General features: G+C 41.8%; 1 protein-coding gene across 1 annotated transcript; it reads left to right on the top strand.

Moving 5' to 3' along the window:
- Positions 1-24,343: 24,343 nt before the first annotated feature.
- Positions 24,344-67,455, top strand: LOC124796105 (putative gustatory receptor 28a). Its single transcript, XM_047260192.1, has 3 exons — positions 24,344-25,078; positions 58,775-58,951; positions 67,102-67,455. The coding sequence occupies exons 1-3, from the start codon at positions 24,344-24,346 to the stop codon at positions 67,453-67,455; spliced, it is 1,266 nt and encodes a 421-aa protein (XP_047116148.1).
- Positions 67,456-72,089: the final 4,634 nt, after the last annotated feature.

Raw genomic sequence — 72,089 nt, 5'->3', positions numbered from 1 at the left:
TCGACAATTTTCTCTGGTTTGTTCCTAACGGCCCCCTTTGCACAAAACTCAGAAAGCAATGAGAGATGGATCGAAATATCGTCACATTGATAATACAGCGTAAGACAACATAAATACATTGTATATCGATGAAAAAGGTATGAAGAATATTCTAAAGCGATAAGTTGTGTAGACTATAATACCTGATTAATTACCAGTAACGAAGGAACATGAGTAGGTGATGTTCGTACAAATTATTTTCTTCAGAACAGGAAAATACTTTAAGGCAGATTTGTGATTTTTTTGTGATACTTGGAGACGATAGACGATCCGAAACACAAACCCTGTCTTTATTTCAATATTAGCATTGTTGTTACTTGTACGTTTACTTGAATCTCCTGGCGAGATATGGCTGTCGATCACATATCTACGAAGATCTGTCGTAAAGAGCATTCAATGATAGGCAAGATGTAATAACTCCTTAGTTCAAAATTTTAATTATCTCAGCTGCAAGACTATTATACTTCAAGGAAATATTTCTTTTTAATCCATAACGCTGCTAGCCCGCTTTACTGCCTTCATTGCTTTGATATCTACGTAAGAACGGTTTCGTAAGACAGTATATATACCATAAAGTAGTGAATAACAATTGACTCATTTCTTTCCTTCTTTTTACCAGCGAAGCCATATACCGTATGACCTCTGGTGTTAGGAAATTGCGATAACCAAACTATGGGATCCGGGGTATTTAAACGTGGAAAATATTATGCCTACGTTAGTCTCAATGAGATTATACAGTTCACTGGAGACCACTGGAGAATTTCATGTTCCATGTTGCTCCTTTTTCTTCTCAAACTTCTGTTACATTCGACACTAAACAGAAGTAGTTTGAATTAACCAGAGCACGCAGATCGTAATTAGAGGTCTTTTGTTCACAGAACTGAAGAAGCGCACCCGTTGATAATGAGTATAGAAATGAACATCGACAGAATTCGCTAGAGAGGCTGTTTGAAATAATTGCTCGGAGGCGGTCCGGCAGATTTTCATTACGCCCAGCCGTCTCTTTAACTCTCAAATTAGTTTCCTGTCTCCCAAGTTTTGTCCATTACTCAAGACTCTTACGTCCATTCCTGCCCTGGAGTAGTCCTTTAGGGAAAAATCTTTTGTTGTGCCGTTTTATTAAGGAACTCTCAGCACTGATGTCAATACAAAAGTCGTACGACTCATTTTGTTACGTTCTTGTATCCCTCTTTGTACTAATGCTTCATATTTTCGTTAACAGGGATATTTTCTACCAACTCACATCGATTACTTCATTAGGAAAGAACACAAGTAATTTATCTACTATCGTTATTTGGAGGAAGAACCTCATGAAACCACGTAATATGTTTATAGTTTACGGAATCGGATCCATGTTTCAAAGCCCAGACTCAAGTAGTGATCACTTCAGTAGTCTAATTGCTTCTAATTAATGGAATATTAGTGTAAGAATTGCTTTGAATGACACGTATCATAAATTGTGTGTTAATGGTACTACGTTCCAGACATTACACGAGTATAGTCTGTCACATTGTTTAGCCGCTTTGGGCGAAAGGGATAGAGAAGTATTTCTGAGAGATGCTACTCATCTTATTACTCGAAAAGTACAATCAGCTGAGATCTTAACGGAACGAAGTAGGATTAACTTCTTAATTCAGTGAACCCAAACAAAGTATATGGTGATAAGAATGATGATAATAGCATTACCAGTCAGTAATGCTACAGATATTTTTGGGAATGGTAAGAGCTATGGTGAAAGACAAATATTAGAAACTCTAAGAGGAACTAACAGATCTGGAAAATCGTCAAATTTCTGAAATATTCTGTGCCAATTGCTACATAAGCGTGTGCTGCAGAAGACAGCGTGGGATGTGCGGGAGTCATCTTCGTTTAATAGCAACTGTAGGCATTGTAGTGCTATTAGAAAACACCATAGCTCTCTGTTAGGTTCATTTACCATATCACAAATTTCAGAAGACGTTGAAGAGTGAATAACATTCCCATAAAATGACCGAAATTTGCTGGAGCTATGACTTAAAAATGTCTGTTCGTCATATATTATGCCAGAAAGCATATTCTGGAATACGACGAGGACATTCTGGTAGAGTCAAAGAAGAACTTTTGGAGAACATAACAACGTGATGGGCTGTACTGCAGAGCAGAGAGTTTCTACGAAAATTCCAACGAGGTGCACAGTAGCTACATTTGAATGTTTTATTTCCAGTTGAAAGGTGGCTACACTGAGTCACAGCGCCAGAGATTGCGCCAAAGATTATTATTCCGCCGCCTCCACGGGGCAGTAGTTCTTCAGAGGATGTCGAGGGTAGTTGCTGTTCTGTTGGGCGAGAGAATATACACTGTTCGGTTGGTGTAATGTATAGATGGAAGAAGTTGCAATTGTCAGAATAGATTTGAGAAAGGAGATGGGCTTTTGATTAATGATGCTGGTGTAATGGAATATTTTCGTCAATACATAATGAGGTAAAAAGGTATTACAGTTTTCCTTAATGACAATCCCTCTTGCTCACAGGTACAGTCAACAAAGCATCTGGCTCGTGTTCATTTCTTAGACTTGTAAATCTGGTTTCTATTTCGTATATCTGGTTTTTCAATTAGTTCATTGTAAATGGTGTTTAAAATATTTTGTCGTATTGAGAAAGAACCGAGCCAAATACATGTACGTTGAGTCACACTACCACACACAGAACAGTTACACTTGTGCTTTGTTGTTCCGTAGCTTTTATAGTTGCAGGGGACTTAATTAATCAATTGTGTTAATGGAAATTCCTTGCCATTCTTTATTTTTATTTTATGCAGTCAGATTGCGTGCTAATACTAGCCACGGCCAACCGGTTACGAGACTTCGTAACATGTCACACAGTTATTAAAATTGTTGCATTTATTCATTGATATTAGTCCTTTTTCCTTTTAATTAAGGCCTTTTTTGGTAATTCCAAACATACTTATCTCCAATGCTCACAATTAACGCGACAAGTTTTGAATGGGTCTTGCATTTAATGTTGAAGACGCTCTGTCACATGTAAAAGAAAGGTAATAGACAATGGCTATAAACTTTCCTTTTCCAGTCACCAACGATTTAAAAATCCTATTTGGACTAATAAAATTACTCAAGGCCATTTTTAATCCACTGCTCATTCGGTTTCCACATGTTGTTGAACATATCCCTGTAATCAGATTCTTGTATCAGCTCACAGTCAATTTGCAGTTTGTTGTGGGGAATGACTACGTGCTAGGTGAGGCTCGACAGGCGTTAATGCTTCGTCAGGTAACAAGCAATAATGTAAGATTCCAAATCACTTTACTTGCTAACGGATCTCGTGTAGTAATTAGTTTATCTGTCCGCACCCGGTAGTTAAGTGATCAGCGAGATAGCATGTCAATCCTAAAGGCTCGTGTTCGATTCCTCGCTGGGTCGGAGATTTTCTCCGCTCAGGGGCTGGATTTAGTGTTATTCTAACCATCATCATTTCATCCCCATCGACACGCAAGTCGTCGAAGTGGCGTCACACCGAAAGAATTGCACCTGGCGAACGGTCTGCCCGTCGGGAGGCTCTCGTCACACAACATTTAAATTTATTTATTGGTTTATCTTATTTCTTCTTTTTCTCTTTTTTTACTATAAATTCCGTGCTTCAGCTGATCTATTTAACAACCATGTGTATTCCATTCCTAATCTCCCACCCGAGTGTCAGTTTCAGTGTGTAGTGAGTACCTGAACCATCCAGTTCGACATAACGATTTTCTATCCTATAGAGCAGTTCGACAACACTACCACCGCACTTGTCTCAGAATCGAAGTCTGAGGCTTAGTTTCGGTACTAAATTCGAGACCATACGATCGAAAAGGGGACGCAATGAACTCTGTCTGCGTGTAGCTAGCAGCGGAGGGCAACATCTACTAAAGGCATTCAACGACCAACGCAACAAGTCGTTTTTTCTCGCTCAGTTTCGGTTGATAAAAAATGACGAATTTGTTGTGGGACATAGCGGAATATTTCAGCTTCATCCCCTTTAGTTTGATAAAGTTCCCTGTAGTGGCGGCGCTATAGCCGCGAAGGCGAAGCCTTCAGAGTGGCACCCGCAACGCAGATGTGTTCTAGAGTTTAGGGGAAGCCGAGGGTGTTTCGAGAAGTTTTAGAGTGGAACCGGCACCCACAGAATTGTGAGGCACGGCAAAGCAGTCAGCTCTGACACAAAGGCGGCCGAGAACTTCATCAGTAACTTCCACATGCCAGTAGATTCTGGCGGTTATCTGTCACAACAGCTTTTTAATTGTGGCGAGATGGGTCTATTCTCGAAAAAGATGCTGAAGTGACCTCTATAACAGCAGAGGAGAATGCATGGCCCGGTCAAAAGAGATTGGAAGACCGTCTCACATGCTATTCTGTGCCAGTGCAAGCGGAGATTTGAAAATTAAACCTCTGCTTGTTTACCATTCAGAAACTACACGAACTTTCAAGAAGTGTAAAGCCCAGATGAGCAGGTTAAACGTGATGTGGAGGTCTAACAACAAGGCTTGGGTGACACTTGATCTGTTTTGTGACTGAATGAATGAAGTGATTGGTCCTTCGGTGAAAAAGCATTTGCTTGAGATGAATCTGCCATTTCATGTCTGGCTTATTATGGATAACGCTCTTCGCTATTCTCCAGTCCTACAAGACCACCTCCTTTTAGAATTTCAGTTCATGAATTCCCAACAATACTCCGTTACCCCAGCCTATGGACCAGCAGATTATTTATAACTTTAGAAGCTCTACACCAAAGCACTCTTAAAATATTGCTCTGAATTAAATGAGGATACTACTCTAACTAGTGTCAGGAAGTCATTTCTGAAAGTATTTGTATGGAGTGTAGCCATGTATGGAAGTGAAACATGGACGATAAATAGTTTGGACAAGAAAAGAATAGAAGCTTTTGAAATGTGGTGCTACAGAAGAATGCTGAAGATTAGATGGATAGATCACATAACTAATGAAGACGTATTGAATAGGATTGGGGAGAAGGGAAGTTTGTGGCACAACTTGACTAGAAGAAGGGATCGGTTGGTAGGACATGTTCTGAGGCATCAAGGGATCATCAATTTAGTATTGGAGGGCAGCGTGAAGGGTAAAAATCGTAGAGGGAGACCAAGAGATGAATACACTAAGCAGATTGAGAAGGATGTAGGTTGCGGTAGTTACTGGGAGATGAAGAAGCTTGCACAGGATAGAGTAGCATGGAGAGCTGTATCAAACCAGTCTCAGGACTGAAGACCACAACAACAACAACAACAACAACTCTAACTCTCAGAGAGTTTTAGAAATATCACTTCAGCATCGTTGCCTGCGTCAAGATGATCGTAAAGGTGTGGGAAGGGGCTGTCAAGAGAACCCTCACTTTTGCTTGGAAGAAACATTGGCCAGAGTTCGCTGTCGAATCTGACTCTGAGGCATTTGAGTCATTATCTTTGGAGCTTGTAGTCAACGAGATTGTGTCTTCGGCCAAGAGCATGGGGCTACAAGTGAATAAGAACGATATCGAGGAGTTTGTGGAAGATCACAGCTAGCACATGACCACTAAGGTATTATTGAGTTGCGGTATGATTCACAGAAGAAAGTTATGGAGAGGAGCTCTTCAGAGGAGGAGGAGGAGGAGTAGGCGGTAACAGCAAAGTACCGATGTTCTGGTGCGCTAAAAGAAATGCTAAAAAGCGTGGGAACCGGATGCATCGTACACAGAAAATCACCATCTCAATAAAGCAGCGGCTACGAGACTACAAATTTATTTGATGGTGATGTTGTGTCGCATTTTCACCTACTGTTGAAGCGTCGGCAGAAACAAATGATTATAGTAGCTTCCTGCTAAAAGAAAACTTTGTAATGTATCGTGAATAATGAAGTACATAATACTGTACGTGTAATTTTCTTTGAATAAATGGCATGAATGAGATAACATTTTCAGTACTTTTGATGCATAGAACACATTGTCATATTTTACATTAATTTATATGTGATAAATTGTTTCTCTTATCGAGTATTTCGAGTAAGATTCTGGAAATAGTTATGCTCACTGTGCAAGGTTTCACGCCTGTCAACAGCTGAAGGTACTAATATAATTCTAATTTCGTTCTAGACACCTGCAGATCATCAATGGTGTCTGTTCTTTCGGACATGTCCGGAAAAACAGACACCATATCCTTTGTATATTGTTCTGGCAATACCGGCCATCCTGCGGATGCGCACATATTCCCCGAACTCTTAAGGGACTTCGTAAGAATGTCTTCCACTAGTAATAAGTGTGCTTGGGTGGGACACTACGACTGTAGTGTGTGGACATACAAGGTAGAATGTGGGTCTCGCGGGAGGCGTGCGCGAGATAGTCCCTGCAGTCGCACTATCCTCTGTGCCCTCGGTGGATCATATGGATAGAGCGTCTGTCATGTAAGCAGGAGATCCAGAGTTCGAGTCCCGGTCAGGGCACACATTTTCACCTGTCCTCATTGATAGATATCAACGCCCGTCAACAGGTGAAGGTATTAATATAATTCTAATTTCGTTCTAGACAGCTGCAGGTCATCGAAAGAACGGATGCGATATCCACGTAAGTATATGCAGATTTATTAGGTTGTAAGAGACGGATGTATGAAAGGCCGCGCTCACTGTGGATCTTATAAAGCGCAGGCTTCCGAAGCACCAAATCTTATTTAAAGGAACCCAGGAGTGCTGCAGTCATTGGTGGACTGCGACAAATGAATTTCACTTTGTGTTACTGTGGACCCGTCCTATTTTTGACGAAAAGCTTCCCACGTATGGCATGAAAGCCATGGATTTAAAACCGTCCGTGTCTCCTTCCGCTTTCATTGTGCCCACTGTTGATTTCATTTGTAGTGCCTTACGTATCTGCTGTGGACGGAACCCGTTGACTTCAAAAATTCTTCTCAGGTGTAGTAGCTCGTCCTCCAGACTGCCCTCGTCAGCAATGAACTGTGCTCAGTGTACAGGAGTTCTCAGTGCACTCGTCGTTTGCGAAGGATTGTGGCAGCTATCTGCACGTAAATATAAACCCGTTAAGAGTCGGTTTTCGATACACTGCATTTCCAAAAGTGCCATCATCCTTACGCCATACCAGCACGTCCCAAAATGGGAAGCATCCATCTTTTTCGATTACCATTGTGAACTGAATTTTTCTGTGGATAGAATTCAGATGATTTCAAAATTCTATTAATTTGTCTTCACCTTGGGGCCACACTACTAACGTGTCATCAACATACCTCCAAAACACTGTAAGTTACAAGCTATCAGATTCCAGCGCTTTCTCCTCCAAGTCCTCAGTAAAGAAGTAGGCCACCAAGGGTGACAAAGGACTGCCCTTGGCGACAACGTCAGTCTGTTCATAAATTTCGCTATTGAATAAAAATTATGTCGAGGTCAAAACATGTTTAAATAAAGCTGAAATCTTTCTAAAGAGATACAATGATTCCAAAACAGGAACCTTTGTCAACAACGACACTACATCGAAACTGACGATCAGAATTGTACAGTTTGGGTGATTTCAGTTTGTCAATGAAGTCCACAGAGTTACATATGTGGTGAGAGCATTGAGAAGGTGGTACTGGGTATTAGAGGTACAGTAGAGTCTCGACAGTTCGAGGTGAACGGGACCGGAACCTCCTCGAACTATCGAAAACTTGGACTATCGAAATTTAAATGAGAAAAAGAAATATTATGATGTTGTAAGTAATACAGGTCAAAATATGAACTTTATTAAAATAAATGCATTTACACATGCATTTGCATTGACAGAATGACAATAATTATTTATTTAGACATGTAATAGTAAAGTGTCTTTTGTTTGGCGAAGCTGCAACGTTTCCTCGCGGCAATGTCACGCCGCCTTCTGCGGAGCAGTACGTCAGGTGGTGTCACCTCAGGCTGTTGATCCATGTAGCACATGGCGTCCTCGAGAGCAGCGTAGCCATGGGTGTGTCTCATCATAGGTGCAGCCTCTGCCTCGTCATCCTCGTCACTCTCACACTGCGGTGGAATGTTAACCGTGTCAATTATAGAAGAGTCTGCCACTTCCAACTGTTCGTCCGAATGTAACCACTCGCCTACTTCCACCTCTTCTGCCTCTTCACACCCTGGCAAACTTCTGATTAAATTACACAATGGTTGATCGTCCTCATCTGCTAAATCTTCAGTTTCTGTGTCTGGCATACTTTCTTGTAGAATTTTCCTCCATGAATTAGAAGTTGTGTCTGACTTAATTTCGCTAATCCAGTACACGACGTCCTTCAAAGTCACTTTCTTCAAAGTTCCTACAATGCTTTCGTTGTCTTCGGAATAAGGACTGACTGTAGCAATCGCCGTCGATACTTTTTTTGACATTCCAGAACGCCCTGATCCATGGGCTGAATGTGACAGGTAACGTCTGGCGGGATAAACAAGGCGCGGATACCGTCGCACTGCATTTCTCCCGCACTTGGATGTGAGAACGCATTATCCGTGAGCAAAACTGCTTTGCATGGCAGTCCGCTTTCTTTTAAAAAATTCTTGCTGTCGGGTACAAATGAGTTAAAAAACCAGTCCTTGATGATTTCCTGATTCGTCCAGGCATTATTCTGATGTGTATAGACAACCGGAAGAGCTGACATGGATACATTCTTGAATGCTCTTGGCTTGACAGACTTCCCAATCACAATTAGTTTTAGTTTGTGGTTTCCAGTTGCTTTTGAAGTTGCCATAACTGTGAGCCGCTCTTTGCTTTTTTTGTACCCAGGAGCACTTTTTTCTTCACAAGAAGCAAGTGTTCTCGCTGGTAACATTTTAAAATTTAGCCCAGTTTCGTCATAGTTATATATTTGTTCATTATACAAATTTTCGTCAGTTATGATTTTTTTAAACTCGACGATAAATTCTGAAACAGCCTGAGCGTCACCAGGAAGTTTTTCTCCACATACGTCTAGTTGACGCACTCCATACCTCTTTTCCACTTTTCGAGCCACCCCTCACTAGCGGCGAAATTGTCATCTCCTTTCTGCAGTTGGTTTCTGAAAAACAAAGCTTTTTCTTGCAAGATTCGGCCAGAAATCGGAGCACCCTTCTGTCTCTGTTGGGTAAACCACGTGAACAATGCCTCAATTGTTTTTTCGAAGTCTCACTTCTTTATACTTCTTCGACTTAGAGATTCGTGTGAGCATTTCTGTGAAGAAAACTGTTCCAATTTCAGTCGGTTTCTTCATCAGTCACCAACAGCAACTTTACCGACACCACATTCGAGAGCAAGTTTTTTTATTGTTTCTCCTTTGTCAAGTCGTCTTAGTGCTTCTAATTTTAGATGAAAAGGAACAAATTTCCTCTTTTTTGTTACAGCACTCATCTTTGTAAGGCGTACAACGGAACACACAGTCAACAACCAAAACGACACACAACACTGTACAGTACAGGTACTGGGAACTACAGCAGCGTATGAAGTCCCCAGTTTTGATCGGTAGCAGCCGGCAGCCGGCAGCATTAGGGGTATTTCGTGCCATACTGACAACAGATGTTCGTGGAACAGGGCCGCGAGCTAATCGTCGGTGTTGATTGCATTGTTGTCTGCTTTGTCACTAAGCTGTACTCTCCCTATGTATCTTTTGCAATGATGTTTCCACTATTTACCATGTCAATAAAAAAAAGTAGATCGTTGCATTTTTTTTAAGAGGCTCGGGTTATTGGAAACTCGAACTATCGAGACTCTACTGTACCGGTATGTACAACAGTCTTCACTACCAACTACCACCTCTGAAGGCCTCGCTGTATGGATGGCGGTACAGCATGCAATGTGTGATTTTCATGAGCGATAAAAAGGGTGGAAGTAATGTTTATGTTGATCTAAAATCCAGTTTTTTTACAAGTTTCAGAGCTCTCGGAATCAGGGTCATGCAAAACATTTTGATGTGTGTATTTTGTTTGAGAGGGATAAACAAGCCATTAAGTAGGTAGTCATATCATTTTGGCTCATAAGTGTATTTCTCTGTACGATTGTTTCATACTATCACAGATGTTTTCACGAATGAATGCAAATAAATTTTTTCGATGTTACACAACAAACACAGTCAATTTTTGTATTCGTTTCAAATAGAAAATTGTTAAATGGTACGGAGGCAATTATATGTTTGTCAGCTAGTAGATTTTAAGTGACAACCCTTCTCTCACATAACGTAAGCAGTCTTCAGATCAGATGCTCTTAGCGTATCCCTTCATTTCCAATGGTAACTTGATCATACTTCTCCGAACTTTGAAAGGTGGCTACACTGAGCCACTGCGCCAGAGATTGCGCCAAAGAGTATTATTAAGCCACCTCCACAGTGCCTGTTAAGAGCTCGTAGAAGTCAGTGTTTATAGAGAACTCGTAGTAGTCAGTGCTTGTCGAGGACTCGTAGTAGTCAGTTCGTGTTGAGATGTGCTAGTGGGCAAGGCTTGTCGAGATGTTGTAGTAAGGAGTGCTTGTTCCATGTTTTATGCAGTTGTTTGATGGGATAGACAGCAGATGGTTCGAATGGAAATACTGTAACGATCAGAGTGCTTTTCGTCAATATATATGAAGGTAAAATATTGTGTGTTTTTTCATTATTTCCATGTTTTAAATAATGCGTCATTACAGGTTCAGTCAACAAAGCATCTGGCTTGTGTTCTTGTATTAGAGTGTAATTCTGGTTTTCTTGAGTAATTATGGTATTTTTATTTCCTTTAGTTACTTCAGTATAAATGGTATTTAAAATTTCTTGTCTTGTTGAAGAAGAACCGTGCCAGATGTGTACGTTGAGTCACACTCCCACACACAGAACAGTTACTCTTGTGCTTATTGGTTTCGTAGGTTTTATAGTTGCTGGGGACTTAATTAATTAATTGTGTTAACGAAAATTTTCATTTCATTCTTTGTTGTTGTTCTAAGCAGTCAGATTGCGTAATAATAATAGTCAGGGCCAACCGTTTACGAGACTTGCGTAATCGGACATACAGCTACGAAAAATAAAAAATATTTTCAATCATATTTAATTAAGCCCCCCAGCACGTGGCGACCGCTGCTTCGGATCGTCCCTTGGATTCTTCTGATTGTAAAAATAGTAGACGGTAGTATTGTTGTAGTAATTTGTAGTTAGTAATTGTAGTCTATTTTGCATGAGTAGATTTGGTAATTGGCATTCTTCTAATGGTATTTTTCAAAATTTAATTTTTATTGTCTTGTCTATGGGTTTGACAATTTAGTGCAATTATTTCAATTGTCGATTAATCGTGTTTGAGGGAAACATTTCATGTAAATGGTATTGTTGGAGATAAAGAGTCATTGAGTGTAATTTTCGTACAGTGACGAATTTTTTATGTTTTGTAAATGATTACGCGGTCGATGAAAAAGGCGAAAATGATGAATAGTGAGAATGACGAAATTGTTGACATGGCGAACTCGCCAACACAGGACAACAGTATGATGAATAATGGAGTTGAAAACAATTTAATAAGTCGGGAAGACAGTCCGGAACCATTTCAAAATTTTTCTCAATTAGAAAACTCACAGAATACGAGATTAACGATCGAAGATTCTGAAATAGTATCGAACACAGATAGCTTTAGAGCTATGACGAAGGAAACTGGTTTTGCGGGAAATGTTCGGGGCGAAAAGAATTTTGAACCATTTAATATGGAGCAGTTGATGGATGATATATTACATTTGGAATCACAGATGGGAACTTTTCGATCTGAATTTAAAACAGAGATAGGAACAATTAAAACTGATATGGGAACAATGGAAACACGGTTAGGATCTGAATTAAAAACAGTGGCAACACGTTTCGAAACAGAGATGGAAACAATGGAAACACGGTTAGACTCACGAATAGGGACATGTTTCAAAAATATGAAAGATGAGTTAAAGAAAGAAATCAGAGAAGAAGTACAACCGATTTTGAATGCTCACAATAATAGATTAATTGCAGTAGAGATTAGACAAAGGGAACAGGATACAGAACAGGAAGAAAGAGATCGTGTGATAGTACAAAAATTTTCAGAGTTAAATTTACAACGTGCACACGATAAGAAAGAAATATTTGAGAGAATCGAGGAATCCGTACCAAATGACAGAATAAATAACCTAACACAACAATATGAACAGTTAACTACCAAATGTGTCAATACTGAAACCCGAGTTGCGACACTTTCGGAAGACGTAAATAAACAGATAGAAAAAATAGGTGATTTAGCGGAAAGAGTTGAGGAAATTTCAGATAAATTGACAAATCTTAGTTTACATGGGGACAGAGATTCGGATCATACAGCTCCATTGCCATTTGCAGAAACCGAAGAATACCAGAACACAAATAAACATGTTGAAAATCAGGGAAATTTTAATGAACGCGTGAAAAGGGAATTCGAGGCTTTAAAAAAGCAAGTCAAACAGATTGAGGGCGAAATCGTAGGAAAAGACAGCAAAAGAAATTTTGAATCACAGATAGCAGAGGGGTATGAAGAAAGCAATTTATTTCATTTACGGGATGCGACAAGGGAGCGCCAGGCGCGCGAACTTGACAATAATCGTCATTGGGACTGGGACAGACGCGGTAGGTCTTTGTCGCCACGAGGCGAAAATTTTGACTATAAACACTTTTTAACTGTTCGGAAATTTAAGATCTTCCGCTACTCTAAGAATGACATACATCCATGTGCACGGTTAGATCAATTTATGTACGCACTTCCACCAAATTGGCCACTAAGACACAAACCAGAATTTATGTGCGGCTATTAAAGTCCTCAGGGGATTCACTACTCTAAGTGAATATGTGCCGTAGCGAGCATAGGGCCCCGAGCTGTAGTGGTGCTATTTCTCTTTTAGTTTTCTGTACCGCTGCCTACTCTTTTACTATTCTTTGCATCTGTCAAACCAACTCTTCGACTATCAATCTATCTAGAGAGTAAGTAAACAATAACCGGATTTGACTAATTTACCCAAATGTGATTTCGGAAATTACTGTTTGGACTTACTGTGCCTTCAGCAGCATTCATTCGCAGCTTAAACGAAATTTTACCTGTTTATCTTCGTGATAATATTACTTCATATGTTGACGATATTCTTATTGCCAAACGTTCTTGGAGTGAGCACAACAAAATTTTGGATTCATTATTACGTATCTTTGTGAGAGTTGGCATTACAGTAAACTTGGAAAAATCTGAATTTGGTCGTTCTCAGGTGAAATTTTTCGGTCACATTATTTCTACAGAAGGTATTCTTCCTGATCCAGAGAAACTAGATGCTATTCAGTTCGCAATGAGATTTTTTTTAAACGAAAATCGGTCGACAGCTCTGTTTGGTTAGTTTGTATTCCTGATGAGTGGGTTAATAAGCTGATTTGGTATACGGATTTCAGTTATGCACACTATGGTCCCAGAAAATGCTTTCACAAATTACGAGAAAATTGTTATTTCAGTAATATGGAAAAACGTATTCGATCTGTTCTGGCCAAATGCAAATTATGTCAAAAGGCTAAGCCGCCAACAGTTTCTCACAGAGCACCGTTGTTTCCTATCATTCCAGCGAAATTAAAGGAGATGGCTGCAGTCGATTTGTTCGGTCCAGTGGTTCGATCTACTAATGGTTTTGCGTACATTATCGTAGCAGTGGAGTTGACGTCGAAATATGTGTGTTTTACACCTTTACGCAAAGCAACAGCTCGTTCAGTATCTAACGCTTTTATCAAACATTTTCTTAAAGAAGTGAGTCATGTTGATAAGGTTATATCAGATAATGGATCACAGTTTCGTTCTAAAATTTGGCTTCGTACTCTACAGCGTCGTAAAATAAACCAATCTTCATTTCACTTTTTCACCCTCAATCTAACGCTTCAGAGAGATGGATGAAGGAAATCAATAAATTGTGTCGTCTTTATTGTCATCAGAATCACAGAACGTGGGATCAGTATCTTTATATTTTTCAAAACATTCTGAATGAACTTCCTAATGACTCAACTTCTTTACCGCCTATATTGATATTAAAAAACAAAGCACCGACAAATCGCATATCTGAAATCGTTCCTTTTCCACCTTCACGGAAACTGCGGCATTCTGAAGTTGTCAACCTGGCTCTACGAAATATTGCATCTGTGGCTGCCAGAAGAGAGAAATCAGCTAAGCGTCCTGGTCGTTAAAAACCTTTTCAGTTGGCCAGAAGGTATTAATTAAGTCTCATCGTTTGTCGCACAAAGGAAACGGCTTGTGTCGCAAATTTTTTCTGCTTTATAACGGTCCATATAGAATTCGCAAAATTATACATGATAACACTGTTGAAGTAGAAACTCTTAAATCACGACGCTCTAAGGGAATACATCACATATCTAACGTTAAAATTTTTGTGGAATGATATACTTTTCAAAAATTTTTGTGGAATGATATACTTGTGAGAAACCAACAGCTAGATGTAAACATGCGGAGAGTACAAGGATACCGCGCTGTGTTTTGGCGGCGGCACATACTCAAAGCAACAGTCAAGTTTGCGCGCCGCACAAGGCAGTCGTTGACCGCGAACAATTGCTTCCTACGTCACGCGCCTACAGCTGATCGAGCGCTCAGTGCGAATGCACTGACAGCTGTAAACAAATACACAGTTTAATTTCTCCGATTAAATTCAGTATAAAGCTATAGTGAGTTGATGAATTATGTTATTAACATTCAGTATTTTTCAGGATACGGTTCTATAAAATATTTAAGAACTTCAGGTAAATTCTGTATGTCTCCGACGTTAAGAGGACGTGCTAGCGAGAAAATTTCAGAAAGAATGTAATTTCCAAGAAGAAACTAATAAACTAAAAAGGTAACTATTAATTGAGTTTATTTTTTCAGGTAACATATTTCCACTTAGGTACGTACTTTAGACGTAATTTGCTGCTCGCGATTACGTGATTCATACTTTGTGCTAATTTCATGTGTTATGAAATTACTTGTGAAGCGACGTGCTTGCGTACGTTAACTGATTTTGACAATGATTATTAATGAACTGGGTTGTAACTTGTGTATATTATGCATCGCTTGGCTGCACTGCTTTTTCACTGATGTCATATTCTTTTATTAAGTGCCTGCTTTTGATTAATTGTGCTGATGTGGTTAGGTATGTAAGCTATACTTTGTGATTTATCTGCTTGCGCCTTCATGTTTACTTATTAGGATGACATATGAACATTTATTTGCTTATACTGATATGATGCTAATGACCTGTTTGCTGCTATGCGTATGGATTGCATATTTATACATTTCTGTTTGTTGTCATAACTACTCTTTAATTTGGTGTATAGAAATGCTGATATACTGTGTACAAACAGAGAGTTTAGGTCACACTATTGGATTAATTATAGATTGTTGCTTGGCAGAGCCTCGTCGTAGAATTTGCGCCGCATCCACTTTTTGACATTCTGTTCTCTACTGGTATATTTACTCGCTATTGCTTGTTTTGCTTACGCTCAGTGCCTTATAATTTTAAGATAAAAAATGAACTGCTATAATCCGACGAACGACATTAGTACAAGACACTTCATAGAAGTCACATGAGCTGGAGGTTTTATGAAAGCTGTATAAATTTATGCTAATAGGAAGGAAGCTAACGACATGACATACCGAAACTAGGTTTAGACCATTGACAGTTATTACACTGCATTTTTCGTGAGCAATTGAAATAGTAAGTGACACTTGACACAAAAAATACTCCACACGTTTGCTTCTGCCATAATTCTTGAAGTGGTGTACACACTGTGAAATATTATGATTATTCACACTCCGTAATCGTACTTAATTACTGAGAGTTATTCGAACTAAGTCTGTTAGAGGTCATGTATGCATTTCTTTGTTTATAATTCATAATGAGCAGAAGATTTGGGTCAGATGGATTACACAGAGGTTGTGTGTTGGCAATGTGTCTTCGGATTGTATGGGATGATGAGGTTTGCATTAGGATTTTATCTGTACTTGTTCGAGGAGACTGACTAGAGGAAAGAGTTGTTATGGAAGTGAAATGATATTGGTAATAAGGTTCATATTTATCGACGTATTAAAGAGGTATTATTGAGGTATAGAGATTATATGAAGTTGATGATTATTGGAGTTTTTGTAGACAAGAGGTAAGGTAAATGATATTGATGATAAGATTTATATGTATCGACGTAAGAAGTATTAGTGAAGTATTGAGATTATGTGATGCTGATGATTATTGGAGTTTTGGTGGATAAGGGGTAAAGTAAGTGAGATGCATATTTTTGTTGTTGGTCTTAATGGAACAAGGAGGATGAAGATAGCAGACTAGAACACTAAAGTAGAAGGAAGATAGTCTATACACACACTTTGTTAAATCACTAAGCAGTATATTTTTTTTGAAGAGAGGAAGTATTTGCATATCTTGGCTCACTGACAGTTGTTCAACAACAGTACATTTGATCTGGCTTGGCAAACACTGGTCTTGACATGATGACTATGACGTTGACTTAACTATTATTGACTGTTATACATTGCTGCCACTACTACTTGATACACATGATGAACATCAGATTTTGACAGAATTACATTTACACAGTTAACACTATTCAATTACACAGTAGTACTTAATGTGGATGAAAGATGAGTGAGTGTGTTTTGTGTGTTTTCATTTCCTAATCGTCCCCACCTATCTCCTGAATATTATTTTATTTGTTTGTAGTGGCTTGCACTGACACCCATAAATATTATAGGTTTACTGATATTTGAGTATTTGTAATAGTTAATATAACAATTATCTGACATCTTTTGTGTGTTTATTAGAATTTGTGTGTTTAGTGTAAGAGCATTGTTAAAGCATTTGTGTGTGTTTTCAAACTATTGTTCATGCCTGAACTGTCAGTTTAGTGAAGGTGAATATTATGGACTGTTACCTGCATTTTTCAACGTAATGTGTGAAACTAGGACATGTTTAGTTTCTGCTGATGAACAATGTGATTAGTGATAGTGAATATCCTGGACTGCTCTCTGGACCTGCTCATCATTGCTAGGTGCAACTGATGGACTTCTTGTATGGAAATGAAGTCACTTCTTGCTGTCTGCACCTACTCAACATTGCTGGGTGCCTCTGATAGATTGCCTCTACTGAACTAATGCGACTTGTTGCTGTGTGTACCTCTTCAACATTGCTAGGTGCCACAGATGGAACTGCTTCTACTGAAATGAAGTCACTTGTCGGTGTCTGCACCTGCTCAACATTGGTGGGTGCAATTGATGGACTGCTTCTACTGAAATGATGTCACTTGTTGGTGTCTGCACCTGCTCAACATTGCTGGGTGCAACTGATGGACTGCTTCTACTGAAATGATGTCACTTGTTGGTGTCTGTACCTGCTAAACTTTACTGGATGCCACTGATGGACTGCTTTTACTGAAAAGATGTTACCTGTTGGTGTCCTTTTTTTTGTATAAACTAATCATTGAAAGCATTTTATGTGAACATTTGTATAAACTGATTTTTTTATGTACTGTGTAAACTATTATGTAAAGCTACATGTATGAAAAGAATTTGTATTGCCTACTGTATTTCATATATTAGGTTATTGAAAGGTCAGTGCAAAGCCAAAATTTTAACTAAATATGTGATATTTAGGTATTAATATTATCTTTGATTTTTGTCTGTATTTTTGTGGACGAATTTGGTGGTATGTTCACCACCAATGCTGGCAAAAATACCATCAAATTCTGGCCTGTGGAGAAGGGGCATATGAAAGGTGGCTACACTGAGCCACTGCGCCAGAGATTGCGCCAAAGAGTATTATTAAGCCGCCTCCACAGTGCCTGTCAAGAGCTCTTAGAAGTCAGTGATTATAGAGAACTCGTAGTAGTCAGTGCTTGTCGAGGACTCGTAGTAGTCAGTTCGTGTTGAGATGTGCTAGTGGGCAAGGCTTGTCGAGATGTTGTAGTAAGGAGTGCTTGTTCCATGTTTTATGCAGTTGTTTGATGGGATAGACAGCAGATGGTTCGAATGGAAATACTGTAACGATCAGAGTGCTTTTCGTCAATATATATGAAGGTAAAATATTGTGTGTTTTTTCATTATTTCCATGTTTTAAATAATGCGTCATTACAGGTTCAGTCAACAAAGCATCTGGCTTGTGTTCTTGTATTAGAGTGTAATTCCGGTTTTCTTGAGTAATTATGGTATTTTTATTTCCTTTAGTTACTTCAGTATAAATGGTATTTAAAATTTCTTGTCTTGTTGAAGAAGAACCGTGCCAGATGTGTACGTTGAGTCACACTCCCACACACACAGAACAGTTACTCTTGTGCTTATTGGTTTCGTAGGTTTTATAGTTGCTGGGGACTTAATTGATTAATTGTGTTAACGAAAATTTTCATTTCACTCTTTGTTGTTGTTCTAAGCAGTCAGATTGCGTAATAATAATAGTCAGGGCCAACCGTTTACGAGACTTGCGTAATCGGACATACAGCTACGAAAAATAAAAAATATTTTCAATCATATTTAATTAAGCCCCCATGCAACTTCTCGCAGCATAGAAGCATGCGCAGTTGCAGGGAAACGCACTAACAATTGTTCCCTGCTCAACGACGGATATGAATATGTCTTGTCGTTCTGTTTGCCCTGCAGAAAGAATCCTGGCGATTTACGTCAGCAGAAGGCCATAAAATTGAGCTTTCACAACCGGTTCATTTACCAGGAAGGATTCACGTAAATACTGTGTCACGTTTCTTCCGAATCTACAATCGCACTATCATGTGGCAACCAAAACCTTGGCCGCGTAGGAGGTGGAATATTTTCTTCAGACTAACTGATTGTGAGAAATGTACGGTTCTTTCCTCTGTTATTTGGATTGTCACCTGTAGGTATCCAAGATGATGGGCGTTATGTGTAATGAAAATACACTCGTACGTGCACGCAGTTTCAATAGATGTGATATGCAGCTTCTAGGACGGCTTCTTCATTACCTGGACTATGACTACTCCGTGGCCGAGATCTTGTGAATGATCATCATGCAGGGTGAGAACTTGTCACCCGAAATCGAGGCACCAGACAACGACACATGTTATTGTATTGATTACGTCGGCAAGTATACTTAGCAGGGCACTCTCGAACAGCAGCGGCCCTGTTAATAGATGGGCGAAAGACCAAATGCATATCTACGTATTCGAGGTCTTAGTGCGCCATACTACTGGCCGCACTGTTTTATACAAGATGGAAGTACGATATGTGCATGACTGTACACTGAGCTACGTTCTCTTGCTTCGATCGCGCCGATTCCTTAGCTGTGGTAAAGCGCAACGAAACCCTTCTGTCTTAAAGGTTGATTTGGTGACGTTTTGACAATAAGATTTTATGAAACTCAACTCTGAGTTTTTTAAATTAAATTCTAAGTAGCAGTGCATTCCTTGACAAAGAGAGCGGAGTGATTTTCAGAATTCTTTCCGAGTGCTTTTGGAGAAACATTGATTATGAGTAATCAGTCGTTTGAAAAACGGTCGCGTAACATATCACGTTGTCAACCATGCTGTCAACAACTAATCGGCTACATGTATGTTTAAAGACCTGCAGAAAGAAAACATATGTTCTACAATATTCAGTCTAACACTGTTGGTAATGAAAGATGTTAGATTTCAGTCGCACCGTTTACCTAGCATTAACAGGTTTCCCTCGATGTAGCCGGTAATAACAGTATAAATAATAATAACAATAACAACAATAGTAATAATAATAATAATACACTGAAAATATTATGATAATAAAATTGGTAACGGAGTTTGATAATTACCTGTAAAGCTGGTCGCTAACCATGCTGCTGACGTCCTAAAAAGGTATATGGACTTGAAAGTAGTAAGTATGATAGTCAGTGCTAAGCGACACAAAGAATGACAGGAGAGCAAACCGAAGCAAAGTAGAATGTATTTGACTCAATAGTGTGAAAGAATGGACTTAGACGATGACGTTGTCTGACTTGTGTGGTTGCAGGCAAACTACCTACGATAAAAGAAGTTCGCATAGCTGAAGAAGGAGCAAGATGTAATTGAAGCAAGGGGCAGCAACGTCTACACTGGACCGGAATGCATAGAAGAGTGAAGCGTGTGGAAGAGAAAAGGTAACATAACAACTTAAAAGTGGTAGTGAACAATGATTTCTAATCTCATTTTTGTGTTATCATTAAATACTTGCTGCTGTTTTCTGATAGACCTGTTGTAATTGCTGTATTACGATTAACCAGCAATATATCATATCACCCAGTCTAAAATTAGGAGGGAGATGTCGCTAGACGCAGAACTAAACTAGAATATTCTAAATCATAACTCCACCCACTGCCCTAATTGGCAGTACATCATCTCAGTACCGAAAGAAGTTACTTGTCATACATATGATTGCAATGTTACTACATTTCCTTTATTTGACGCACATTTTCTTCTGAAAATATGTACTGGATGAAGTTTCGCTACAGACAAGTTTCTGCTATTAGTATGCAACGAATACCTTCGTGTCGCACATGAGCAGTGCCTGTATTTTGAAAAATTACGATGGCATGTTCTTCTGTCATAATGCAAGGTTTGTTCCCTTCTGACAATGCTAGAGCTCATTTATACTAGAAACTGAAGCGTCGTAAGCATCATTTCTCATCATGAAGGCTGGTTGTGGAGGTGATCATTTTAGATAGGTTGTATCTTTAAATTTCTTGAATATAAAAACAAAAATCTTTACCCAAGGGGTGATACACAGAGTGAGTGACAAGTGCATTTGGTGGACTTGAAAGATGGCAAGTTCTTTGGGCTCACGTTTCTTTTACCTAATCACAATTATGGACTGAATGCACCAGGGCGGTCATGTCGCCTCAAGGAGCAAATTTTCCAATTCGGTGACTAGTATATAGAATTGACATGGATTCGACATGTTGTTGATTGTAATGTAATTTAGCATGCTGTCTTCCGAGGTGAAGGAATTGTGCTTATGTTGGAAGGGTGTCGTTCACATGGCTAAGCTTTCTGTCGGGTGGGGTGATGGTTAACAGTGCAGAGAGCAGAACGGCCACTTTATTTCTGGCGGTTTAGAGAATGCGAAGGACCGAGATGAGGTATACGGGATGATGGGTGGAGTGTTTGAGACAGCTTCCTCGCTGTAGGAGAACCGGGAGGAATGGGTCTTAAGCAGCAAGGCGTTCGCCAGTTCCCTGTACAGGCCCGTGTTTAACAAGACACACGACATTACCAAGCACAGGCAGCCGCCTCAGATCTTACTAATTCCATACCGAGTCGCAACAGAATAACTTGCTAGTAATTGATTCATGCAGGGGAGAGAGCTTCCTTGCTGCAGTGGTAGCACCGGTTCCCGTTAGAACACAGTTATGCGCTGTCCTGCTTTTCTTATTGGTATAGATATCAATGTGCGAACAGTTATAGTTAATCAAGCCTGGAAAACTAAAACAGAATGAAGACACCATCCAAGATAGTAAACATAAATAACATGAAATTAAGCTACCACTTCGTAGTTAGGCTTCCCAGCGACTGCGCCCACTGATGAAGATAGTTCAATAGATGATCGTTTGCAGTTCGTTCTGACCTCATCTACCACTGCCTGGAACATTTCAGCACTTGGATGGGTGTCCATCTGACCATTAATTTGACATGTTGTTGATTGTAATGTAATTTAGCGTGTAGTCTTCCGAGGTGAAGGAATTGTCGCCTCATTGTGAGGCAAACTGAGGACCTACTTGGCTGAAAAATAACGCCTCCGGTATCTTAAACTGACATACATCCGGGAGAGCGGTGTGCTATCCACGTGCCCTACCATATCTGCATTCAGTAACGCCTGTGAAGCTGAGGATGACACGGCGGTCTGTCAGCTCCGTTGGTCTGTTCAGGTGAAGGTTAGCTTAGTTTTGGAGGAGACAGCATGCCTCGGCTTTCACAAGTAGCCCTGACAATTTTCTTCCGTGGGCCTTCCTGACAACACGATATGAGCCAGTGTAAAAACATTTTGCTTTTGTTTCCATAATGCATCAGTGCGGCTAGATGTCCATCACACAGTTGTTTCGGAAACTTCTCATTTTTCTGAGGGTCAGGTTGGCTTCCATGCCAGTGTACCAGCATAAATGGTGAATTTACGTCTTGATTGGCGAGCTTACTGTGACATCAGAGAGAATACTGGACGGTGCTTGTTCGATGCCACAGTAGAGGGAGGATTGGTGGAAAAGCGTCTGTCTGTCTGTCGTAGGGAGACAGTACCGAGAAAGATGCAATTGGTGAAAAGCGCCGCTCATGCTATGCCATTGACGGATTGTGGTTTTTGAAGCAACTCCACGTTAAGTGTTCGTTTCCTGAAAATAATGAAAAGGAGCATGGGTAGTGGGTCGAGGGAGGACAGAGACAGACGACAGTTATGATTAGACTGCTAAAGTGTGAATCATAATCGGATGGGGGTGTGTTGTGTGGTAGCCGCAAGGCGACTCTGGTAGATTTTGCCACAAGGCAAACCTGAGTGACTTTTCTGACGAAGAGCCTTGGTTCGTGTGGTATTGCGATTCCATGTCTGGTTCGGAGACACATTATTTGATCCTGCGTCGAGCAGTCAGGTCACGGCATTGCAGACTCCCCATAGTGTGTGGTAAGCATTGTGCTGCTCCAGCTTGGTAGATATGTTGGGGGGGGGGGGGGGATTTCTTACATTACTGTTTTCGCCTCTTCTAACAGTAGCAGTCTTAGCTCGAGATACGTATGACATAATCACGCGTTTGCCATTCAAAATTCCTGTCAATCCAGTGAATTATTATTAGCAGTGCCACATTATAATAGGGAACCGTGGTATAGAGACATCACCCATTCCTGACTTTAACTGCACTGCAGTACTTTAATCATTCATCCTAATTAAGAGTTATTTATCTTTTCCCATCGACTTTCACCATTGTGCTTTTCAACAATTAACCTGTGTAATCACACTGAGCATCTGTTATTGCAGTAGAAATCCGTCCCCGTAACCATTGTAGATTAGTTTATGTGGGAGATACTTAAAACAGTTAAATATCTATTGTCCTGTGTCCACCTCAGGTTCACTGTCAGGGCCAAATTATTGATGAATGTCAGACCTTGAATGTGTATAATTTTATTGTGGTGTAGCTGAATGGTGGTTCCGTCACGTAGAGTGTTACATGGTGCTCCGACGTAAAGAAATCATGACCAATATAAACTCACCCATATGACTTTTTGTAGACTGAAGTAAAGCAAGTGAAGTGTTTTGGTTTTCGTATTCCCGTATATCCTGCAATTCGTAATATAATAATACAACACAAATTCTCTATCACACTTCTGCGAATAGTCCGTAAGTTCAATGAGTACAATGCTCGCACTTCATTCAGTTCTGAGTAAGTACAGAAAAAAATAAAAAGAGAATAGGGCTGCCAGTTGAAGTTAATGAAGAGAAAATTCAAAAAAATGAAACATCTAGTGCTGTGTGGTACTACATATGCTTTCTTAAGCAGTGCAACGTGCACGACAGAAGTGTTCAACAGGGAAAAATAAGTGTTGTCCTTCCGCCGATGATCTAGTTATCAGAGATGGAGCACACGTTCGCATTGCGAAGGAATAAAGCACGCTACTAGCCGTGTTGCTTTACGTAATTCAGGAAAAGTATTGCACGCCTAAGCTTCGATGATTAGCAAAGTTCTCAAGCAGTTCGCGAGTGAAAAACGTGCTATACAGCTCTTTCATACCTAAACTCGTTGACTACGATATTTATGATGAGAATGAGCTCCACAGTACAAATTCGTCTTGTGTAACGCCCTTAAGCGAATTTTTTTTCATGTAATGAAACAATATTACTCATGAGTGAATGCTTCTGACCAGTCTGCAAAGTATAAGAAAGGCACCGTTATTGAACTTACTTCCTTGTAACGCCACAAAAGATATCTCCAGCCGCATAAGTATTTTCTTTGTTGTGAGAATAAACAAAAGGGAAACGTAAATGGAAATAATGATGGTACGTTTATCGTTGCATCAAATTCTAGAAGCAAACTGATTAACGACATGTACTTCCAATGCATTATCAGAATTGGATACCTCAATTAACGGGATTGTAATTTTCTGTAGCAGGCCCTTCACTCCGACAGTTTCAGTAGTGAATGACGGTTCCTTGTCAGTAGTGACTGACGGTTCCTAACGCTGTTTACTCAGCTTTTGAGCCTCGCAAGAGATAATGTAGCTACAGCATATAGATACAGGAGCTATAGTCATCAGGAACTAAACTATTTGGGCACTGCAGAGTACATCTGTGCCCGTAAAAATAAGAGTTTGACCTTAGCTAAAATCCCTGATGATGGTAGACAACTTATTCGGCGCCGTGAAACCACTATACTACTTGAGCAGGATATTTGGTCTAGCTCCCTTTTCTTTCAATCCTAAAACCAGTAAGTTCACCTGTGCTCTGTATGACAGAATTTATCCTCTTGTACTGGTAACAGCTGCATTTGTACTGGGCGTTCTAGCCACAACAGAACGAGACGAGGCTACGCATTTCATACCAACTGTCGACTTGAACGATATGATTGAGATAGTAATGGTTACGTCATCTGGCACACTGATTCTGCTCAAATGGTTTCTTTCCAACTACAAGATTGTTAAGGATATTCTAAATAAGATAATCGAAATCGACGAAGTTCTCCTGACTGATTCCGTAGCGGAGTTCAGGAAAATATTCAGGATTCTTATGGTAGAAATAGCAGTGCTGGTTCCTGCGCTTCTGTTCCTCTTCGTGTGTGATTCCTGGACGTGGAAGGAGTCCATGAAGATCTTCGACCTATACTACTTTGCTGCGCCGTATCCCTATTACACTGTGGTCGTAATGTCAGAAACGCAGTTCTTCAACCTGGTGCTGCTGCTGAAGAGTCGCTATGCACGAGTGAACCAAAGGCTGAGATCGGTGTGGCAGAGAGCAGAGTCAGCTTCATTCCTAAACCGGTCAACACCTTGGACGGACATGGTAGCAACCACCGACGACGGCCGCCCTAGCAGGAGACTCTTTATTGATACAGTGATGCGGCAAGCCAAGGTGAGTCTGGTATATTTCCAGCCATGCTGTAATAAAGTCCTGAGTTCAAGCCTGTCTGCCGGGTGTCCCAGAAATGCTGCAACAGAATTAAGGGGGTTGTAGATGGTGTCTTGAGGAACAAATCAAGGATACAACTCGTGTCTGGAAACGTCATCCAATGATACTATAGGGTGCCCATATTACAGGCGCCACTGCCTGCCATTAGGCCACCCCTCTTGCAGAAAATGTGAGTCTTTACACTAACTGGCAACAGGGGAAACTTTCTGCAATGTTGGTCGTTATTCTGTGATCATGACTGATTGCCACGATGGCCAATGAAGAAGATGGAGATGTCTACTGCCTAGAAAGGCCTTGTCTCTTATGAATCTGATCTTCGTTGCCTCAGTGGATGACAGTTTTGGGCAAGAGTTTCCATTTTACAGTTTATTTTTCTCCTGGAACCCGCTACAATAATGAATGTTTTTCGGTATTCAGGAGAAAAATAGATTGCAGATGGGAAATTGTCTCCATCTTCTCCACTGGCGATCAGTCGCGTTCACTGAATAACAAACAATATTGCAAGACCTTCCGCATACGGTCCGCCGTCATGCAGTCACATTTGCCGCAAATTCGTGGCCTCGTGGCAAGGGGCACATATAACTTCGCCGCACTGCAGCGACATTGCATGACCTTTCCGGAGAAAAGTTTTTGTCCTCCGTTTATTCCTCAAGACACCCTCTTCTAACCCTTGGAGTTCGTGGCAAGATTTCTTGGATAGCCTGCATACACCAAATTTTAAGCTCGTTGTTTACAGAAACTTCGTTGTAAGACTAGCTTGAAGCTGGTCTTCTCGCTAGTTTATCCAGCGCTAGTGTGCGAGTATTTGTCTCTGCATATCCAACTACATGAAACTGTTAATTGTAGCCAATTCATTACCATTTGACCTCTCTTTGACTATTCCTTAACGCCTTAGCATGTGCCCTGGGAAGCTATCCCTTCTTTTATCTAGTTCGTGCCATAATTTTTCTCTCTCCTCAGTGAGGTTCTGTACCCCTTCCCTTCATAGCCAGTCTACACAAATGATCTTCGCCTGTGTACATTACTCCATCGTTCCTAAAGCTTCTGTTCTCTTGCTGCCTACACTATATACTATCAATTTCTTTTCAAGGCAAAGCATTTCCTAAAACTTAACATATTTGCGTATTTCGTTAAAGCTTTTCCTGCTATTTCCAGTCTGCATTTTATATTGTGTTTACTCCTACCATCGTTAGGCCCTCTGTTGCCTCGATAGAAAACTGGCGCTGCAATCTTTTGTCCCTTTTCCTAACTGCTTCCTCCTGCAACACTTACCTCAATTAGGACGCTTAACGGCAAGGAATCGCACTGTTTCAAGTTCTGACATGAAACTATTAAAATTTAGTGTTTTCGGATTGTCGATAGCTGTTTCATGTGATCGAGTACTTTAACTTGGGAAAGCAAAATAGCAATAGACATACTGTAGAAAAGTGTTTTCTACTAATAGTGATCTCTAATCACTTCTTACTGACAAATGTGTCACTTTGGTGCGGAATGTCGACATAAAAGTTTTCTGGGTGTGGTACCGCGTCATAATGTGTAAAACTACTGCTGCTGGAGAAAAACCAACGTTTCGGCCACGGTGGTAGCGGCCTTCTTCTGGGTCTACAGGTGCGTTCTAGCTATGCAGTGTCCTTTATACTTTGTTGTTTCTGTCTGTTCAACGCACATGCCATTACGTCATAATTTTAAAAAGATAGTTCCATTGGTCACCTAAGAAAGAAAGAGAATGAACTTCATTTTAGTAGGTTGTTGCGGTGGAGGGAGAACGTAACCTCTGTTGTCTACCGGCTCTTGTGTTATGTGCCATGCTTGGTGGTCACTGTCGAATGAGAAGTTGGATCCTCTGTACCAACTGCTGGACGTCGGCCGCGCGCCGGCGGATACTCGCCGGTAGTGCTCGTGCCTCATGTTCACAGTGCGGTCTGTTGGGCTCTGATTGGTGGCAGCCAAGATGGAGCAAGCCTATTTGTGTTATTAGATTGTTTAAATATTTCGATGGCGTCTCTGATTTTGCGTTTCGTCATAACCGGTTGCTTTACCAACACACAGGCTTCGCTGAATTTTATTTCTTTTCCGCAGTCTTACTGATGTTCTGTCACCGCAGATTTGTTGTGTTGCCATAGCCGAATATAGCGCTCGTTTTCCCGAATGCGCGTTGCTATTGGCCTTCCAGTCTCGCCGATATATGCCTCGCCACATTCGAATTCCACCTTGTCCACGCCTGCAGTGTCTAATGCATCTACCTTGTCCTTAGTGGAGCCTAGCACGCTATGGATCCTGCGACCACTATAGAAGACTGGCTGCACCCCAACCATGGGAAAGGTCTTTGCTTATTCGATCAATAATATTTTTCACATAAGGTAAGCGCACTGTTGGCTGCAGTTTGTCTATTTATTGCTTACCTTTCTTGCTTGTGTTCGTCGACAAGGCTGTGTGAATCGATTTATGGCTGTAGCTACTGGCTAGAAACATTGTGTGTAGCCTTTTAAGCTGAGGTGCTATGCTTTCAGCATCACTTAGGCGCTCTGCACGAATTGCCAAAGAACGAATGACCGAGTTCTTCTGCGCTGGGTGGTGGTAGGATTTGGCGCGCAGATACCTGTCTGTATGTAATGGCATGCGCAGTGAACAGTAACAACCAATTTTAAGGGACACTGCCGGCCGGAGTGGCCGAGCGTTTCTAGGCGCTTCAGTCACGTTGGTGTTCCTCCAGCAGCAGTAGTTTTATACATTATGACGCGATACCACACCCAGAAAACTTTATGTCGATTGACTGTGGCCGCGGATGCCTACGCAATTATTTTGTGCGGTCTGTTTACTGTCACAAACAGGTGGAATGGACTGCGAGAGCCGCCCGGGATTAGCCGAGCTGTCTTAGGCGCTGCAGTCATGGACTGTGCGGCCGGTCCCTCGGACATACATGGGTGTTTGTCCTTAGGATAATTTATGTTAAGTAGTGTTTAAGCTTAGGGACTGATGACCTTAGTAGTTAAGTCCCAAAGATTTCTCACGTTTTTGAAGTGCGAGAATGAAACGAAATTGATAATACAATGATTTCCACAGCAACACTGAAAGGCTTCCTCAGAGAATAGTTCTTTTCTTACGATCATGTTTTCCTCGTAGTTGCTTATGTACTTAAACTTTAACATGTTATTTATTATACACTCTCCAATCGAACGTTTCTAGACACTCATTAGTGGACGTTAATAAGAGGTAGGCCACGCTTCGCCTTTATGATGGCTTGAACTCTCCTGAACATGCATTTAGTGATGTGTTCAAATGTTTTTAAGGAATAGCAGTGTATTATTCCTCAAGAGCTGGAAGCGTAGATTGGTAGAGATGATGGACGCTAGGTGGTAATTGTGATAAGTTCCTATGGGACCAAACTGCTGAGGTCATCGGTCCCTAGACTTCCACGCTGCTTAATCTAACTTAAGTAAGCCGGCCGGTGTGGCCGTGCGGTTCTAAGCGCGTCAGTTTGGAACCGCGTGACCGCTACGGTCGCAGGTTCGAATCCTGCCTCGGGCATGGATGTGTGTGATGTCCTTAGGTTAGGTAGGTTTAAGTAGTTCTAAGTTCTAGGGGACTGATGACCTCAGTAGTTAAGTCCCATAGTGCTCAGAGCCATTTGAACCATTTAACTTAAGTAACTCACGCTAAGCACAACACACACACACACACACACACACACACACACACACACACACACACACACATGCCGTCTGGGTTTTGTCAGTATAGCCTGGTACACAGCACTTATTTACCATAGTGTGGCGTAAATCACACATACAAGTGCTTCGCAGCGGCGAAAACAGTAGCAACCACACTTTCAGCGGGTAAGGGCTCGACAGCAGTCCACCCGCAATAAGTAGATATCGCCACATTGGAAATGTACTTGCTGGCTATAGGCGGACTCGAACCTCCGACGGGGGAAGCCGCGCGAACCGTGGCAAGGCGCCTCAGATCGCGCGGCTACCCCGCGAGGCGCACGCTAGGGTTTGTAGCGAAGTCAAGGTGCTAATTCATCCCAGAAGTGTTACATTGGTATCAAGTATGTACTGCGCATAGGAAAAGTTACTTCAGTGATATTATTGTCCACAAATCATTTACCTCAAAGATGCTGATTTATGACAGGATGTAATGTCATACTGATACTATCATCGTCTCCGAACTGTTGCGATAGAGTAAAGTTTGTTCATATCCTCCGATTTTAGCGTTCTCTTAAGCACATTGAGAGGACCATATTCTCACGAAGAGAAGCAACCCCATACCGCAACATCACCTGCTCCGCACTTTACTGTTGCACTATAAATGACGGCAGGGAACATTCTCCGGGCATTCGTAAAACTCAAACCCTTCTATTGAATTATCACGACGTATACCGTGATACATCAAAGCAAATCACTTGTTTTTAGTCACCATATTCCAGTGAAGTCGCTCTTTACATTACCTCAAGCGGTAATTAACACTGGCTATATAAATCTGTGGTTTATGAGGAACTGTTGGATCATTGTAGCCCAATCTTTTTCATTCATTACGCACAGTCATTGAGCTAACTGAAATGTTTCGATACGCCCGCCTGCCTCTCTCCATAAGCGACTTGATTCAGCTGTGTTTGCTCCTTCGGGTTTCCACTTCAAAACCACGCCACCAGCAGATGCTCTGGAGGGCGTTAGAAGAATTCAAATGTCCCTGATGGATTTGCTACTCAGGTGACACTCAATGATTAGTGAACGTTACAAGTCACTCAGCACTCAAGACCATCCCATTCTGCTGTTACTGCTTCCCTACTAACAACACAACACTCCCCTTTGTTAAATGTTATCTTTCACGATCGGAAACGTAGCAATTAATAAAAAGTTCCGCGCTACTATGCCATGGTCCAATGGATTTCACTTTAAAACCCGTCTTTTCGCCCCCATCTTCGGAGAACATTCTCAAGGGGGATCGTAGGTTTGCCCAATGTCCGATTCACACCCTGGTGAGCGAGCCAGGGTATGAATCGGACATCCAACAAAGCTACGATCACACTTGAGAAAGCCGTCCGAGGATGGGGACGAAACGCCGGGTTTTAAGGTCAAACCCATTCGACCATGGTATAATAGCCCAGAACATTTTATTAATTGTGACAACTCTCCCCGCTCTCTTTTTTACTGACTTCCATCCTTCGTGACATCTATTGCTAAATTCCGAATTACATAATGTTTTCCAAATACTTTAGGTCAGTCGGAATTAAGAACTCCTGTCGCGCTGTGACTAGTCGACATCTGATTCCTAGTGGAGGCTCTTCGGCGCAGAGACTAAGAAAAGTGCTCGTTCTGAATGCACCTGTGCCGACTGTGTCAACTCACGGTGGACAGAATACAGTATGATGGTCTAGCAGATCAGAATTTCGTGCATAATTTCCGGTTTGTTTTATATTGTCGGGAAGGCCTCTCGTGACGTCCAGTGGTCAGTTCCGCATTTCATAGGCGTACTCGGATACGTTTGACTAGGTACTGAATATAATACCTTTTTCTGTTTTACAATTTTTATAATAACCTCTCTTTAATCCATACATCAGCTTTCCCAGAGTAATGCAGCCACTCTTTTCATGATTAAGGGGATTTGGCGATATGGCTCTATGGAGCAAAGTTTCAAAAGTTAAAACGTAACAGAAAATTTAATGTATGTGGCTGGTAAAGTATGTATTTAATTCATCAGAAGTGGACTTTACTTTCGTTATAGACCACTTGTACATAAAAAGCTGTTTATTCACCGTAGTTTCTAGTACGCACAATACAGCCCTGACGTTTGATCCTGAAATACTTGCAAAATAATTAGTCTTTCATTTGTCTTCAGTCTAAGCTAATATGGTGAATAAAATTGATACTGTAACTGTTTCTGCCGAAAACCACATAGTTTTCCCGTTGATAAAGTACTTTTAATACTAAAGTTATCAATTTGTTACATACGCTTAGATTATGACGTTAACTTTAATCTACATCTACATCTACATTTATACTCCGCAGACCACCCAACGGTGTGTGGCGGAGGGCACTTTACGTGCCACTGTCATTACCTCCCTTTTCTGTTCCAGTCGCGTATGGTTCGCGGGAAGAACGACTGTCTGAAAGCCTCCGTGCGCGCTCGAATCTCTCTAATTTTACATTTGTGAACTCCTCGGGAGGTATAAGTAGGGGGAAGCAATATATTAGATACCTCATCCAAAAACGCACCCTCTCGAAACCTGGACAGCAAGTTACACGGCGATGCAGAGCGCCTCTCTTGCAGAGTCTGCCACTTGAGTTTGCTAAACATCTCCGTAACACTATCACGGTTACCAAATAACCCTGTGACGAGACGCGCCGCTCTTCTTTGAATCTTCTCTATCTCCTCTGTCAACCCGATCTGGTACGGATCCCACACTGATGAGCAATACTCAAGTATAGGTCGAACGAGTGTTTTGTGAGCCACCTCCTTTGTTGATGGACTACATTTTCTAAGGACTCTCCCAATGAATCTCAACCTGGTACCCGCCTTAACAACAATTAATTTTATATGATCATTCCACTTCAAATCGTTCCGCATGCATACTCCCAGATATTTTACAGAAGTAACTGCTACCAGTGTTTGTTCCGCTATCATATAATCATACAATAAAGGATCCTTCTTTCTATGTATTCGCAATACATTACATTTGTCTATGTTAAGGGTCGGTTGCCACTCCCTGCACCAAGTGCCTATCCGCTGCAGATCTTCCTGCATTTCGCCACAGTTTTCTAATGCTGCAACTTCTCTGTATACTACAGCATCATCCGCGAAAAGCTGCATGGAACTTCCGACACTATCTACAAGGTCATTTATATATATTGTGAAAAGCAATGGTCTCATAACACCGCTGTTAGAAAGGGACACAGTGCACTTTCTTTTTGTATTCGTATGTATGCCAGTGAAATTACTATAGTAGATGTATTACACAGATAATGTTTTATGGTCTCTACCTGAGGGGCAGTGTTGCCCTGTGCAACGTTTCAACAACTACTCTTATCTTCAGGAGAATATTACCAGATACAAAGAACAGGTTATTCATTGACATATTGCTTCAAGAAAAACTTTTCATCAGAGAATTCTGTTATGCTTTTCATACACTATCTGGAAAAAAGTTAAGCTCCCAGAATATGTAGTAAGTTTTCAGGTAACGTTGTAAACGTACACACTGTTGACAGTTACGTGAATAATCAGAATTGCAATTAACTGTTTAAGGTGGAACGCTCATCAGATGACATTAGTTTTGTTCATGTTTAGTGTTGTTAAATATGGAGCGTAAGCAACGTCAGATGTTGAGTGACCGCTGTGAAAGACACAGTGCTGGTTCGCAGTCGTATGGAGCCACGTTATCGACACCTGACGGAGTATAAAAGGCGCCTCATTGCGGCTCTCGTTTTTTCCGTCTAGGAGCGTAATACGAGGGTAGTCCCAAAAGTAAGGCCTCCTATTTTTTTATAAGTACATAGACCGGTTTATTTCTACAACGGTTTAAATCAATTTACAGCTTGAACATTTAGCTATTTTTCGAGTTAAACACCATTTCTGTCGATGCTGTGGCAGTTTTTCTATGTCCGTGTCATACCAGCTCGCCACCATGCTGTTCATATAGGTATGAACCTCTTCTTTCACCTCGTCGTCGGAGCTGAATAGCTTCCCGGCCAATTGTTCTTTTAACCTATCGAACAGTTGATAGTCACTGGGCGCCAAGTCAGGACTATAGGGTGGGTGGGTGACTATGTTCCACTGAAACTGTTGCAGGGGAGCAACGCTTTGCCGAGTGATGTGTGGGCGAGCTTTATCATGGAGAACCTGAACGTCCTTGCTCAACATTCCTCTTCCAACATTCCTCTTCTCCTGTTCTGAATTGCCCGTTTCAGTGTCACAGTACTTGTCAGCGTTAATTGTGGTCCCAGTGGGTATAAAGTCGACCAAGAATACCCCTTTCCGATCCCAAAAAACGATTGTCATGACTTCACCAGCAGACTGTGTTTGTTTGAATTTCCGCGGCTTTCGCGAAGAAGGATGCCGCCACTCGCGTGATTGTTGCTTGGTCTCAGGTGTAAAGTAGTATGCCCAGGTTCCGTCACCCGCGACAATTGAGTCCATCCATTAAAATGTCCTGTTCGGCTACAAGGTGTCGAGGAAATGCGCGGGAAGCGTCAAGTCGTTGCCGCATGTGGTCCTCAGTCAGCATGCGTGGCACCCATCTTGCCGACACCTTCAGATAGTTTCCGTTAAAATTCTGTGAGCGGTGCTTCGGGAAACGTCAGGAACCAACGTACACAGATCATCCAGGGTAATCCGCCGATCTTAACGCGTGCTTTGCTCAACCTTCAACACAGTCTCCTCAGAAACTGACGGTCAACTCCTTTGTTCGTCGTGAATTTCGGTCCGACCAAGTGCAAACTCTTTACACCACTTACGAACAATTTATAACATTCATGCACGACTTACCATACACTTCCGTCATTTGGCAATGGATTCCAATCGGCACAGTGCCCTTTGCGTTCAAAAACCGAATAACTACGTGGAATTCGCACTTGGCGGTAACATCCCACGGGAGCTCCATTCTCAACGGCTGCGAAGCCAAGACTGAGCGCCTGAGCGCGGCGTGCGCATGTTTACACACAGCGCGTGAAGCACTCTTCATAACAGTGTGACCAACCGCCACACAAACTGAATTCTGAACTTATAGAAAAATTGGAGACCTTAGTTTTGGGATAACCCTCGTACAATATCCATATTTTTATGGGGCATTCGGAGGTGACCACGGTCCGATGTGGGACTGCACACGGGCGTTAGGGCAGGCACACTCCTCGTCGTGGTTCCGGTTCGTCACGAATCACAATTGAAAGCGAGGATAGCCCTAATGGGCACCAACCGCATCGTAACACCGTCACATCTGCATCTGAAATCTGAGAACAAGTAATCGTCGCCCTGCAGAAATCAGTGTTATCCTGCACTATTGGACGAAGACTAGCGGCAGCCGAACGACGAGATTACTGTCCCAAGCGTAGGCTGCCATAAGCAGAATAACGCACATGGTGGCGTTTGAAGGGTGCCGTAAACGGAATGGATGGGCTGCTGATCACTGGTTCACATTATTAACAGTGACGAATCGTGGTTTAACAAACCTCGGATGTCAGTCATCGGCGAACATGGCTACAACTTGCGGAGAGGCTTCAAACTTGCAGAGAGGTACAATGTGTTACACCTGGAACGACTTTACGAGTGTGGGGAGCCATTCGGTGTGACTTCAGGTCATGGCTAGTAGAGATTAAGGGAATTCTTACAGCATAATGGTACCCCGCTAAAATGCTGCGCCCTTCTGTGATACGTCTTATGCGGCAGTAGTGTGGTGCCATTTCTCAACAGGTTAATGCACGTCCAGATATGGCAAGTTTCCCTTTGAACTGCGCGTTGACACTCGTCAGTTTCCAGCAAGATCCCAAGATTTATCACCGAAGGAAATTTTATCGAACCATCTCGGTCGTCAACTCAACTCCTGAGCCATTATACAGGATATCATAAACTAGTTACAACAGTTGTGGGCCACAATGCCTCAGGAGAGGATACAATGGTTTTATGAAACAGTTCACAAGCGAAGTAGTGCGTGGATCTTTGTCAGAGGGGATGCAACCTTGTACTCATAAGTGGGCTCATACTGCAAGTTGTTTGTCAGTTCCGCTTCGTCATCATTACAGAGACATCATACAGCTTCTCAAACCGCAGAATTTCTTTTTATTTTCACCTTCCATTCTGGGCGCTTCACTTTTTTCGTCTGGCCGTGTGCATGGTACACTGATAAGCCAACACATTACGACCACTGCCTGCCGTGACGTTGGATGCCGCCTGTTGGCGTTACGGTCACTTCGTGCTACAACAGAAGCATGTAAGCTTAACATGGACGGGCGATCACCCTAGCAAAGATACGGGCTGCAAATGGAAAAGTCAGGTAAGCAACACTGACAAGAGTTACATCACGAGCAGAGCGAGTATCTCGGAAACGGCGAAGCTCGCCGAATATTCACGTGATTTTGGCGTGAGCATCTACAGAACGAGTCAGAAAGTGTGACCGCTCAATGTCATTCAATACTATCACCACGACACCCCTAGATCGACGTTAACACTCGTGGTGTCATTCGCCTTCATATATGGCAGTGGACGTTTGAAAATTCGTGACGCTAGCTCAATGGTCGTCAGTTGATTTAAATGTTATTCCCGAATGACTCTTATTTCAATTACTGCCACGGGGGTGAGGAGAAAGAACACATCCTGGTGATACCAGCATTATGCGTATTTAGATGTTCGATTAATCTGAATGGTTTGCAATGTTCCAGGGATTCTATTCGAACTCTATGCTGATGTACCGACAAGGACCATGTTCTCAGATAAACATGCAAGTACGTAATGGATATTCAGTTTCTCAATATAGTTCGTCGCACTCACACATTATATATCCGCTGTAAGAACAATTTCATGCATTTACATTTTTGGTGTCCCACAACATTGCTTGGCTAAATATAATGACGATACGTTGTATACAACTTCCACAGATATTGTTTATCGTGTAGTCAACACTATGTAATAAAGCCAAAATCGTGGATAAAATTGAAATATAGTTTGTTTATTAACACTTTTCTTTTCACTAACTAAATATGAAATATGAATCGGGATTGGAGGTGATGATCCTATATTTCTTATCAGTATTAGAACGGTCGATATCCTGTTCTGAATAACGCGTGTCATATAATGTCCAAATATCGACACGACCCAGGCTATCAATTCGGCACTTATATGTCTATTCTTCGCTCTCGAAATGTTCGATGTGATTATCTTTCACGCGCAGGGTTCAATTTAACGGAGTACGCACTGTTTTTAGTAATTTAGGTCCCCGTTAATTAATATCTGGTAGTTAATAAGCGAACTATTTTTATGCTGGCGCGTTGTTTGTATCAGTTAACCCCACAACCGTCCAAGGATAAGATTCCCTTAACGTTCGGCGCACACGCGTTTCACAATTTTAAAAAATGCAGAATTACGTAAACTATAGCTTTCCGTAGCGTACAATTTTCATGGGTTCTACAGCCATAGTAGTTTCCCAAGAGTATTTTTACCAGCTAACACAAAGTTCGAATTATGTTGTCGGAATCATTTTCACTTCACCCGACAATAAACGTCTCTGATCACTTCGTCACACGTAATGTATTTTAAACGTGCTTGAAGAGTCTTTAAATAATCTCCTTGACGAATTTCGCTGTCACGTACCACTTCTTCATCGACTAGCCCGATCGCGATAGCTGGAGGTGGAGAGCTCAATAATGTGTTACATGTTCTTTTATATGTTTTAAAAAACAAACGCGTCCCTATATCTTTCTGTCCCGCTTGGTCTTTGCTTTTTATTACTTTTCATTATATTGCTTCTTACTAATACCGTGCAGTTATTAAAGTTTCGTATTACTTTCCCCCTTTTAATTCTTCCCCGATTTTAAATAATATGATGCTAATTGACACGCCTGCCCGCAAAGTACCGTTATAAAGGACACTGAAACAATAGTTGGACATCTACGACCCTTCACAGAACGTGGGGTTTGGAGACTTGTGTTCTCTGTTATGTAAGATACACTCCTGGAAATTGAAATAAGAACACCGTGAATTCATTGTCCCAGGAAGGGGAAACTTTATTGACACATTCCTGGGGTCAGATACATCACATGATCACACTGACAGAACCACTGGCACATAGACACAGGCAACAGAGCATGCACAATGTCGGCACTAGTACAGTGTATATCCACCTTTCGCAGCAATGCAGGCTGCTATTCTCCCATGGAGACGATCGTAGAGATGCTGGATGTAGTCCTGTGGAACGGCTTGCCATGCCATTTCCACCTGGCGCCTCAGTTGGACCAGCGTTCGTGCTGGACGTGCAGACCGCGTGAGACGACGCTTCATCCAGTCCCAAACATGCTCAATGGGGGACAGATCCGGAGATCTTGCTGGCCAGGTTAGTTGACTTACACCTTCTAGAGCACGTTGGGTGGCACGGGATACATGCGGACGTGCATTGTCCTGTTGGAACAGCAAGTTCCCTTGCCGGTCTAGGAATGGTAGAACGATGGGTTCGATGACGGTTTGGATGTACCGTGCACTATTCAGTGTCCCCTCGACGATCACCAGTGGTGTACGGCCAGTGTAGGAGATCGCTCCCCACACCATGATGCCGGGTGTTGGCCCTGTGTGCCTCGGTCGTATGCAGTCCTGATTGTGGCGCTCACCTGCACGGCGCCAAACACGCATACGACCATCATTGGCACCAAGGCAGAAGTGACTCTCATCGCTGAAGACGACACGTCTCCATTCGTCCCTCCATTCACGCCTGTCGCGACACCACTGGAGGCGGGCTGCACGATGTTGGGGCGTGAGCGGAAGACGGCCTAACGGTGTGCGGGACCGTAGCCCAGCTTCATGGAGACGGTTGCGAATGGTCCTCGCCGATACCCCAGGAGCAACAGTGTCCCTAATTTGCTGGGAAGTGGCGGTGCGGTCCCCTACGGCACTGCGTAGGATCCTACGGTCTTGGCGTGCATCCGTGCGTCGCTGCGGTCCGGTCCCAGGTCGACGGGCACGTGCGCCTTCCGCCGACCACTGGCGACAACATCGATGTACTGTGGAGACCTCACGCCCCACGTGTTGAGCAATTAGGCGGTACGTCCACCCGGCCTCCCGCATGCCCACTATACGCCCTCGCTCAAAGTCCGTCAACTGCACATACGGTTCACGTCCACGCTGTCGCGGCATGCTACCAGTGTTAAAGACTGCGATGGAGCTCCGTATGCCACGGCAAACTGGCTGACACTGACGGCGGCGGTGCACAAATGGTGCGCAGCTCGCGCCGCCATTCGACGGCCAACACCGCGGTACCTGGTGTGTCCGCTGTGCCGTGCGTGTAATCATTGCTTGTACAGCCCTCTCGCAGTGTCCGGAGCAAGTATGGTGGGTCTGACACACCGGTGTCAATGTGTTCTTTTTTCCATTTCCAGGAGTGTAGATGGTGATTTGCTTCATGTCTGCTGAAAGAGCATAGTGCTGGTGCACACACAAGTGTTTCGGAGCACACCGTTCGACATATACACGGAGCTCCGCAGCTGACCACCCCTACGTGTTCATACGTTGACCCCATCGTCGATCAACAGGAACCCTATTGGCTCTTCAGGTGTACCACACTTTTGCTACACTATGTCGATGGCCGTCACCAAAAAGCCGCCATCGGGGTGAGCGGTGGCTCGAAATGTGCAGCATGCCACGGACTCCGTCTGGTGAGAGCAGTATAACGCAATGGGATATATTATTCTGCACTTCCATGTAACCTGTTGTAGTAATCAAAGACACAGTGACAGCTGTGAAACACCCATCCGTTCATGCTTGATGTCTTCGCCGCCGCCGATGTCGTCTTTCAGTAGTATGTCTCGAAGCCAGATCATTACTACAGAGATTTGAGTAGCATCATAGCGAACTCACATTGATACCTCGGCGATCAAATTCACCTGATGCCCAGTCATGCTCAAAAGTATCCGAAGGACCTGATTTGCGTTTAGCCTGATTCGCATGCAACCCACATAACGTAGCTGCCTAGCAGGTCATCTAATCGCCCATTGGTACAGTCGAGTGGCTATTGAAAATGGATTCAACAAGTCATCACTAGAAAACTCTGCTCTCTATCGCAATAACTCAAGGTGTAAGATAATACCACGATACTACAAATATCAGCGAACACCTTATCACAGATAAGACTGTCCATAGGGTTTGTAAGCTCACATTCACTGTAATAAATGACATACCTGAAATGTTACCACTCTCATTATTACGTCAGATAGGTAATGCACTTAGTACGTCCGTCGTATTCATGATTTCCTCTTCAAAGTAACGTACTGTACTTGTTATTTAACACAAAATGACATTGAAAGTTTAAGTTACTGATGAGCTGCTAGTTGAGAATACGTATGAACTTCAAACGACATGACGAACCGTCTCGTTCTGCCTTTGCATTTAAACCCAGGTCATGCAGATTAAGATTTCGTGACTGGCAGAAACTAACAGTCATTCCTCACTAGGCATACAGAGAGTGATATACCTCGAATTTAGACACTATCAGTTAGCAAATATCAACTTTAAATTACATAACATAACCATTTTTAACGAATGCGAGTTCCTAACCAGGATCTATTGTCCCTGTTAACGAACTACGAGCCGGCCGGAGTGGCCGTGCGGTTGTAGGTGCTACAGTCTGGAACCGAGCGACAGCTACGGTCGCAGGTTCGAATCCAGCCTCGGGCATGGATGTGTGTGGTGTCCTTAGGTTAGTAACGTTTAATTAGTTCTGAGTTCTAGGCGACTGATGACCTCAGAAGTTCGTTCGCATAGTGCTCAGAGCCATTTGAACGAACTACGAGAGATGTTAAATATTGCTTCTTCACGAGTAACTTATTTGAAATGGCGTGAAATAAAGCTTTGTGTTGGACAGGGACTGGAACCCAGAACCAAATCGGATTGTTATCGAGGCACAATCAACTGTGACATATCGGATTTTCTCGGCAGTAGCTAGATGTTTTACTTGAAATGACGAGAAGAAACATTACTTTTTTCCTTCCCAGGTCTCAAACCCGGCACATGTTGCTGTTATATTCTAGAGAAAACGAACGATAAATATGGGTTTGTTACACCAGCAGCGACATGTGACCATGTCTGAACTAGAAATAATATGACGAAGAGTACAATGCTGACTGGGAATCGAACTCCACACATATCTTTGTTGACTACACACAAAGAGACGTCAGCTACCGAATTTGTCGCCACCAGCGGTTCGAAATAACATCCTTGAACTTACAGTGACCTCTCAAATAGTTCTGTGTCTCACTGGGAGTCAAAACCGTCAGATATCGTTAGTGTTGACAAGGAATGAAAATGCATTAAAAATCAAAATTATTATCCAACAGGAGATAGGTGTTCTCATGCTAGACCTTATTAATACGTAATGAAAACTTTAGTGCCGGGCCAGGATTCGAACCTACTCAAGTGCAATGAGTTGACATGTTGAGGAATCTGCAGTTTTGAAGAAACAACAGACAGTAGTCGACTGTATTGTCAGGAAGGGATCAAATTACGGGTTAAGGGGGGTTTGAGTTGCATTCCAAGTTCAGAACTAATTTATCGGCATACAGAAGCTCAAATAAAAAATAGAATAAGTGTCCTGTGACCCTAAATATCGTTTGTTTCGTCACTACAAATAAATAACTAGTATAAAATAGGTTACTGGTAATAGAATTCCCACATTTCGCCACTGTTGACTTTATTGTGGTTCAACCTAACGTCTACTGGGTAGAGAAGGAATATCATGTTTAATGTGAATTTCAGACCACAATGCCACTATAACTTCTCCGTTGGCGTAACCAGAAGAGAATAGAATCTGTCTCTCCCTATTAAAAATCATTGGAGGACGTTGGAATCGAACCCAGAACATCACCATAGCAACCTATCATTAATCCAGCACACCACCAAAGCCTCGTCCCTGAGAGTCATTTTTCTATCATAACACTGTTGCGGCACACTCGATGAGAATTCTGAAACACAGGCTCCCTGTAGCGGTTTGCAGCGTGTTCAGTACATTCATTTACTTGGTTAACCGAATCGCCATGAACTAGCTGCCTCAGCTACCCTGTGCGTACATTCGACTCTAATTTGTAATCACCAAAATAAAATCAAGTAACTGTCACCTACACAGAACTGCCAACTGTGTAGGATGCAGAAATTTAAATAAGAAGTGTTCCTTTCCGTTTGAGCTACTCTATCGCGCTATCTGTTTGTGGAAACCGTCGTGCAGTGCAAAAGAAAAGCTGTAACTGTCTGTCTCTCATAAGTCTAGATCCGGCCATATGCACTATCTCACAGCACTGTGGAATGCGGAAGTTCTGGAGGAACTGTTGTCGACTTCTAGAGCTGCTGCAGCTGTATGACAACTCGTAGCGTAACGGTAAGTGTCGCGCACTGTAGGTAAGGAGTCGTGAGTTCTATTACACTCCCTGCAACATTTCTTAAAACGCAATTCTGCTGTCTGCTGAAGATATCCATCTATTGGAACTTTGTACGTAATTCCCTTCACTTCTCAACCCAAAATAGTCGCATGTGGAAAAAGGACTAACTTCTGCGACATTTCGTTCTTTTCAGGTTTAATAGATCACCAGGCAGCAGATGCATCTCGAAGCTTTTGTATTATGTATGGGGAGAGCGCATCGTGCCAAAGTAGTCGGAAAAGTATTTTATACATTATCTGTCGTCTGGTAGTGGCATTTTAAACTTCTTCAATCCTTGTTTAACTCAGAACAAGTTTTCTACATGCATGTAATCAATAAACTGCATGTGCATTGTCAGACTGTTATAGATAACATCAGAGAATTCGCATATTTCATTGATGATTAATTTCTCTCTCATGTTTAGTATTGTTTTAACAACACTAATAGAGACCTTACAAAAATTGTGCACTGTATTATAAGAAATGAAATAAAACTACCCATGATAACCGTACGACGAAAGTCTGTTTCAATACAACTGGGTATCTGCACACAAGCGTGCCTCTATCGGCACGAATTAGTAAAATTCTTCTCACTTAGATTGCGTTTGGGACTGTGTTTAATTGGTATGCTGTGTCATACTCAACAGGTATGCAAATATGGCATTTCATAAATAAAGTTATGTATTCCTAGAAACCCAAAATTTGCTTGTCAGCAGTGGAAAGAGGCGTCACCTGCTGTGCAGCATTCTCAGTTTTTCACCAGTAAACTATATGTTGATAGTATTTTCTGGCGATTTCCTTATCGATGTTTGATCTGACTGCTTGTAGCTCTTTCACAGAAGGGATGAAAATGTTACAGTCAGCGAGACTGGAACCATAAAAGACAGTTTTTCACATGTCAGCACGTCCCCTCACACCTAGCGAAGAGGAATGTGTTTTGCCTTCCTCTTACGTGGGCAATAGTGGCTAGAAATCGTAAACCGATATTTAAAGGAAGAGATTAGTTGCGATTTCCACGTGCAACCGCTTTCCTGGGCTGAAAACCGTAAATTTTCAATCTCAAGCGATAATAACTCAGATTATTCAATGGAAATGACAGGAAAAATCAAGTGAACTTTGAGGCTTAATTCCGTGCACAGCAGGAAGTAACTCGTCGATCACAGAGTTGCCAAAGATACCTTGCCTTGTTGCCAAATCTCAGTTACAGTACCAGCAGGAAGAAGACGAACGAACCTACGTCATCCTAGAGCAGGCTAGGAAGTGACCATAGCTGGCGTCTCAAAGACGCGGCTGTTACGGCATGGAATACGTAATGCGTCTGATTGGCATTTATGTAACTAGGTTTAGGGAGTCGAGCGTTGTTACTAATTGTACTCAGAACTGACTGCAAACTATGCATCATAAATCAGTAACTCTAATAGTTGTTTTCATATTTCATTCGTAAGTGTACTCAAGACTAAGAACACATTCACGGACGTATTCGCGCCTCGCCGATAGTCGAGCAGACCAAACAAATAAAAATAAGAAAAGAATGTATGTGCGTGTGCGCGCGCGCGCGCGTGTGTGTGTGTGTGTGTGTGTGTGTGTGTGTGTGTGTGTGTGTGTGTGTGTGTGCCTGTCTGTGGGGGAGAAAGAGATAGAGAGAGAGAGAGAGGGAGAGAGAGAGAAATAAAAAATAATAATAGAGAGGGTAAAAAATTGCTGTTAAGAAATTGAATACCGGTATGTATAAGTAATCTTTCATTAAAATGACACGTTCCACGTCATTACGAAATGTCATATTAATGATCTATGGAACAAGCATTAATCTAATCTACTCTAATCATATCATATTGCTGACTAGCCGTGAAGGGTCATGAATTACCGAAATTTTCGCCAATATCAGTAACCAAATCCAAACTTGAAATGAAAAGACGACAGTTTTTGTAAGAAACCGGGACCCCTATCAAGACCCTTTCATCCCTGTAAACTAACCACGAAAGATGTCTAATATACCTCCATTTAGAAATAACAAAGTGTGTATGCTTTTAAAGATAAAGCGCATGATGTGAAGTTCTGTGACGCAGATACGAACCCAACACGTAATCCGATTGTTAACTAAGTAAAATCAAATGTTTTATATCGGTTCTTCTTACCAGCTCCTAGGTGTTTGAATCTAAAATAACGATACAAATTTTTGTGCCTGAGCAACAATCGAGCCGCACTCCTATCATTCTTCATTATCATCCACGAATATAGCTTAAGTGTCAATTACTTACTCAACAACAGTAAGATGTGTGCATGTTTGACCAGAAATTGTTCGCAACACACGAACAGACATTAAAAATGCACGTTAATTTTCACTAGCTGGCCGGTGTGCACGTGATAGGGCTTGAAATGAAATTAAAAATATTTTTGCACTGGATCAGGAATCGGACCCACATACTTACCTTTGGAGGAGACCTAGAGAAGATTGCAGTCTTGGAAAAAGGAACGAAATGATTGAACTATACTGTTCCGAGAGATTCAGATCCTCGAAAGAGGAGATACGAATTCGAATCACAGTCCAGCACCAAATTTTTCAACGTCTCTTGTTCAATCAAGTACAAGTAAAAAAAAGCCCTGTTCCTTTTTCATCAAATAAAACAAAATTTTCTAATGTAAGTAAGTTTACTGGCGACAGTATTTCTGTTTACCATGACCTCCACCTATGTCATTTCCCAACGTAAACCGACTCTGCCCAGTTGGCAATTAAGGAAAGTGATGTTTAATGCGGATTCTGGATTATAACATCTTTCTCTTGAGGTTACCAGAGGTAAAGTAAATCTGTTTGTGCCTCTTAAAAGTATACGCCGAACCCACGCATTGCTCTTGTAATAGTTCGTTCCACCAGACCATTGTGGCCACATTTCCCAGCCCCAGGAGTGTGCTGTAACGGATGAAGTTCTTAGCTTACAAAATTAGTTACGGTGGAAAAAATGCGAGTCTATTAAATGGTTAAGCAGAAGCAAGCTTCTGACGCGGAGATTATGCTATTCTCACGTCAGCAGGATGTAAAGACTCTTCAAGGCATCATAGCCTCTATGTGAAGCCATTTTGAAATTTTCACTAATTCAGGAAATTTCTTAGTTCGAGAAAATCCAGTGTGAAGTGTGAAGTTACCGGATAATTCGATCATTACCGTCATTATTACTGTCATTTTCTTCATACTACTGCTGGAACATGTGCTTGAAGATCATTTAAGGCCTTTTGGTCATTATAGAAGTAGTTGCCCAAGAACAAGTTCTTTCCCTGATTACGGAATCCTTTTCATGTTAATATCAAACACCAGCAATTACTCGTAGATTTCATTAAAACTAAAGTAATTGATAAAGACGTTACTTGATAACAAAAACGCGCTGTTTTTCTTCATTCACTTGCGCCTAGAAATGGCTGTCGAATACTGCCAAACCAATAGCCAAGGGTTCTTACTGCCTTCCGATATACGTCGCCGTCAGTTCTTCCATATGATTTGGTCGACGTGGCCTGTTTCAAGTTGTGTATGACACAGAATGTCGTAGAAAATCAATTGTTTTCCTTTGCAATAAACAGAAAAATTCCATTCTAAGCTATCCAAGTCCAAAATTTTCGCCATATTAGTTCAAATTTAATATTCGCTTCTATAATGTAGGAAAGTATTTCACAGATGCAAAAACTAGCATCAGAATCATTGTCCTTACACTTTGTCGCTGACCACAAATTCTAGCTCAGAGTGACACCAGTTTAAGTAACCAAATGTAGCGAAGACTGTTTCCCAGTGCTCTTCTCACCGGAAAATTTGCAATTCGCTCATTGGGCTCCCTAAGTACACTGTAAAACTAATTTACGTGTGTATGCAATGCATACGGATTATATAATTTAGTGGTGCTCTCTCTTCCACTTCTATATACAATATGCCTGATCTAAACAGGCCCTTTATCGTTACAGGCCCTGGGTGTTGCAACATCACACTGACAACAGTACTGTGCTTATACTGACAACCTCAGTGTTCGTTTTACCTGATTTTGTAACCATTTAAATAAAACAACGTGACCTTCCAGTGGGTGACATTTCGTCCCCCTTTTCCTTCTATGAAATTTGTCAGTAAGATTTTTGTCTTCCAGCCAGCGAAATGCGGCAGAGTACGGCCGGTAAACGATTCACAAACCACGATTTCGTGCCGTTAAGACGATTTCTTTAAACATTGGCGTAGCTGAAGGAATTAAGTTTCTTTTTAAATCGTCTTATGCAGCAACGTCCACAGATATCTCATATAGGAAAAGCTCTTTATGCAGGTACGAAGGTTGTAAAACCAACGTCCCACAGTTTGTGTCAGTTTGATCTTGTCGTCTGATAGCACTGTGTAAGTATTTTGTCTAAGAGGTATCACAAGTAGTGTTTCTGTAGCTGTGGTAATCATTGGTTGAAAACGAATCTAACACCAGTGTGTACAGCACTGCTAAATATCTGAGTTCATCCACAAACTGATGCGCATTTATAATATTGAAGCTAGACTGTGTATCTGTCTTCCTTGAGTGGGCATTGGAAGGCGTTTACACACACGTTTACGAGGGTAATCCCATAAGTAAGGTCTCCTAAGGGACACGCATGTGCCAACGCAGGCACAAATGAGAGATCCTTAATTTTAATGCCAAGCAGAAACCACAGCAGTAGCTGCATGGTTGCAAAGTGATGGAGAGCAAGACTACGGATACGAAGGTCTCGGGTTCAATCCCTCGTCAGGCCCACGATTCATATGTGCCATTTTACACTTATTTCCCGTCAGGCAGTGTTTGTTTATGTGAAAAATGCCGAGTTGTGCTGTGGTCCGAAAACCACGTTAAACGGTATGTTCCCATGTTAACTGGGTAGATAAGTCAACTCAAGGGATGGAGGAAAGCAATGGCATACCACCTCCTACAAGACCGTGCCCATTAAAGCACTGTGGTGTTCAAAACACTCTTCCGACTGATGACTGCTTTACTTTACTACGGGTTCCAACGTTAATGATCCTCGGGTTATTAACATTTTTGTGTTTTCATGCTGTAGCTTTGATACCAGTAAACGTAAGTAACCGGCCGAGCACTGTCAACGTTCGAGTTGTCAAGGTGGTAGATGACGATGCTGTCGACCCCAGTTACAATCTTGGTCATGGCTATGTTTCAGTCGAATACCTCTATGTGACATTCTGCATATTTCAAGATATTCTTTTATACACGTGGTACGCAAATTGAAATTTGATAAAGCTATATTTAGCAACATGAATCAGACATGTTTACCGTGCAATATATCGGACAACAAGTCAGTGCAGCGAGATTTCATTTGTGTGTAGCGAACGGTGCAAGAAATATTTGTGTTTTGCTTGCTTCTGTGATAGGTTTCACCCCACTGCATGCGAGCAAGCTCTAGAATAGACTGTCAATAACTGGAATTACGCAGTAGTACACTTAAAAGTTGTATTTTTGCATAATGTGTCCCAATAAAAAGAACTGTAAACAGGTTATACGCCTACTTGCTTATTATTCGCGCTTCTCGATGCTTTCATCAAAAAGTAAATAGAAAAAGAGAGAGGGAGACACAGAGAGAAAACATAAATCTATTTCGACTATCAGCTCGGTGACGCCATGTTCGTCTCATGATGTTAAGCAAGGATAGTTGTTAGGTAATATCTCGTTGAACTATCAATATGTATGGCTACAGTGTTCTTTCTTTTCTCTATGCAAACAACCAGAACAGAATTCAGTAACAAAGTGGTAAGAACACCTATGCAGCAGGCCAATTAAACACTCAGCCTTTCTTGCGTATTTTGTTAATCGTCTATAATGTAGTAAACATGCTTGATTACTGATTTTTTATTACTAGCATTTTATTGTTATTCATCGCCTCACAACAACAATCCTATCACTCATTGCTGCCGATGCACGTAACGAATGGATCAGGATGAATTGAATGTGGGGATGTTTCGTCACGGAGATTATAATCATTTATCTCGGCGTCTTGTGTTCAGGGTAATATGAAAGTCTTAATAAGAGAAGACGACAATGGGATGCCGGTGATGCAGGCAATAACACCCAACTATATCTGTCGACTTAACACCAGTAAAGAAAACAAAAGAAAAATTCGCAGTAGGTATTAAATTTTGTTTACAGAGTTTCAGGGAGAGCATAAGGGAACAATTGACAGGAATGGGGGAAAGAAATGCAGTAGAAGAAGAATGGGAAGCTTTGAGGGATGAAGTAGTGAAGGCAGCAGAAGATCAAGTAGGTAAAAAGACGAGGGCTAGTAGAAATCCTTGGGTAACAGAAGAAATATTGAATTTAATTGATGAAAGGAGAAAATATAAAAATGCAGTAAATGAAGCAGGCAAAAAGGAATACAATGGTCTGAAAAATGAGATCGACAGGAAGTACAAAATGGCTAAGGACGGATGGCTAGAGGACAAATGTAAGTATGTAGAGGCTTATCTCACTAGGGGTAAGATAGATACTGCCTACAGGAAAATTAAAGAGACCTTTGGAGATAACAGAACCACTTGTATGATCACCAAGAGCTCAGATGGAAACCCAGTTATAAGCAAAGAAGGGAAAGCAGAATGGTGGAAGGAGTATATAGATGGTCTATACAAGGGCGATGTCCTTGAGGACAGTATTATGGAAATGGAAGAGGATGTAGATGAAGATGAAATGGGAGATGCGATACTGCGTGAATTTGACAGAGCACTGGAAGACCCGAGTCGAAACAAGGCCCACAGAGAAGACAACATTCCATTGGAACTACTGACGGCTTTGGGAGAGCCAGTCCTGACAAAACTCTACCATCTGGTGAGCAAGATGTATGAAACAGGCGAAATACCCTCAGACTTCAAGAATAATATAATAATTCCAATCCCAAAGAAAGCAGGTGTTGACAGATGTGAAAATTACCGAACAATCAGTTTAATAAGCCACAGCTGCAAAATACTAACACAAATTCTTTACAGACGAATGGAAAAACTAGTAGAAGCCGACCTCGGGGAAGATCAGTTTGGATTCCGTAGAAATACTGGAACACGTGAGGCAATACCGCCCTTACGACTTATCTTAGCTGAAAGATTAAGGAAAGGCAAACCTACGTTTCTAGCATTTGTAGACTTATAGAAAGCTTTTGACAATGTTTACTGGAACACTCTCTTTCAAATTTAGAAGGTGGCAGGGGTAAAATACAGGGAGCGAAAGGCTATTTCCAATTTGTTCAGAAACCAGATGGCAGTTATAAGAGTCGAGGGACATGACAGGGAAGCAGTTGTTGGGAAGGGAGTAAGACAGGGTTGTAGCCTCTCCCCGATGTTATTCAATCTGTATATTGAGCAAGCAGTAAAGGAAACAAAAGAAATATTCGGAATAGGTACTAAAATCCAAGGAGAAGAAATAAAAACTTTGAGGTTCGCCGAAGACATTGTAATTCTGTCAGAGACAGCAAAGGACTTGGAAGAGCGGTTGAATGGATTGCACAGTGTCTTGAAAGGAGGATATAAGATGAACATCAACAAAAGCAAAACGAGGATAATGGAATGTAGTCGAATTAAGTCGGGTGATGCTGAGTGAATTAGATTAGGAAATGATACACTTAAAGTAGTGAAGGAGTTTTGCTATTTGGGGAGCAAAATAACTGATGATGGTCGAAGCAGAGAAGATATAAAATGTAGACTGACAATGGCAAGGAAGACGTTTCTGAAGAAGAGAAATTTGTTAAGATCGAGTATATATTTAAGTGTCAGGAAGTCGTTTCTGAAAGTATTTATATGGAGTGTAGCCATATATGGAAGTGAAACATGGACGATAAATAGTTTGGACAAGAAGAGAATAGAAGCTTTCGAAATGTGGTGCTACAGAAGAATGCTGAAGATTTGATGGGTAGATCACATAACTAATGAGGAGGTATCGAACAGAACTGGGGAGAAGAGGGGTTTGTGGCACAACTTGACATGAAGAAGGGATCGGTTGGTAGGACATGTTCTGAGGCATCAAGGGATCACAAATTTAGCATTGGAGGGCAGCGTGGAGGATAAAACTCGTAGAGGGAGACCAAGAGATGAATATACTAAGCAGATTCAGAAGGATGTAGGTTGCGGTAAGTGCTGGGAGATGAGAAGGCTTGCACAGGATGGGGTAGCATGGATAGCTGCATCAAACCAGTCTCAGGACTGAAGACCACAAAAACAACATAACACCATGACGAAAGACAAATTGGCGTCTAACTCCATTTTGATTATAATTAGTTAGCCTTCTTGGGACTTCGTTTTAATACCTCGTGGGAAAAGGCATAACATTTTGCTTTTTGAACACCGATAAATAACACACAAAGATAGTAAATGGAAGGATACAAGGAAACAATCAGCCTCATGGTGTGGATACAGCTCATCACTGGAAGAATAAAGAAGAGGGAACCATTACGAAAGCAAGGAATACGCCGGTTAGTATACGTTATTTGTATAGATCTGAAGATGAAAAAGCGCAAATCTGCACAGTGCCCGCATCTCCACTTTAGCTTATGTCTTAATGGGCATAATTACTAGTGTCTTCTCTTCCGAATTTTCAAATGAATTAATTATTACGTGATGGAGAATAATTAGTTAAATGTGTTTCTCACAGCTTCCATTCGCACCAAAATTTTTTAACATTCACGTGAAATTCATGAAATTCTACTTGTATGATCACAAGACTGCACATAGATGCAATCGATCGAGGTGCAAAGTGTTTGTTATCTTAGTTTTCGTCTCTTCTGTCTCTCTCTCTCTCTCTCTCTCTCTCTCTCTCTCACACACACACACACACACACACACACACACACACACACGCACACACATACATTCCTTTCTTATTTTTATTTGTCTGGTCTGCTCGACTATCGGCGATGCGCGAAAACGTTCGTGAATATGTTTCTTAGTCTTGAGTACACTTACGAATGAAATATGAAACCAACTATTAGAGTTACTGATTTATGATGCGTAGTTAGCTGTCAGTTCTGAATATTATTAGTAACTACACTCGAGTCCCTAAACCTAGTTACAGAATTGCCAATCAGACGCATTACGTATTCCATGCCGTAACAGCCGTGTCTTTGAGAAGCCAGTTATGGTCACTTTCTAGCCCGCTGTAGGATCACGTAGGTTTGTTCGTCTTCTTCCAGCTAGTACTGTAACTGAGATTTGACAACAAGGCAAGGTCTGTTTGGCAACTCTGTGATCGACGAGTTCCTTCCTGCTGTGCACGGAATTAAGCCTCAAAGTTCACTTGATTTTTTCTGTCATTTCCATTGAATAATCTGAGTTATTATCGCTTGAGATTGAAAATTTACGGTTTTCAGCCCAGGAAACCCGTTGCGCGTGGAAATCGCAACTAATCTCTTCCTTTAAATATCGGTTCACGATTTCTAGCCACTACTGGACTCGTAAGAGAAAGGCCCAACACATACCTCTTCGCTAGGTGTGAGGGGACGTGCTGACATGTGAAAAAGTGTCTGTTATGGTTCCAGTCTCGCTGACTGTATCATTCTCATCCCTTCTGTGAAAGAGCTACAGGCAGTCAGATCAAACATCGATAAGGAAATCGCAAGAAAATGATATCAACATATAGTTTAATGGTGAAAAACTTAGAATGCTGCACAACAGGTGACGCATCTTTCCACTGCTGACCAGCAAATTTTGGGTTTCTAGGAATACATAACTTTATTTATGATATGCCATATTTGCATACCTGTTGAGTATGACACAGCATACCAATTAAACACAGACCCAATCGCAATCTAAGTGAGAAGAATTTTACTAATTCGTGCCGATAGAGGCACGCTTGTGTGCAGATACTCAGTTGTACTAAAACAGACTTTCGTCGTACGGTTATCGTTGGTAGTTTTATTTCATTTCTTATAATACAGTGCCCAATTTTCGTAAGGTTTCTTTTAGTGTTGTTAAAACAATACTAAACATGAGAGAGAAATTAATCATCAATGAAATATGCGAATTCTCTGATGTTATCTATAACAGTCTGACAATGCACATGCAGTTTATTGTTTACATGCATGTAGAAAACTTTTTCTGAGTTAAAGCTGTCAAACAAGGATTGAAGAAATTTAAAATGCCACTACCAGATGACAGATAATGTATAAAATACTTTTCCGACTACTTTGGCACGATGTGGTCTCCCCATACATAATACAAAAGCTTCGAGATGCACTTGCTGCCTGGTCATCTATTAAACCTGAAAAGAACAAAATGTCGCAGATGTTAGTCCTTTTTCCACATGCGACTATATTGGGTTGAGAAGTGAAGGGAATTATGTTCAAAGTACCAGTAGATTGATAACTTCAGCAGACTACAGCAGAATTGCGTTTTAAAAAAATGTTGCAGGTAGTGTAATAGAACTCACGACGCCGTACCTACAGTGCGCAACACTTACCGTTACGCTACGAGTTGTCATACAGCTGCAGCAGCTCCAGAAGTCGACAACAGTTCCTCCAGAACTTCCGCATTCCACAGTGCTGTGAGATAATGCATATGGCCGGTTCAAGACTTGTGAGAGACAGACAGTTACAGCTTTTCTTTTGCACTGCACGACGGTTTCAACAAGCAGATAGCGCAATAGAGTAGCTCAAATGGAACGGAAAACTTATTATTTAAATTTCTGCATCCTGCACTGTTGGCAGTTATGTGTGGGTGACAGTTACTTGATTTTATTTTGGTGGTTACAAAATAGAGTCGACTGTTTGCACAGGGTAGCTGAGGCAGCTAGTTCATGGCGATTCGGTCAACCAAGTAAATGAATGTACTGAACATGCTGCAAACCGCTACAGGGAGCCTGTGTTTCAGAATTCTCATCGAATGTGCCGCAACGGTGTTATGATAGGAAATGACTCTCAGAGACGAGGCTTTGGTTGTCTGATGGATTGATGATAGGTTGCTGTGGTGATTGTCTGGGTTCGATTCCAACGTCTTCCAATGATTTTTAATAGGGAGATACAGATTCTATTCTCTTCTGGTTACGCCAACGGAGAAGTTATAATGGCATTGTGGTCTGAAATTCACATTAAACATGATATTCCTTCTCTACCAAGTAGACGTTAGGTTGAACCACATTAAAGTCAATAGTGGCGAAATGTTGGAATTCTCTCACCAGTAACCGTTCTTATACTAGTTATTTATTTCTAGTGACGAAACAAACGCTATGTAGGGTCACAGGACGCTTATTCTATCTTTCATTTGAGCTTCTGTATGCCGATAAAATTGGTTCTGAACTTGGAATGGAACTGAAACCGCCCTTAACGCGTAATTTGATCCCTTCGTGACAATACAGTCTGTTGTTTCTTCAAAACTGCAGACTCCTCAACATATCAACACATTGCACGTAAATGGGTCGATTCCTGGCCCGGCACGAAAGTTTTCATTACGTATTAACAAGCTCTAGCATGAGAACACCTATCTCCTGTTGGTTAATAAATTTGATTTCTAATGATTTTCGTTACTTGTCAACACTAACGATATCTGACGGTTTTGACACAGAACTATTTGAGAGGTCACTGTAAGTTCAAGGACGTTATTCCGAACCGCTGGTGGCGACAAATTCGGTAGCTGACGTCTCTTTGTGTGTAGTCAACAAAGATATGTGTGGAGTTCGATTCCCAGTCAGCATTGTACTCTTCGTCATATTATTTCTAGTTCAAACATGCTCATATGTCGCTGCTGGTGTAACAAACCCATATTTAACGTTCGTTTCCTCTAGAATATAACAGCGATAGGTGCCGGGTTGGAGTCCTGGGAAGGAAAGAAGTAATGTTTCGTCTCGTCATTTCAGTTAAAACGTCTAGCTACTGCCGAGAAAATCCGATATGTCACAGTTGATTGTGCCTCGATAACAATCCGATTAGGATCTGGGTTCCAATCCCTGTCCAACACAAAGCTTTATTTCACGCCATTTCAAATAAGTTACTTGTGAAGAAGCAATATTTAACATCTCTCGTAGTTCGTTCAAATGGCTCTGAGCACTATGCGAACTAACTTCTGAGGTCATCAGTCGCCTAGAACTCAGAACTAATTAAACCTAACTAACCTAAGGACATCACACACATCCACGCTCGAGGCAGGATTCGAACCTGCGACCGTAGCGGTCGCTCGGTTCCAGACTGTAGCGCCTACAACCGCACGGCCACTCCGACCGGCTCATAGTTCGTTAACAGGGACAATAGATGCTGGGCAGGAACTCGCATTCGTTAAAAATGTTTACGTTATGTAATTTAAAGTTGACATTTGCTAAGTGATACTGTCTAAATTCGAGGTATATCACTCTCTGTATGCCTAGTGAGGAATGACTGTTAGTTTCTGTCAGTCATGAAATCTTAGTCTGCATCACCTGGGTTTAAATCCAAAGGCAGAACGGGATGGTTCGTCGTGTCATTTGAAATTCATACGTATTCTCAACTAGCTGCTCATCAATAACTTAAGCTTTTAATGTCATTTTGTGTTAAATAACAAGTACAGTATGTTACTCTGAAGAGGAAATCATGAATACGACGGACGTACTACGTGCATTACCTATCTGACGTAATAATGAGAGTGGTAACATTTCAGGTATGTCATGTGAGCTTACAAGCCTTATGGACAGTCTTATCTAAGGTGTCCTCTGATATTTGTAGTATCGTTGTATTACTATACACCTTGAGTTATTGCGATAGAGAGAAGAGTTTTCTAGTGATGACTTGTTGAATCCATTTTCAATAGCCACACGACTGTTCCAAGGGGCGGTTAGAGGACCTGCTAGACAGTCGCGTTATGTGGGTTGCATGCGAATCATGCTAAATGCAATTCAGGTCCTTCGGATACTTTCGAGGACGACTGTACATCTTAAGGGACCACTGTGGGTCGCTATCGGGCGCCATCTCCACGTACCCATATCAGCGGCCTGTTATTTACGCGAGCTACATGACGCGGGCGGAGAAATCGCATGCCACATACCTCCACAAACCTAGCAATAGAACATGGATCACCCTTACGCAGAATCTGTGATGTATTTCGTTAAAGAGTCAGACAAACAAGCTATTAAGAAGGTGGTGGTAATATTTTGCACTCAGTCTTCAGGCCACAAGTGGCCCATCGGTACCATTCGACCGCCGTGTCATCCTCAGGTCTAAGGATGTGGTTAGAAGGGGCGTGTGGTCAGAACACCACACTCCCAGTCGTTATGATGGTGGTTTTCTTTGAGCGGAGCCGCTACTATTCGGTCGAGTAGCTCCTCAGCTGATATCACGAGTCTGAGTGCACCCCGAAAAGTGGCAACAGCGCATGGCGGCCCGGATGGTCACCCCTCCAAGTGCCAGCCACGCCCGACAGCCCTTAACTTCGGTGATCTGACGGGAAACAATGTATCCACTGTGGCAATAATTTGGCTGGTAGTACTTTGGCTCATCACTAAATATAGACTGAAATTTTAAAATACTGACGTCAGAGAGGGTGAAAGATAGATTGCAGAGGGACCAGAGGAGCTCAGAGAAGTGGGAAACAGATGGTGAATAGACGAGGAAAGAAAATGAAGATGTGCCTGAACTAAGCGGATGTGTAATGATCATTCTGTTATCTTGTGGGAGGAAAACCGTCTGGATGACGAAAATAAGAAAAAGCCGAAGGTCAGATTTTACAAAGGCGACGGGATATTCAACTATGCAAGGAACAGACGGTAGTTCTGTTCCAGATGCGAAGTGCTACACTCGAGATATTTTCTGAATGTTTTTGTTTTTTAGATGTGTGTGTTGGATACGTGAATTCCGCCTATGAACAGTGAAGGTAAAACCCTGAGCTTTTAGATTCTGCAGTAAGTATGAATATTTATACACCTCAAAAAGTATTTTGGAAACGAAATCTGACTTTTCATATTAACCTGAATAAACACAGAGGCACGCACACTGTTACGTAGAACAAGTGCAACGAAAACGGATGTTGCATAGCTTTTGCGTAAACATTAAATAATAAATGATTGACCAATAAACTAACCACATTTAATAACGTTTTGTCTTTCGGCTAATAACTTTCAGCAATGTTGTGACGGTGCCCCTTTAGACACGTAATCGTTGATTCTAAGCATTGAGGAATAACTAAGCCATTGACATCAGTACAAAAGATAAGAATACCATCACGTTAGCAATCAGTCGTCCACTTTTTGCAGATTTTATTTCGCAAATCCAGATTTCGTAGTGCCTAGCCATTATCAATGCACTATATTCTAATCTCGATACATGTCAGTTCCCTGTTGTTTGAGCGTGGAGAAAAGCCAGTATCTCTCTTACATCTAGTAAAATATGCGTCAACATCCTTACATTTTTCCTGTAGCCATTCCTGCTGATCCATTTTGCACTTCCTGTTGATCTCATTTTTGAGACGTTTGTATTTCTATTTGCCTGCTCCATTTACTGCATTTTTATATTTTCTCCTTTCCTCAATTAAATTTAATATCTTTTCTGTTACCCAAGGATTTCTACTAGCTCTCGTCAGTTTACCCACTTGATCCTCTGCTGTCTTCACTCTTTCATCTCTCAAAACTACCCGTTCTTCATCTAATGTATTTCTTTCCCCAGTTCTTGTCAATCGTTCCCTAATGCTCTCTCTGAAACCCTCTGCAACCTCCAGGTTCCGTCTCCTTAAATTCCTATCTTTTTGCAATTCCTTCAGTTTTAATCTACAGTTCATAACCAATAGATTGTGGTCAGAGTCCATATCTGCCCCTGGAAATGTCTTACAATGTAAAACCTGGTTCCTAAATCCCAATCTTACTATTACATAATCTATCAGTAACCTTCATGTGTCTCCAGGCCTCTTCCACCTATACAACCTTCTTTCATGATTCTTAAGCCAAGTTTTAGCTGTCATTAAGTTACGCTCTACAAAAAATTCTACCAGGCGGCTTCCTCTTTCATTCCTTACCCCCATTCTGTACTCACCTACTGCTTTCCCGTTTTTTTCTTTTCCTACTATCGAATTCCAGTCCCCCATGACTACTAAATTTTCTTCTTCCTTCACTATCTGAATAATTTATTTTACCTTATCATACATTTCTTCAATCTCTTCATGATCTTCGGAGCTAGTTGGCATATAAACTTTTGCTACTGTGGTAGGCGTGGGCATTGTGTCTATCTTGGCTACAATAATGGGTCCACTTTGCTGTTCGTAGTAGCTTACCTACGCTCCTGTTTTTTATTCATTATTAAACCTACTATTGGATGACCCCTATCTGAGTTTGTATTTATAATCACATATTCACCAGACCAGAAGTCTTCATCCTAATGCCATAGAACTTCACTGATTCCCACCATATATAGCTTTAACCTATCTATTTCCCTTTTTATATTTTCTAACCTATCTGCCCGATTAAGGGATCTGAAATTCCACGCTCCGATCCATAGAACGCCAGTTTTCTTTCTTCTTGTAATGACATCCTCTTGAGTAGTCGCCGCCCGGAGATCCGAACTGGGGACTATTGTAACTCCGAATATTTGATCCAAGAGGACGCCATCATCATTTAACCATACAGCTGCATGCCCTTGGGAAAATTTATGGCTGTAGTTTCCTCTTGCTTTCACCCGTTCGCCGTACCAGCAAAGTAAGGCTGTTTTGGTTAATGTTACTAGGCCCGATCAGTCAATCATCCAGACTCTTACCCTTGCTACTACTGAAAAGGCTACTGCCCCTCTCCAGGAACCACACGTCTGTGTGGCCTCTCAAGAGATACCCCTCCGTTATGGTTTCGCGTACGGCTCGTCTATCTATATCGCTGAGACCCCAAGCCTCCCCACCAGCGGCAAGGTCCATGGTTCATGGGAGATATTTTACATATGACACATGATTTCGGTAGAGACGGCTTACATTATTTGATATCATGTTCTGAAATGTTTTTTCTGAACATGTCAACAGCATTTTCTACCTAGCAAAGTGATGATCCTCAGTTTATCTACTATTATGACATACAAAGTGTTCCCTCAAGCGTAATTCCTGGGTAATGCCTACTGAACATAGGGTAAGGTGGAGCCAAATGAATTATTTCAATTTGTTGGGCCTCATACAGGTAATAAATTTTTTACTACACACGTTAAACTGTAACAGTGAACAGGTTATAGTTATGTTTTGTGTGATAACGGTACACTGCTTCGAGGTCTACACTTCTTCATTGTAAACAGCAAAATGTTGGCACCGTGGAACAGTTAAAAGTATGTGGAGCTGTTTGTGTCGTAAATGGGGGCCACGTGGATCATTGTAAACTGTCACACGCTTAAATACAATACGGTAGTTTAGGTTTTTTGACTGCTCCAGTAGCCCTAACATGAGTTCTCTGGAGTGGGATTGCTTATTACCAGCACCCACCTCAAAAATTTCGTGGAACCACACCTTGCACTTATCACACCTGATCGATTCCCCTTCCTTGATAGATCTAGGATCATAACGTTTGATGTTTCAGAATGCACGATGTTCGTTTTCTTCCTCTGTTTTCATGTGCTGATGAAGATGGCTTTTCATCTGAATTTGAAGGTTTCCCTTGAAAATCCCACGATTCCTGCAGTCACTGTTCTCCTTTCATCAGTAGTTTTCATAATGCAATTTTCTCTTCCCTCTTGCTAGATTGAGTTGAAATGGTGAAATCAAATAACATGCTGAATTTTTCTGTCTCCTCCCACGCGGGGTTTCGGTGTTTTTTGTTGGGATTGGCAAAACAAGAGAAGATGATGCTGCTGAGCTCCGACTTCCGTATTACCTGCAGGATTAGAAGTATGTGGAGAGCATGGGTTTACTTCTGATCCTGTGATGGCAGAAGAGAATTGGTCACTTAGGAATGTGCGTGAAGAAAGGAATCCGTGTGACGGTTATTTGTTTGGAATGACGGGAAAATTCTCATGCACTCAAATCCCTTCACAGCATTTCCTACAATAGCTCCATGTCTACGAGCGATGTCGAAAATTTTGCTAAAACATACTTTTGCAGTGGTGTTTGAGACATTATTCGTTGTAATTAGTCTACATGAATACATTAATAAAGAAGAAATACATATTATATTCCGATTAAAAAAAAAACCTACGAAAACTGATTCACATAGCCCCATTCCATTATAATTTTTTAAATGTAAGCAGTTGTTCAAATTTATACTAGATGTCACTAGTTGTTCTGTTGTCAAACGTGGTTGATCCTACATAAGGAGTAGCGAGAAGAGTTATAGCTAGCATTTATGTATTACAGACTGCTTTAATATTATATGGCGAATTTTTATAAGGAATACTGTCTTTCTGCTACCTCCTTTTAGATTATTTCTGTCTAGATTAAATATAATCGGAAAAGCCTTCTTCCCACTTGTATATGGCTTGTCTAGCAACGGTTCCGTAATACAGTGGCGTCCGAGTTAAGCAAACGGGCTGTGCAGTAGAATATTTTCTTATTTGTCAGCATTTCCCAATGATTCAAACGCCCACCCTGGTAGTGATATGGTATGGTGAGGTTATCATGAATCTGGTGTTAAGAATATAAATGCCTCTGCCCGCAGAACGTTGACGACTCTGGAGAGGTTCATCTGCTGCGCCAAGTGCACGGTCAGCTGTTCGACACAGCAGGACTCGTTAACGAAGCGTTCGGCCTGCCAGTACTGAGTGCTGTCGCCGCCCACTTTATCCACTGCGTATCACTGCTCAACCTAATACTAGCGCTCAAGTTACAATACCAGGTGAGACGCGTTAAGCAGCTAAGCGCTGTTATAGTTTCACACGATCTATAGAGACACTTAAAATTTGTTACATATTTCATTTACCTTATACCTGACATATTAAAACTGTGTTGCGGATAGAGACTCCAACTCGCAGCCTATTCTTTTCGTTGACAAATACTCTGCCGACTGAGCTAACCAAACACAGTCAGGAACGCCCCCCCCCCCCCCTTTCCTCCCCATACCACCTTTACTTACTGAAATACCTCATACGCCTCGTCTGGTACACAATTTTATTTTGCCAGAAAGTTTCGTATGAGCGCACACTCCGCAGCGAAATGAATACATTACCGGCCATTAAAATTGCTATACCACGAAGATGACGTGCTACAGACGCGAAATTTAACCGACAGGAAGAAGATGCTGTGATATGCTAATGATTAGCTTTTCAAAGCATTCATACAAGTTTGGCGCCGGTGGCGACGCCTACAACGTGCTGACATGAGGAAAGTTTCCAACCGATTTCTCATACACAAACAGCAGTTAACCGGCGTTGCCTGGTGAAACGTTATTTTGATGCCTCGAGTAAGGAATACAAATACGTACCATCACATTTCCGACTTTGATAAAGGTCGGATTGCAGCCTATAACGATTGCGGTTTATCGTATCGCAACATTGCTGCTCGCGTTGGTCGAGATACAATGGCTTTTAGCAGAATATGGAATCGGTGGGTTCAGGAGGGTAATATGGAACGCCGTGCTGGATCCCAACGGCCTCGTATTACTAGCAGTCGAGATGACAGGCATCTTATCCGTATGGCTGTAACGGATCGTGCAGCCACGTCTCGATCCCTGAGTCAACAGATGGGGACGGTTGCAAGACAACAACCATCTACACGAACAGTTCGACGACGTTTGCAGCAGCAAGGACTATCAGCTCGGAGATCATGGCTGAGGTTACCCGTGACGCTGCATCACAGACAGGAGCGCCTGCGATGGTATACTCAACGACGAACATGGGTGCACGAGTGGCAAAACGTCATTTTTTCGGATGAATCCAGGTTCTGTTTACAGCATCATGATGGTCGCATCCGTGTTTGGCGACATCGCGGTGAACGCACATTGGAAGCGTGTATTCGTCGTATCACCCAGCGTGATGGTATGGGGTGCCATTGGTTACACGTCTCGGTCACCTCTTGTTCGCATTGACGGCACTTTGAACAGTGGACGTTACATTTCAGATGTGTTACGACACGTGGCTCTACCATTCATTCGATCTCTGCGAAACCCTACGTTTGAACAGGATAATGCACGACCGCATGTTGGAGGTCCTGTACGGGCCTTTCTGGATGCAGGAAATGTTCGACTGCTGCCCTGGCCAGCACATTCTCCAGATCTCTCACCAATTGAAAACATCTGGTCAATGGTGGCCGAGCAACTGGTTCGTCACCTTACGTCAGTCACTACTCTTGATGAACTGTGGTATCGTGTTGAAGCTGCATGGGCAGCTTTACCTGTACACGCCATCCAAGCTCTCTTTGACTCAATATCAAGGCCATTATTATGTCCAGAGGTGGTTGTTCTGGGTACTGATTTCTCAGGAACTATGCACCCAAATTACGTGAAAATGTAATCACATCTCAGTTCTAGTATAATATATTTGTCCAGTAAATACCCGTTTATCAACTGCATTTCTTCTTGGTGTAGCAATTTTAATGGCCAGTAGTGTAATTTTTACATAGGATATTAAGGATAGAAGGAATGCTTTCAAACTAAGATAATGATGAAACATACATCTTCGAGGATAAAACAGAAGATGTAGATGAGGTTACTCTAATAGCTATACTCACTGACGTCGAAAGGTTGCTGGAACGCTGAGGACTATTCTGCCGACCGGCCACCGTATGCAAAGCGGATGTTTCTTGTTGCGGTAAACTTCTATTAGAGAGATTCTATATTAACTCCTTTTTCAGTTTGACTTTTATTGATTTCTCATTTTTAACTCCAACTGATTGACTGACCTCTCCGGAAACCTGTAGGTCCTAAGAGTTTTGTAATTTCGCCACTGCTCGTGACCATTGCCTGTGTTGTGGCGGGGGCCGTGACAGGAGGTTGTCAGGAAACTTTACAAAATGAACAGAACATCTGCTGTAGCCAGATCATCGGGGGCCATCAAAAAGTTTTCGTCTGAGGGTGTTGCAGCAGTGTATATGAAACTAAGCGCGACTACAGTGCGGGTATGTAATCAACGACATGTAGACAAAGGATTAATGTGGCATTTGTGCCTTTACGATGTGCGTGCAGCAAATTCGGAAACGTGAACTACGGCGATGTTATTACCAAATGCGTTCATGCAGGACCAACGTGCTGTTATTCTTTTCTTGGCTGAAGAAAGGAATGAAGAATATATACGGGGCAGCACATCAGTCGATGTAAGGAGTCGGGATTTAGGACACCTTACATGTCGGGTGCCTCAGATTTACGTGTCGCTTATGATGTCTCAAGACACTGGTTTTGCTACATGGAACGGTTTTTGTGCGTACATTTCACTTGTTTGAGATTTAATACATGTGGCATCGAGAGTGGCGAGAAAAACTCCCTTATGTAAATATTCATTATTAAGTTAGATAGAACAGCGTGGAAGCATCGCTGGAGGGGAAGCCAGTTTTAGTTAGCCATGCTATGGCACAATGCCTTGCAGAGCAGCTGCCTAGATAAGGTCAAGTGCAGGCAGAGAACTGGGGGAAGATCAGTATGTCACGTGAGCGGGGCGTAAGGCCGTAACTTACCACTCTTGTGGATGACGCAGTGTATTGTAACAGACCTGGCTGTTCACTTGAAAGTCAGCCAGTTATACGACACGGTACTTACAAAGCATTTGCTGACTGGGAAGCCATTGCTGCAGAAATGAAAGAGTGACTGCCATTGGCTGTTCGAGCCAGTGTCCAACACCATTGGGAGGGAAGGGAAGCTAGGCTGAGGAGGTGCGCAACTTAACAGCGCGACAGGCTCTTCCCCATGAGTCGTAGTCGAGTGTGGTCAGAGGCCTTTCCTCTCTGACGTGATGATGGGGAAAGGGGATACGTTTGTGTGAAAACTTTGTTCAGCCGCCTCCAAAATTCAGTTAAGAACTGGCTCAATTCTTTCCGTAAAATCTCCTGTGCAGAGAACAAAGAGAGCCAATATAGTAAAGTTCTTGCCAGAACAGCGAGGACGGAGTAACAAACGGCGCACAAGCTTTGCGCCTGTGTTTAGCCGTTAAAGGGATACTAGGGTGAAGTTAAAGTTTTTCGCGGTCACGAAAACGTAGGGCAAATTTGTTGATATAGAATCAGTATAAGATTATGATAGGTTTACAGATCGGAAACCGGCCGCTGTGGCAGAGCGTTTCTAGGCACTTCAGTCCGGAGCTGCACGACTGCTACGATCGCAGGTTCGAATCCTGCCTCGGGCACGTATGTCAGTGATGTCCTTACGTTAGTTAGATTTAAGTAGTTCTGAATTCTAGAGGACTGATGACCTCAGATGATAAGTCCCATGGTGCTCAGAGCCATTTGAACAGATCGGACGAAACACAGCAGCAGCCAAGCCAACGACCCTGTGCAACAGAGGGTAAATAACGCTGCACATCATTAAATGCAACTGTTGTGTTACAAGTCAGTTTTTACTCCAGTGATACCAAGCTCAAAATGGGAAGACCTGTCCCCCTTGCACTATTTGAGTAACGTATTTCTTTCGTGCACTCCATGGCAACGTTTGGTTAACATTTGTGCGGAAAGAATGAAATTTGTTAGAACTGGTAACATTGACCAGCTTGACATTAGGATAGTCTTCCACCAAATAGTCTTTCTATCAGTTAAAATAATTAACTATTGTCAATTTTTTCATATTATTGGTCTTTTATATTTTATGTTATTTGAGAAATTTAGTACCAGTATATCCTTGTCTGAACAGGCGATACCTGAGGTTGCTGTTGTGCACTGTAATGATCCAGCATATGCAAAAGTGATTGCAATAAATATAGTTACATGGAATAGTTGTCTATTGTAAGTCAGAGGACCGCTCCCTACCTCAGTGGAATATTTCAGATACACTGATGGCAGCTACTCTTCTGATGTTATAACCCTTGGTCAGTAATATCACGTTTCATTACAGGTCGGGTTCAAACTGTGTTATGCACAGTAAGTGGAATCGTACACACAGCATCCACTTATTATCAACCAGAGGCGTGATTTGCTCGAAAACCAATGATGCGCCAAGTTCTTTGCTGGTAGCTATTCGACACAGAAGGCCAGTGGATTAGAGAGAGGCCAGCCTCACCCATTACAATCAGTCTTCTGACTGGTTTAATGCGTGCCGCCATGAATTCCTCTCCTGTGCCAATATCTTCATTTCATAGTAGGGTTGGAGCCTACACCCTCAATTATCTGTTGAATATATTCAAATCTCTATCTTCCTCTACAGTTTGTCCTACGATCCTGTCCCTTCTCCTTGTCAGTGTTTCCCACATATTCCTTTCGCCCCTGATTCTGTGCTGAACCTCCTCATTCCTTACATTATCGGTCAATCTAATTTTCAACATTCGTCTGTAGTACCACATCTCAAATGGTTCGCTTCGCTCCTGCTCCTTTTTCCCCACAGTCCATGTTCCACTACCATACAACTGTGTTCTCCAAACGCATATTCTCAGAAATTTCTTCCCCAAATTAAGACCTGTATTTGATACTAGTACACTTCTCTTGGCCAGGAATGCCCTTTTTGCCAGTTCTAGACTGCGTTTTATGTGCTCCTTGCTCTGTCCGTCATTGGTTATTTTACAGCTTAGGCAGCACAATTCCTTAACTTCATCTACTTCGTGGTCATCAAGCTCGATGTTAAGTTTCTCGCGGTTCCCATTACTGCTACATTACTTTCGTCTTTCTTCAATTTACTCTCAGTCCATATCCTGTACTCAAAACCCTGCCCTTTCTATTCAGCAGAACAAGAAATTCTTCTTCACTTTTGCTCAGGATAGCAATGTCATCAGTGAATCGTGTCATTGGTACCCTAACCGCTTGAATTTTAATTCCGCTCTTGAAACTTTCTTTTATTTCTATCGTTGCTTCTTCGATGAACAGATTGAACATTAGGAGGGAAAGATTGCACTTTTTAATCCGAGCACATCGTTCTTGGTTGTCCACTCTTATTACTCCCTCTTGGCTCTTGTACTTATTGTATATGACCCGTCTCTCCCTATAGCTTACTCCGATTTTTCTCAGAAATTGGAACAACTTGCACCTTTTTACATTGCTGAACGCTTTTCCCAGGTCAATAAATCCTATGACAGTGTGTTAATTTTTCCTTAATCTTGCCTCCATTGTCAACCGAAACGACGTAATTACCTCTCTTGTGTCTTTATCTTTCATAAAGACAAACTGATTATCATCTAACACGTCCTCAATTTTCTTTTCCGTTCTTCTGTATATTATTCTTGTAGGCAACTTGGATGCAAGAGCTGTTAAGCTGATTGTGCGACATTTTTCGCAATTATCAGCTCTTGCATTCTTCGTAATTGTGTGGATGATATTTTTCTGAAAGTTATACTTTATGACGCCAGACTCATACATTCTACACACAAACATGAATAGTCGTTTTATTGTCACTCGCCTCAATGATTTTTGAAATTCTGATGCAATGTTATCTATCCGTTCTCCCTTATTTGTTCTTAAGCCCTCCAAATCTCTCCTAAATTCTGGTTGTAGTACTGGGTCCGTTATCTCTTCTATATTGACACATCAGACAAATCTTCCCTTTCATGGAGGCCTTCAATATACTCTTTCGAACTATGCACTCTCTCCTGTTGCACTCTTACTGTCACCACCCCTACTTTAATTTCACTGAAGTCTGTTTTTACTTTCCTATATGCTGAGTCAGTACGACCGACAATTATTTCTTTTGCGATTTGTTCACGTTTTTCATGCAGCCATTTCGCTTTAGCTTTTCTGCTTTATTTAATTTCTCAGCGACTTGTATTTCTGTTTTCCCGAATATCCCTGAACATTTTTGTACTTTCTTCTTTCATCGATCACCTAAAGTATTTCTTCTGTTACCCATGTTTTCTTTGTACGTACCTTCTTTGTACTTATGTTTCTCTTGCCAACTTCTGTGATGGCACTTTTTAGAGATGCCCATTCCTCTTCAACTGTATGGCCTACTCAGCTGCTCTTTACTGCTGTATCTACAGCCTTAGACAGCTCCAAGAGGATCTCGTCATCCGTTAGTACTTCCGTATCCCACTTTCTTGCGTACTGATTCTTCCTGACTAATATCTTCAGCCTACTCTTCATTACCACTACATTGTGATTTGCGTCTATAACCGCTCCTGGGTACGCCTTACAATCCAGTATCTGATTTCGGAATTTCTGTCTGATCATGACGTAATCAATGTGAAGTCTTCCTGTATCACCCGGCTTTTTCCTCGTATACCTGCTCCTCTTGTGATTCTCTAACAGACTACTTGTAACTAACATTAAAATTTATACAGAACTCAGCCTTTCTCCTCATTCCTTGTGCCAAGTTCGTTACTCCTGTATCCTTTTCATCTAATTCTTCCCCTCCAACTCGCTTTTCGTGTACATACTTAACCTTTCGGACTTACGGAATGAATCTTGATGTACAATCTTTTGCTATAGTCTGCATTGGTCTTTCTTGTCCTTTCTCTTCCAGATTAATGTTTCGAGAGGAAGAATAGAGATCATTGAGATTTTCTTTGAATTTAATCGAACTGGGAAAGTCGTTTTCAAGTTTCAGGTCATTGTACATTCTTTCAGTCGACCAACCGGCATAGTGAATCCGCTTCGATACTAACTAAGGAGATTTCCGAAATTTTGGTACTTAGATTCTTGTTATAACGTGAAAATAATTATCAATTTATGCCTATTCATCTATGTTGATTTCATCACTGCCATTCGATCTCCAGTTAATGTGAATATACTGCTTTTTTTACTATCTTCTTCCATTATACCGCAGGCAGCATTGCTGCGGAAGAATGAACGATTTGACTTTAAGAACTTCAAATCAGTGGTTCCTAGGACCGGATTTTGAGTTCGTTTAAATGGAATTAAGCCCATTTTTATATTTTTATTTTGTCCAGTTCATAAGTCAGAAAATGTAAGATGAATCCACATTCCCGGATTCTTTTTCAAATGATTTCTGTTGAAACGTGCCCATTACCTTTTCCTTTTCGTCTTCTCCCACCTCACCCAACTATTAAAACTCAAATACAAGCTTCACAGTTTGTTTACAAAAGTTAAAAAGTATTGTCTTTGTCATAAAACACGACTATTGAGGACTTGGTTCCCATTTCATTCTGAAAATTGTTGTCTGTACTTCTACGTGAAAGAGATTGGAAAGCGTTTGGAGGATGGAAACTCAACTGAGTCTTATTTGACACATGGCTGCCATGTGTATCAAACTGTTCCACACGGTGATTTCCCTGGCAAGCTATATGAAGCAAATTGATAAACACATTTGAGAAGGTGAATGTAATTCGTACACACAGCTACATTCAATTCAGATGGGTATATAGTTGCCGAGGCCTGCTGGAGAGGCAGTGCACGTTTTGTTCCGATATTCGTGTAATGGTTACGTCATAGGATTGTCTTTTCATTAATCACATTTGTAAAGTAAAGCATACAATCTATATGATAATTCAACTATGTTGTTACATCTGCTGTGAATTTGTAAACCAGCCTGTTGAAGTATTATATATTCAGCATTTATATTATTTTGGCTTTATTCTTCCAAACAATAAACACCATTTTTCTGAAATGCTTAAATGTATCTTGATTTGTTATTAAAGATTTGCATAATTCCTGTACACGATAGCGAAACAGGAACGATACTGAAGAAATTAACTTCACAGGCCATGTCTCTGACAATTATCCACACTGTAAAAGGCCTCGGCCTAGTACATAACTTTGGGTGATTCAAGTCTGGCAGACAATATGTCAATTAATACGCTGGAAAGTAACAGAGCGTTACGGTACAGTTATGGGTTTTATTTAATAATAGTCAATGTTGTCTTGGGTCACAGTCATTGTGACCTCTCCTTCTGAAAAACTCATAGTTCCTAAGTCGGGCGTATGAGAGGTTAGCAGTGTCGCTCACTGTAGTTTGTGTGTCACTGGCAGCCTATCCCCCCCAGCCAAGTGGACCTGCTGATGCTGAACCTGATGATCTGGGTGGTGCTGCACGTCAGCTGCGTGCTGGCCGTCACGTGGTGCTGCAGCTCCGCTGTCGCCGAGGCCCGCCAGACAGCTGTTCTGGTGCACAAGGCGCTGCTGCCAAACGCGGGCGCCGGCGCGGCTGGCGCACAGCTGCGCGACCAGCTGCAGCTGTTCTCGCAGCAGCTGCTGCACCACCGTCTCCGCTTCACCGCTGCCGGTGTCTTCACGGTTGACCTCACCATACTCCTTTCCATGGCAGGTGCCATCACCACCTACCTTGTGATTTATTTGCAGTTCAACGATACCAAAAATATATAAGGGCCTTCATATCTCTCGTAATGGAATTGATACTAGTAGTTTGATGTATAGCAGTACTCAAATTTTGTAGATGTTCATACACACGTGGACAATTAGGACTAGAAGGTGGAATCAACTTGAAAATACTAGTGTTGTTCATATGTCAAATTCTTTTTCTCAGGCAACTCTCAACAGCGTTAATGTACTGGGAAAAATGCGTGATAGACAATGTGCTGCCTCACAACACATTTATTCACTAACCTTTTCGAACATGGACCATAGTCACAGTGGAAAAATATCTATTGTAACAACCTCACGTGCTATAAGTGCTAATTAACCGTAAAGGTATATGCTATTGTTGACTTGACAAAATATGGAGATGATACTTGACACCATAAAACCAGGTTAACCAAGCAGATACCAACATTGAAAACATGTAACAGCAGTAAGTGCACATCACCATTGCTCAAGCACAAGACCCAGTGAATAAATGTACCGTAAGACAGGACAGTTTGTATCATGCTTTTCTCCATGTTGTTCATAGAGCTGTTTACATCTACAGCATTGAATTAGACATTCTGTTACTGAGTCTGGATATAGCTCGAAGCAATGTTCTGTTAACAATATCCTATGCAACGAAAACCTAGTTTGCTGGATGTTCCCTAAAACGCAAATTTGTAGATGAATCTAAAATTACCCTTTCAATAAATTACATTGTAGTCCAAACAATATCTCAACGTGCATACTGTTGTTTGCTTCTGCCCTAAATGCTGGTTTATAAATAAGGCATATAAATATTGTATAATAATGAAACACTGCCACACACAGACACACACACACACACACACACACACACACACACACACACACACACACACACACACACACATACTGCCTTTGTGGGTTCGTTCGATATTTTGTGGTAGTGGGTTTTTCTGCGTGATATCAATTGAATATTAGTCTGCACAGCTAACAGTCTGCAAATGTGGAACAACATGAATCTGATATTGCCACCATTGCAGTGCCACATTCTGACACTTCAGAACTCAAACACAGTATACCACTACGTGATGACAATATTAGAGTATGGTTTATTAAATATAGTGATGTCAACGTGCAGTCTACCACAGCCCAAGGTACCTTAATTTTATTAGACTTTATTTTAAGGATTTACAATATTGCCTCTGTGAGTGTTGCCTGTGCGAACCTCCACCAATAACGAAAATGAAAGTATTTATCAGTGGTCTAACACTGAGGAACAATGCCTTTGAAAGGAACAGAACTCTCCCGATGCGTTGGTTCCATATGATATTATCATGATGACTTTAATATAAGTGTGCAGTGCAGCACATTGTTGAAAGTTCCATTATCTTAAAGGATATTCACTGTTACAGCTGACAAATTTTACAAAATATCTGCAACATCGCTTGATTCACGCGCCATATTAGACACAGCCGCACTTCTGTCTCGACCCAGCTGTTTCCTGTTTTAACTTTCAGTAACGCATTATGGTCAGTTTTCAAATGACCTCCATTTCTATTTGAAGAACTGTGTTCTCTCTCATCCTGAATAGATGCTAACCTATAAGCTTGACTCGCAGTTTGTTATCCAGAGTTCTGTGAAACTACAATCCCATCTCTCCTACATGCAATAATGGAATTTTCAACAAGACGACATAAGTTATTGTGACAAAAAATAAAAAGACCTACTGCGGTCCTTATGATTGTATCTTATTTTGTCGCTACCAGTTTCAACGCTTATTTCGTGACCTTCAGGCGGTTTTGGTGCGGTACAGGTCCATACATTCCCCATGCATAACTCATCAGTTGCCAACATTCCTGGATTCACAGATAATGATGGGTTATGCATGGGGATCGTATCAACCTGTACAGCACCAAAACCGCCTGAATATGACGAAATGAAGCGTTTGAAACTGGTAGCGACAAAATAAGGTAAAATCATAAGGACTGCTGTAGATGTTTTTATTTTTTGTCACGATAGTAAACGGCCGTCGTCCCAGAGACCTCCTGCTAAAAGGATGGACATACAAAAGCATATATGTAATAGTGTACTAAAAATGTCTGAGTCAAATAAAACGTGCGATATTGGCATTGGTGAGGCAAAACGTTACCACCACCTGCTTAAAAGCTTGTCTGTCCACCTTTGGAACGAAATTGATCCGACAGTTCCTTGGTAGTTGTGTGGAGGTATGTGGCAAAATGTCCATGCACAGGTCAGGTAATTCGTGTAAATAATGGAGTGCCGATTTGTGTACGCGGTGATGGCACCGTATGGCGGCCCTGACGGGTTCCATAGGATTTACATCAGGTGAATTTGGTCACCAAGAAATCAAGGTAGGTTCACTATAACGTTCCTCAAACCACTGTAGCATGGTTCTGGTTCTGAGAAATGGATAACTATATTGCTGCACAGTGACATACTCGTTAAGTAGGACATTAAGCATCAAGGGATGCAGGTGGTTCGCAGCAGTCAACGTGTCTTCGATTACTATCACAAGTTCCATGCAATGCAAGAGAAAGTCTCCCATTAGTTGGCGTCCGTGGCGCAGCGCTTGTTTTGGAGCGCTGTTTACCTACAAGACGGTGTTTTGGAGACGGCCATCGACATAGTGTAGCAAAAATGTGATTCACCCGAAGAGCCAATACGTTTCCATTGATCAACAGTCAGTTCCCGAAGGTCCCGTGTCTACTGCAATCGTAATAGACGGTGTCGCTGGTTAGGGGTACGATGAACGCTGTATTCCGAAACACTTGAGGGGGCACCAGCATTATGCATAGATCACCATCTATCCTACTTTACAGAGCACACAAGCCTCTGATCCCCACGTTCTGTGAAGAGCGACGTCCGACCATTTATCTCCTAATGGTAGTTTCGCTGTCCTATCTCTTTCCGTAGACACGACAGTTGCCTCTGAATATTCGACCAGCTTCACCGTTTTCGAGATACTCGTTAACAGGCTCTGCATAATCATAATCTGCCCCTTTTCAAAGTTGCTTATCTCAGTGGATTTCCCCATTTGTAGCTCATATCTTTGCTTGTGTGATACCCTGTCCGTGTCTGCTCCGCTTACATACTTTTGTTACCGCGTCACGTGCCCGCAACGCCGTTAGGCGGCGTCCAACGACGGTCGTAATGTTTTGGTCTATCAGTGTATTCCTGATTAAAAGTTCCGTAACACTAACAGATTATTCAGTTCCACCTAAGAATTCTTATATACAGCATTTCACTTTGCTCATCAGGTGCTCAATTTCACTCCTATGACCAGAAAGAAGACCATTTTCGTTACGGAAATTTGTGTTGTTGGGCTGTAGTGTAATGTGTCTGAAATTATTCTACACAGTCTGAGTGAGAGGCGGAAATTTGATATTAATTGATGTCCCGGGTGATCAAAAAGTCAGTATAATTTTGAAAACTGAATAAATCATGGAATAATGTAGATAGAGAGATACAAATTGACACACATGCTTGGAATGACATGGGGTTTTATTAGAACCAAAAAAATACAATCGTTCAAAAAATGTCCGACAGATGGCGCTTCATCTGATCAGAATAGCAATAATTAGCATAACTAAGTAAGACAAAGCAAAGATGATGTTCTTTACAGGATATTCTCAATATGTCCGCCATCATTCCTCAAAATACACTCCTGGAAATTGAAATAAGAACACCGTGAATTCATTGTCCCAGGAAGGGGAAACTTTATTGACACATTCCTGGGGTCAGATACATCACATGATCACACTGACAGAACCACAGGCACATAGACACAGGCAACAGAGCATGCACAATGTCGGCACTAGTACAGTGTATATCCACCTTTCGCAGCAATGCAGGCTGCTATTCTCCCATGGAGACGATCGTAGAGATGCTGGATGTAGTCCTGTGGAACGGCTTGCCATGCCATTTCCACCTGGCGCCTCAGTTGGACCAGCGTTCGTGCTGGACGTGCAGACCGCGTGAGACGACGCTTCATCCAGTCCCAAACATGCTCAATGGGGGACAGATCCGGAGATCTTGCTGGCCAGGGTAGTTGACTTACACCTTCTAGAGCACGTTGGGTGGCACGGGATACACGCGGACGTGCATTGTCCTGTTGGAACAGCAAGTTCCCTTGCCGGTCTAGGAATGGTAGAACGATGGGTTCGATGACGGTTTGGATGTACCGTGCACTATTCAGTGTCCCCTCGACGATCACCAGTGGTGTACGGCCAGTGTAGGAGATCGCTCCCCACACCACGATGCCGCGTGTTGGCCCTGTGTGCCTCGGTCGTATGCAGTCCTGATTGTGGCGCTAACCGGCACGGCGCCAAACACGCATACGACCATCATTGGCACCAAGGCAGAAGCGACTCTCATCGCTGAAGACGACACGTCTCCATTCGTCCCTCCATTCACCCCTGTCGCGACACCACTGGAGGCGGGCTGCACGATGTTGGGGCGTGAGCGGAAGACGGCCTAACGGTGTGCGGGACCGTAGCCCAGCTTCATGGAGACGGTTGCGAATGGTCCTCGCCGATACCCCAGGAGCAACAGTGTCCCTAATTTGCTGGGAAGTGGCGGTGCGGTCCCCTACGGCACTGCGTAGGATCCTACGGTCTTGGCGTGCATCCGTGCGTCGCTGCGGTCCGGTCCCA

The sequence above is a fragment of the Schistocerca piceifrons genome, chromosome 4, assembly GCF_021461385.2.
Source record: "Schistocerca piceifrons isolate TAMUIC-IGC-003096 chromosome 4, iqSchPice1.1, whole genome shotgun sequence".
In the NCBI taxonomy this organism is placed as follows: Eukaryota; Metazoa; Arthropoda; class Insecta; order Orthoptera; family Acrididae; genus Schistocerca; species Schistocerca piceifrons.
This window is presented reverse-complemented; position numbering and strand designations above follow the sequence as displayed.

Excerpts from the sequence above, each read along its gene's own strand:
- LOC124796105 (XM_047260192.1), top strand. The coding sequence starts at position 24,344 with ATGATGGTAGACAACTTATTCGGCGCCGTGAAACCACTATACTACTTG. Across the intron at positions 25,079-58,774 it reads CAGTGATGCGGCAAGCCAAG|AACGTTGACGACTCTGGAGA; the intron begins GTGAGTCTGGTA and ends CTCTGCCCGCAG. Across the intron at positions 58,952-67,101 it reads CGCTCAAGTTACAATACCAG|CCTATCCCCCCCAGCCAAGT; the intron begins GTGAGACGCGTT and ends TGTCACTGGCAG.